The sequence below is a fragment of the Lactuca serriola genome, chromosome 6, assembly GCF_051521515.1.
Source record: "Lactuca serriola cultivar US96UC23 chromosome 6, Lser_US96UC23_V15, whole genome shotgun sequence".
Lineage (NCBI taxonomy): Eukaryota > Viridiplantae > Streptophyta > Magnoliopsida > Asterales > Asteraceae > Lactuca > Lactuca serriola.
The window spans coordinates 3,560,675-3,632,763 of NC_136413.1; positions in this window are offsets into that span (position 1 = coordinate 3,560,675).

The following is a 72,089-nucleotide window of genomic DNA, read 5'->3' on the forward strand; positions in this document are numbered from 1 at the left end:
GTGTGTTTGTTCCTATCCATGTGAATTTGTCAAAACCAAAGTTTACGACAAATTCAAACTCATATGGATCGAACTTTCTTGATCTCGATTTCTTGCCTTTATGGTAGCACAACTGCCCACCATGTCTTCCAAGTAGTTAAGCAGCTCACCTTTTCTTATCAATGTACTTTCCATTGATCAAGGTCCTTGCCTTTTATGCATTCAAATGAGAACTCATAGGACTCACATGCATAATTAACTCAAGTGGAACGACGCAGAAACAAAATAATGTCAACACGATAGGTTGTAAACCTCAACTCGTGTGCTAGTGATGATCGATAAGGTCTATTTTGATTTGTTCTTGAAACCATTCAAGAGCATTAAGACTCCCACTGACTCCTTGACCTATAATATTCTCTTGTCAATAATCATTTCTTGACAAGCAAATATTCAAGAGTTAGTGTAGCTTTTATCAAAACTATTCATAAATTGGTCCTAGTTGGTCTTTGTCTTATCCAAGACATCACAACTTTCCACATTTGATGAAGTTATAAACCTTCTTAAGACTAATCACTCGATGTCACAATCTTAACTCTAAGACTTGTGATTGGAACGAAGTATGATTGACTTCTTGGTTTAACCATTTCTTCAATCCTTGAATCCTCTTCTTAGACATACAATTGTACTAAGACTCACTTAGAGGATCAATTGAGATATGGTTCTTAATCATTAAGACCTATCATAAAGCATAAAAGCTACTCTCCTTTCTTCTTAGAATGGAGAAACTTTTATCTTTCTGCCTACTTGATTCTTCTTATTCGTTCTGCTATTGATTTAAACTTTTTCAATCAATTAAGAATTACACTTAATCTTGTAAGTATAATCATATTTACTAAACCTTTAGTGAATCATGACGAATATCTTGTAACTCTTATGATGGACTTGATCAAAACACAACTTTGTGTACTCGATCTCCTAGTCCTTCACTTGACACTTTGTCAATGAAATAGTCTAATTTCCAAATGTGAAATTTCTCATTCATCGTGCAACCAATTTGCATGATTCCAAGTTTCTGTCCAATTGAAACTTGGGCGATGAGAAACTCTCCTTATTTGGTAAATTCTCGACTTTCCATAAATAACATAGTAAGAACCAAATCTATTATTGCTAATAATAGAAACATTCAAACATCAATTTTTCATATACGCCATTGCAAGGATAAATAAATAATCTAAAATCAAAATTTATTTTATTGCGGAAAAATTTTCCTTACAATGCAATTCATTGAAAAACTTATGCTAATACATCTTTCTTAGCAATCTAATTCTAACTCTAAGTAGTAGCTCAAGAATCTAATCTTCAAGTAATGCGATCGAAATCCATTTCTTCACGGTTAGATTCTGCTCACTTCTTCCCTTAAGCCTCCTTTCCTTTCTTCGATCCTACAAAACATCAATTGTAATCTTATCACATTATGTATTAAGAATCTAGAATAGAAGCTTAAAAGAGTTAGTTAATGGATTTTACCTATATTAGAGCCATACGTTTCGACTCTCCCATCTCGTAGATCTCTTAGGTAAATGGGGCAGCTTCGTCTCCAATGCCCTTTCTCTTGGCAATAAAAGCAAATTGACTCTTTTGGAACATGACATGGAACTACTTCATACATTGCCTTTCTCTTATGATCAAACTTTTGGATCATAGCATGTCTTTCGTTTCCATTGTCTATATCCATAGAGGTCTTGAAGGCAGATTCACCAATCAACTTTGCTTTTCTATTGCGCCAAACCATTGCTGATTCAGCAGCAATAAGCATATAGGTGAGATCTATAAGGGTCACGTCGTGGTTCATCATATAGTACTCTCTTACGAACTCACTATACGAGTTACGAAGTGACTGAAGAACCCAATCAACAGCTATTTCCTCACAGACGACGGATCCCAACATTCTTAACCTATCAATGTGTGACTTCATCCCTAGGACGTGTGCACACACTGACTTTCCTTCTTTATGTTTTCCTACCAAAAGGGCTTGAGTGATCTTGAACTTTTCAAGCCCTTGAACTTGTGGGTTAGGGAGAATAATTGGAGGAGGTGGAGGAAGTGAAGCATGATTTCTTGTTCCTCGATCGAATCGTGGAATATCATCTTCGTGTGGAAAGCTTGTTCCACAGGATTTGAGAAGACCATAGTTGTCAAACTTTGACATCTACAAAACGGGAGAAAACGAATTCAAGTTAGTTGATTGATTGATTCCTTAGTAAATCACCCAAATGAGATACTAAGGCTAGGACCCAACACAATATTCTACAACTCGGGAGAGGGATGTCGTAACCCTAATTGCAGAATATTTGAAGGTAAGTGAATGAAGATTCACTAATTTCCACCATGAAAAACGAAAAAGAAATTTAAGTTTTAAATCTATGAAAACTCCTAGATCCTTTGAGATTCATTGAACATTTCAATGGCATGTTTAAATCTCGATATGCCCCTCTTGTTTGTGACTGGGATGCCGAGGATCACAAAGCGGGTGTGAATAACCTTGCAAACTTACATGGTGCCCCCACATGTTACAGTCACCTATTCGATGTGCCGGTAAACCACACACGCTCCACCTAACTATGACAAACATTGAGTCAACCTTTGCAACCTTTGCTTAGAACCATTTAGTGTGCCGGTTAACCACATACGCTCCACTAACGTCTTCGCAAGGGCACAAAGTGTAATTTCATGGGATTGCATCAATTCACTTTTGCCTAAGTAACTAAGATTGGGGATTTGTAAAACATTTAGTTACTTTAGTAATTCATTATACTTATAATGGAAGGTTTCGTCCTATCCTACCCGTTCGGCTAATGACCCTCCACTAGCCAAGAGTGCGGTGGGTAAGAGTGGATACCCATTCAATCGCCATTTTATAGGCAATTTCCTTAAACACCCATTATAGACTAGCTTCGTGAATGAGGCCTACTAACGGTAAGACTGACTTTTACTCATACATATATATAATGTTAGACCTTTAATGTTATATATATAGTATAGGGTGTATTTTACACTTTTAAAATACTAGGTGGTTTAATTTAACAATTATACTTTTAATTCAATTAAATTGTAAACCTAAACTTTTATGGATTTATTAAACCTCTATTAATTATACACCTTAATTAATTAATAAAACCATAAGGGTGTGATTTGAACTTTTCAAACAATACTAGGGTTTTAGAATTTAACATTCCTAATTAACTTTTAATCAACTTTTAAATTCCAAAACTTGAGGGCAAGTTTAGAAACATTTCAAAACATTAGGGTTTAGAATTTAAATATACATCAAAATTAAACAATTAATCAAATTTAAATTCCAAAACTTGAGGGCAAATTTTGAAACCTTTTTCAAAACATTAGGGTTTCAACTATTTAAATTTCAAAACAACAAAACTTTTGAGGTCAAATTTAAACTATAAAACCTAAAGGGGAAAATATGAAACATTTCATAACATAAGGATCAAATAACAAATAATCTAAATTAACATTTAATCATATAATTATCCATATTTGATTTATTTAATGATTTCTTGCAAAACAATTTACCAATTTAATCAAAATAATTAATCAATTATCACATAAGGAAACAAATATTTTATTAATTGATAAATATCTTCAATTAGATCAAGAATATACTCATATATATCTGAAAATCGGATTAATATTGATCTAATATGATAAGGCAACTATCCTTAAGCAAAAACAGCAAGAAATCCCGAAGTATGCTCCATCTGACGAGTTGACTCGTCGAGTCAAACATGGACTCGTCGAGTCAGCATGGACTCGGTGAGTTCATCTATGGACTCGGCGAGTCCAGCCTCCAGAATCACAAAAATCGAATTTTTCAATCATACAATCCATCAATACAATAGAAACCAGTCTAGGCTCTGATACCACTGATGGGTTTTGGTCCTAAGAACATCCTATATGCTCATACAAACCCTAATGCTTGGATCTAGGTTTCTCTATTGTACATGCAAGTTATCCAAGACTATAAACCCTAATTCTAGCATACAAGTAATCATATTAACATAAGAATGGGTTTAAGATATTACCTTGATTGTTATGTAGCAATAACAATCCCAATTCCTCTTTGTATTGACCTTAGAAAGCTTAGAGTCACAATTGTCACTCCTCTAATGGTTCACTATCCTTAAGCAAAAACAGCAAGAAATCCCGAAGTATGCTCCATCTGACGAGTTGACTCGTCGAGTCAAGCCTGGACTCGTCGAGTCAGCATGGACTCGGCGAGTTCAGTTATGCACTCGGCGAGTCCAGTCTCCAGAAACCAAAAAATCGAATTTTTTAAACATATCAAGCATCAATACAATAGAAACCAGTCAAGGCTCTGATACCACTGATGGGTTTTGGTCCTAAGAACATCCTATGTGCTCATACAAACCCTAATGCTCGGATCTAGGTTTGTCTATTGTACATGCAAGTTATCCAAGACTATAAACCCTAATTCTAGCATTCAAATAATCATATTAACATGAGAATAGGTTTATAATGTTACCTTGATTGTTATGTATCAATAACAATCCCAAATCTCCTTGAATTGACTTTGGAAGGCTTAGAGTCACAAGTGTCACTCCTCTAATGGTTCACAAACACCATAAGCAAGAGGATGAAGAGGAGAGAGGATAGGGGCTGCCGAAAAACGTCTACAAACCCTAGAGGAGTCTTGTCCCCGTTTTTGGTCCTTAAGGGATCTATATATAGTGAGGCTATTAGGGTTATCTTACAAGGAAACCCTAATTTTGATGCTTAAGCCCTAAGCAACCCATCGACTCCTTTTAATTAAGGCCTTGGATGATTTCCTTATGGGCTTCCCCATAGAATTTGTCCACTCCTTAATTTAAGACAATCCATAGCCCAAATTGCAATTATCTTATAATTACAATTCCAGTCCCTTAAGTTTAATTAATCTCTTTTAGTCACAAAACTAATTACTAATTAATTCTTGACTAATATTAATTAAACAATATGATTTCTCCTTTAATATATTATTCCCATAATATATTAATAAATCATATTTAATCCTTTCTCTCCATAATTCATCCTATCAAGTTGCTTTGGTGAAGGCAACCCAAAAGGACCATGCACCATCGGGTCAAGTACATACCAAAATAGTTATGGACTTAGACACTAATCCAACACGATGAACTCTCCCGTATGGCCAAGAAATAAGCACTCTTGGTCAATCGATCCACGATGACCCAAATGGCATCAAACCCCTTCATCGTCCTCGGCATCTTTGTGATAAAGTCCATCATGATCTATTCCCATTTCCACATGGGAATCTCCAGGGGCTGCAGTTTGCCATGCGGCCTCTGATGCTCAGCCTTGACCAACCTACAGGTCAAGCACCTCTCGATGTACCAACGAATCTCGCACTTCATGCACGACCACCAATAGCTCAAACTCAAATCCCGGTACATCTTGGTGGCCCCCGGGTAAATAGAGAAGTGAGACTTATGAGCCTCCTCCATAACCGTCTGCCTAACCCCACCAGACATAGGAACCCAAACTCGACCGCATCGGGTCAATAAACCCCAACTATCCTGCTCAAACCGGGTATTCTCACCCTTGATCCTTTCCAGCTCCAATTCTCTGGTCACATGCCCTCAACCTGGGCATCTCTGATCAGACTCACAAGCAGAGAGTCCACTGCTATCCTCATACATACCACTAGGGTGGAAGACCTAGCCGACTTGCGGCTTAAAGCATCCACAACCACATTCGCTTTACCAGGGTGGTAAAGGATCTCGCAATCGTAGTCCTTGACTACATCCAGCCACCTGCGATGCCTCATGTTCAGGTTTGGCTGATCCATGATATGTCTCAAGCTCTTGTGATCCGTGTATATGGTACAACGGAGCCCATATAGGTAATGTCTCCATACCTTGAGGGCGAAAACCACCGCTCCCAACTCCAGATCATGATTAGGATACCTCGTCTCATGCGGCTTCAACCGTCGCGATACGTAATCTATCACCCGTCCCCTCTACATGAGAACTGCCCCTAGTTTTGTGACGGACGCATCACAGAACACCACAAAATCCTCGACTCCTTCCGGAAGAGTCAAGACTGGGGCCTCGCAGAATCGCTGTCAGAGGATCTCAAACGCCCTCTGCTGCTCAAGTCCCCACTGGATATCCACCCCTTCCTCGTCAGACGAGTGAGGGGTACCACAATCTCGGAGAAATCCTGAATGAATCTCCGGTAGTATCCCGCTAATCCCAAAAATCTCCTGATGTCCGAGGGAGATTTCGGAACCTCCCACTGCATAACCGCCTCGATTTTGGCCGGATCGACCAAAATCCCCTCCTGGTTAACGAGGTGTCCAAGGAATTGGACCTCTCGTAACCAAAACTCACACTTCGAGAACTTAGCATACAGCCGTTCCCGTCTCAGAACTCCTAGTAACTCTCGTAGATGTTCCTCGTGCTGCTCTCGGATCTTGGAATACACCAAGATATCGTCTATGAATACAATGACCGAACGATCGAGCATCGTCCTGTAGAGCCGATTCATCAGGTCCATAAACATTTTTGGCACGTTGGTGAGCCCAAACGGCATCACCTCGAACTCGTAATGTCCGTAACGCGTCTGAAATGAGGTCTTCTCCACGTCCTCCTCCCTCACTCTAACCTGGTGATATCCAGACCTCAAGTCTATCTTGGAAAACCATGACGCACCCTGCAATTGATCGAAAAGATCATCTATTCTCAGGAGTGGATAACGGTTCTTCACCGTTAACTTGTTCAACTCCCGGTAGTCAATGCACATCCGATGGGAACCATCTTTCTTCTTGACGAAGAGTATCGGTGCTCCCCATGGAGAACTGCTCGGACAAATGAACTGTTTTCCCAGCAGCTCCTGCAGTTGTGATGACAACTCCTGCATCTCTGTTGGTGCCAACTGGTACGACACCTTGGCGATAGGGGCCGCACCTGGCACTAAGTTGATCCTGAACTCGACCTGCCTCTCCGGAGGCACTTTGGGTAACTCCTCCGGGAACACATCAGCAAACTCCCTGACCACCGGAACCTCTGAAACTGGAGTCTGATCCCTGACCCGTGTATCCACCACATATGCTAAATAACCCGCACATCCGTGCTGAATGAACTGTCGAGCCCTGGCGGCTGAACAAAACTCTAATCCCACTCTGGTGCCTCACCATATACACTCAACTCTCCCCCACTTGGGGTTCGAACCACTACTCGCTGACCCTCGCAATCAATCATGGCATCAAAATTGTTGAGCCAGTCCATTCCCACAATCACGCATACATCTCCCATGGGAATCGGAATCAAGTCTATCAGAAAGGGTACCCCGAAGATCTCCATCTCACACCCTCGGTAGATTGAAGTAGCAGAAACCCCGTGTTCGTTGGCGATAGAGACTCGCAACAGACACTCTAGCTCGCCTATTGGCCCTCTGAACTTCCTACTAAATGTCTGAGATAAAAAGGACTGACTCGCCCCCGAGTCGAACAAAACCAAAGCAGGTAAGGAGTTCACTAGAAACATACCTAATCACAGGTACAACAGATAAGCATACATCAGATATAGTAAATGAGATAAAGGATAGAAACATACCAGCAACCACATTCGGTGCTGCCTTGGCCTCCTCATCTGTAAGCTAAAATGCGCATCCCTGAGCCTTCGGAGGCTCTGCTCTACCCTGCCTCCCATCGGTAATCCTCAATGTAGCCGGCGCAGGAGCCTGTGCCGGCTTGGCGGCAAGTAGTGGATAGTTGGCCCTCGTGTGGCCAACTTGATCACAGTGATAACATAACCTCATACCCTGAACTGGGGCGGCCTGGTGACAATCCTTCACGTAATGCCCCTCCTTGCCACACTTGTGGCACCCACTACCAACTCGACACACACCAGAATGACCCTTGCCACGCTTTCCACAAGTGCGGCTCTGCTGACCCCCGGTCCCAGTATCAGCGGTCTTAAACCGCTTCGGTGCCAGCTGAGACTATGTCGGGGCCTGCCGCTGCTCTCTCAACTACTGCTTAATCTCCAACTCATGACGTTTGGCAACCTCTTGCAACTCTAGAAGAGTATCACATTGCTGCGTAGAAACAAACTGACAGATATCCGTCTTGAGCATGCTTAGATAACGGGTCATCTGAGCCTGCTCTGAAGCAAACTTCAGGAAAAACATCACCCTCTTAGTGAACATCCGGTTGATCTCCGTCACCGACTCCCCATCCTGTCTCAAACTCAGAAACTCCTATGTCAAACATTCCTGCTCAACCCGCGGAATGTAACGGGCACAGCACATGTCCCTGAACTGTTCCCGAGTAACAGCAGCTCTTTGATCATCAGTGTACGACCCAGTCACAAGTCTCCACCAGTCCTTGGCCCCGGACATAAGCAGGTTCAAAGCACACCTGACCTTCTGGTCAGTAGGACACGAGCAGGTGAAGAAACACCCCTCCACATCTGAAATCCATCTCATAGCCTTAATGGGATCCTGCGTCCCATCAAAAGTAGGTGGCTTCGTGTTATCGAAGTCCCTGTACTAAAAACCCCTACCAACTCCTCCCCCTACCGCAGATACAGCTGATGCAGCTGCTACGGCGGCTGTCTCTACACGGGCTGCGTAGCGCTCATCAAAATACTCCACCATGGCGGTCTTAATCGACCCGAACATCTCCGGCAGCTGTGCCCGGAACGCAGCAGCAACCTCATCATGCAGGATCTCCTAAATCCTGGCATCCAACTCCTCTGTACTCATCTGCACCACTGGCTCAGGTGTTGCTGGCCCAACCTGGCCTCTGTCTCCTGATCCTGACCCTGAACCGGATCCGGCCACAAAGCGTCTCGTCATCACCATTTTGAAACATACCACAAGATGTCAGATAATCCACATAAATATTTGGAAGCCAACTCCCGACTAACCCTAGGGTTTGTGACTTCCTTGCTACACGTATGGGTCCTGTGTTTTCAGTAGTATGGGCCCCTACTACCTTCCACACCTACCCATATTTATCTCAAGTATCACCACAACGCCCTAACTGAATACATAACATAGCGAGCGCTCAATCCTCACTCCTAGAGGAATGCTAAATATCTCATAACTGACCTTCTGGCCTCTCACATCCCACCCATCCATGAAACTTTTGTTGGATAAGGTGTCTAAGTCCATAACTTATTTGGTATATACTTGACCCGACCGACATGGTCCATTTGGGTTGCATCTCATCCAAACTATTTATGGATAATTTTATGAGAGTTATACACATATGTTTATTAATATATTATAAGTTATAATATATTAATATGAAGTTATGTTATTTAATTAGTCTTAGTCTTAAATTAATTATGAATTAATTTAGAGATTAAAAGGAAGACTAATTAGATTATGGGCTATTGGTTTTATATGGTGTGGGCTAACACTCATTTGTTAATGGGCTAGGCTTATATGGAAGTCCATGGATGATCCATGGAGCTTTTAACCCATGGATCCTTGGAATGGAAAAGTCATGGGTTATTAGGGTTTCACCCTAACCATGTACACTATATAAGCATGCTTATGTTGCATGAAATGGCACCTAAGAAAACTAGTGAACTAGTGTGTGTAAGCTTGTGTGTGGCCGAAAATATACAAGTGTGTATACTCTCTCAAAGTTTTCCAAGAGTTTGTGGTGTTTTGTGATTCCATTTGAGGCATTCACACTATTGGTGCTTGGCCCTCAAACTCCTAAGAACCAAACTCATCAAAAAGGTATGTAATCTCTTCTAACTATTTTATGTTGAAATGTTCCCCATGCCATGTTAGATAGGTTATAAACCTTGGAAAATTATTATTTTGCATGTATCTAGACAAACATAGATCCAAGGTTTATTAGGGTTGCATGCACACTTAGGAAGTGTTAGATTGCTTAAAACCCAACAGTGGTATCAGAGCCTAGGCTTGCTTGTTTGATACTTGATGCAAAATAGTTGAAAATGTCAAAAAACTTGTTGTCTGACTGATGAACTCGCCGAGTCCATGGGGGGACTCGCCGAGTCCATGTGTATCTTCAACCTACTCGCCGAGTAGGTTCATGCACTCGATGAGTAGGAGCGACAGAGTGCAGATTTTCGACTTTTGCTGCTGGAAATGGACTAGAAACATTACCCTAAACTGTTTTGGTGTTTTAAAACTTGTTTTAGTTAGTGTAATGGTTGTTCTAATCCATTTACAATAGCATATATCAAAATTCCATGATTTTTATGTGTTCATATAATTCTTGAAATTTTGATGATCATGTTCATGTTCTTATGAGTTTAGAAGATGATAGGAATTATTTGCTTAATTGTTTAGAATTAATTCTTGATCATTTATGTGTTTTAATGGAGTCCATAATTTGTCCTCAAGTTATGGATATCCAAAGGTCACTTTTTAACACACACATTTAAACACATAAGTTACATGAAAGTGAAGAGTCTTCATTTTTATGAACCTTTAATTCATAAGTTATGAAATGAAAAGTTTTGGATAGTTACAAAACTTGTCCTCAAGTTTTGGAATTTGTAAAGTTTCACACACTTTAATAAACTTTAATTCCAACCCTTAAAGTTTTAATAGTTAAAATTCAACACTTATACTATTTATAACATTAATGGTTAATTATATATATATGTATAAGAACAAGTCGTTTTACCGTTAGTATGCCTCATTCACGAAGCCGGTCTATAAGGTGGGTATAAGGTTGTTGCCTATAAAATGGTGACTTAATGGGTGTCCACTCTCACCCACCGCTCGCTTGACTGGTGGAGGGTCGTTAGCCGAACGGGTAGGACAATGACTTTAAATCCTCATTAAAAGTATAATGATTATTATAAAGTAACTAAACCTTTTTAATTCCCAATCTTAGTTATTTTAGGAAAAATGTGAACATGGTGCTAGTCCATGGAATTCACACTTTGTACCTTACCAAGTCGTTGGTGGAGCGTGTGTGGTTAACCGGCACACTAACTTGGACTAGTAAGGATCACGAAGGGTGACTTAATGTTTGTCATGGATCAATGGATCGTGTGTGGTTTACCGGCACATTGATTAGGTGATAATATTAAGGGTGCCAAGTGCATTAGCATGGTTATTCACACCTTGTTTTGTGATCCTCGGCATCCCAGTCACAAAACATGAAGGGCACAATCGAGATTGAAACATGCCATTGAAAAGTTCAATGAATCTTAAAAGAATCTAGGAATTTCAAATCCAATTAAAACCTAATAATTCATTTTGTTTTTCATGGTGGAAATTGGTGAATCGTCATTCACCTACCTTTCAAATATATTATTACTTAGATTACGGCATCCCTCTTCTAAGTATAATATATTGTGATTGGGTCCTAGCCTTAATATTACATTTGGGTGTCTTATTAAGGATTCTATATATCTAATCTAAACTTGCTTTCTTCCTTCAGATGTCTTCCAACACTAATGCTTCAGGCTCTAACCCAACTGGTTCTTTCTCTCTCATGAATCTTTGTGGGAGGGTCATCTTTGATGGTTCCAACTTCATGGATTGGATTAGGAACATCAGGATGGTTACTCGTTATGAGGACAAGGAATATGTCCTCGATAAGGAGTTAAAAGAACTTGATGAGTCTACTGCTACTCCTGAGGAGATCGTTGAATTCAGGACACATGAGAGAGATGCTACTAAGGTGGCATGTATCATGATGGCCACGATGACAGTCGAGCTCCAAAAGTCATATGAAGATTTCTACCCTTTTGAGATGCACCAAGACCTGATGGAAAGGTACCATCAGAGTGCTCGTCAGGAGCGGTATGAAATAATCTCCTCCATAATAACTACCCGCATGAAGGACGGTGATTCCATCACGGCTCACATGCAAAAGATGCAAAGGTATGTGGACCGTTTGCTGAAGCTAAATGTGAACATCCCTGAGGAGTTGGCAATTGACATCATTTTGCACTCCTTACCTTCTTGTTATGACTAATTTCGTATGACATATCATATGAACAAGGAGGAAGTTACCCTCAGCAAGCTTCAAGGACTCTTGAAGACTGCGGAAACCGGTCTTAAGGGCAAGGCGGTTGTTACCTCTCCTACTCCTACTCCAACATCTACCCCTGTTTTGGCTATCAGGCAAGGCAAAGGGAAAAAAAGGAAGCACCCTTCGAAGGGTACCAAGGGAAAGTCTCTTGAAGGCTCCTCATCGAAGACCAAGAGCGGTTCTGTCACTCCTTCTGCCATTCCCAAGGATGCTGAATGTTTCTATTGCCATGAAAAGGCACATTGGAAGCGAAACTGCCCTAAGTACTTGCAGGATCTAAAGGATGGGAAAGTGAAACCCACCCATGCAGGTATTTACACAATATTGTCTAATTACTCATCATATTCTAACTCTTGGGTGCTTGATACAGGATGTGGTATTCACATATGTTCTGATATGCAGGGCCTAAGAAGAAGTGAGGATGTGGAGCACGGGAAGATAAACTTGATCATGGGGAATAAGAAGGCTTCACCTGTTTCCAAGATTGGAGTTTACACTTTGTTGCTTAATAATGGGTTAAAATTAGATTTGAATAAATGTGTGTACTCGTCTGAAATAGCGAGGAATATTATTTCTTTTCATGCTTTGTACAAACAAGGTTTTACCTTTTCGTTTGATAATGAATGTGGTGGTATTAATGCTTTCTATAAAAATGTGTTTTATTTTAAAGCGTTACGTTGTGATGGTGTGTATGAAACTGTGTCGATTGTAGACAACTTAGGAAATAATGTGTTGTATATTGATTCTTCTACTAGCCTAGATAAAGCATCATTGTGGCATTGTCATCTTGGACATGTAAACAAGAAACGCATAGGCCAACTCCAAAAGAGTGGAGTTTTGGAATCATTCGACCTTAAATCGGATGATAGTTGTGAATCTTGTCTACTTGGAAAGATGACAAAATCACCCTTCACTGGAACTTGTGAAAGGGGTGAGGGTTTGTTGGACCTAATACATACTGATGTATGTGGGCCATTCAAAACCGCCACAAGGGATGCTAATCGGTATTATGTGACTTTTATTGATGATTTTAGTAGATATGGGTATGTCTACTTAATCAAACATAAGTCAGAAACCTTTGAAAGGTTTAAGGAATTCAAACAGGAAGTAGAAAATCAATTGGGCAGGAACATTAAGATGCTTCGATCCGATCGAGGTGGTGAGTATCTTAGTACCGAGTTCCTTGACTATCTTAAGGAGTGTGGGATTGTCTCACAATTGACTTCTCCCAGGACACCACAGCTGAATGGTGTAGCTGAGAGGCGTAATCGAACTTTGTTGGACATGGTTCGCTCTATGATGAGTCGAGTTTCGCTACCAAATCTCTTTTTGGGGGTATGCCTTAGAGACTGCCGCCCATATCCTTAATCTAGTCCCTACAAAGAAGGTTACCAAAACACCTCATGAGATGTGGACTGGGAAGGTTCCCAATTTGAACCACATCAAGATTTGGGGTTGCGAGGCTTTCGTGAGGCGTGAAAACTCATGATAAGCTCGAACCCCGGAGTGAAAGGTGTATTTTCATCGGCTACCCACAGAAATCCTTCGGTTACCTCTTCTACAGACCCAGTGAGAATGTGGTCTTTGTAGCAAGAAGAGGGGTCTTTCGTGAGAGAGAATTTATAAGCCAAGGAGACAGTGGGAGGCAAATTGATCTTGAAGAAATTCAAGAAGCAATTGGTGAAGGAACCTCAGACACTAGCAATCAACCTGAGGAGGAAACTCCTGTTGAGCAAGCTGACATGTCTGTACCTCTGAGGCGTTCCACACGGGTTAGGAACACACCTTCGTTTTATTATGGCTTTCATATTACTACGGAAGGTGATACGTTTATCAGCGATAGTACACTGGTAAATTTGGATGAACCTAGCAGTGTTAAGGAAGCCATGGCAGGCCCGGAGTCTGCTAAATGGAAGGAGGCTATGGACAGCGAGATACAGTCCATGTGTGACAATCAAGTTTGGAACTTGGTTAACAATGTACCAGGCCGTAAAACAGTCGGGTGCAAATGGATCTTCAAGAAGAAGACCGACATGGAAGGAAAAGTGCATACTTATAAGGCTCGACTGGTTGCGAAGGGTTTTACTCAGACTCAGGGTATTGATTATGATGAAACCTTCTCGCCGGTAGCAAAGATTAAGTCTATTAGGGTTATGCTAGCCATTGCAGCATTTCATGATTATGAAATATGGCAAATGGATGTCAAAACCGCTTTCCTTAATGGAAAGTTAGCTGAGGATGTGTACATGAATCAGCCAGAGGGTTTTGTCAGTGCAGAGTACCCTAATAGAGTATGCAAGCTTGAGAAATCTATTTATGGATTAAAACAAGCATCTCGTAGCTGGAATCTTTGTTTTGATGAGAAGGTCAAAGAGTTTGGCTTCTCGAGAAGTGAAGATGAGTCTTGCGTGTATGTCAGAGCTAGTGGGAGTATAGTTAGCTTCTTGGTACTGTATGTGGATGACATACTACTTATAGGAAATGACATCCCAACCTTGCAGGAGGTTAAGTCCTTGCTTGGGAAGTGCTTTGCTATGAAGGACCTAGGGGAGGCTGCCTATATCCTAGGGATAAGGATATTAAGAGAAAGGAGTAAAAGACTAATTGGACTTAGTCAGAGTACCTACTTGGATAAGGTGTTGAAAAGGTTCAACATGGAGAATTCCAAGAAAGGAGATTTACCGATCCAAAGCAATGCCAAACTACGTAAGACTCAGAGTCCGAGTACAGAGGCAGAGATAGCTAAGATGAGCCAACTACCGTATGCTTTCGCTGTTGGCTCGATCATGTATGTTATGACTTGTACCCGCCCTGATGTAGCATTTGCTTTGAGCATGGTCAGCAAGTATCAGGGGAACCCTGGAAAGGCTCATTGGACCGCGGTAAAGAACATTCTCAAGTATCTGCGGAGGACTAAGGATTGGATCCTTACCCTTGGTGGGAGTGATGACTTGAGAGTATTAGGGTATAGTGATGCTGGTTTTCAGACTGATAGGGATAACTTCCGCTCTCAGTCAGGCTGGATCTTTACCTTAAATGGAGGGGCAATTTCTTGGAAGAGTTCCAAGCAGGAGACAGTGGCTGATTCGACTTGTGAATCAGAGTATATAGCAGCGAGTGAAGCAGCTAAGGAGGCGATATGGCTAAAGAACTTCATCGGAGACCTTGGAGTTGTACCAGCTATTAAGGAACCTATGGAGATTTTCTGTGACAACAATAGTGCGGTTGCCTTAGCCAAGGAACCGAGAGATCATGGCAGATCCCGACACATTGACAGAAAATATCACTTCATAAGACACAAGATTGAAGAAGGACTCCTCGTGGCTAGGAGGATATCGTCGGATGAGAATCCTGCAGATCCCCTTACGAAGGGACTGACGAGGGTTAAGCATTTTCAGCATGCGAGGAGCATCGGGCTGAGGGACGATATTACTTTTACAGATTAGATAGTTTTCCTGAAACTTGTAAAATGTAATTGACGTTTGATGATGAATAAAATTTGTGATTTATTTATGAGTAAAGTGTTACTATCATTGTCAATTATTTACTATTGTTTCAGTTTTGCATTTTTGACTTTCAGAATAATTAATTTATTCAAACCTCCACAATCGGTCATACATCGGAAGTAGGTATGAATCAAGATTGTCATGAATTGGGTTTGTAGATGGCTAAAGGTGTTTAGACATGGCAATGGTGGCTGCAACATTCATGAGTACTCATAAGTTATGAGTATTGGTATAAACCCACGCTCACTTGTATCACTTCATGGAATTTATCTCGAGTGATCGTGAGACGATAATATCATATAAGTCTTCAAACCTAGAGATATGAGTTGTTATCTATGAGTTGGTTGTGCATTGATTGCACGAAAACGCATCAGTAACTCGATGTTATAAAGCGTGCCTTTGTGTACAATTCAACAAGTAGTAGAACAAGCATATGAGCCGAAGTTTATCTGTTCCTTCTAGAAATAGAAGCGATATCTGGGCCCCTCGATGATTTTGTGTTGACCCATGTACCGGGCCGGGTCAGAACTAAACTGATGTGTTCAGTGAAATTCTTAGTCAAATAAATCAGAAATCAAGAAACAACTGCCATACAGTAAGCAAGACATAGTTCCATGTGTTTGTCCGGCTGATATCAAGAGAACGGAGGATTATATGATCACTTGTCTTAAAATGGCGCTTCATAGTTCGACGGAGTTTTCGAGAGCTACGATTGCTGGTTGGTTCCTGAAGTTATAGGAAAATACAGTTATTAGACTTATCCAAGTGGGAGTCTGTTGGATAAGGTGTCTAAGTCCTTAACTTATTTGGTATATACTTGACCCGACCGGCATGGTCCATTTGGGTTGCATCTCATCCAAACTATTTATGGATAATTTTATGAGAGTTATACACATATGTTTATTAATATGTTATAAGTTATAATATATTAATATGAAGTTATGTTATTTAATTAGTCTTAGTCTTAAATTAATTATGAATTAATTTAGAGATTAAAAGGAAGACTAATTAGATTATGGGCTATTGGTTTTATATGGTGTGGGCTAACACTCATTTGTTAATGGGCTAGGCTTATATGGAAGTCCATGGATGATCCATGGAGCTTTTAACCCATGGATCCTTGGAATGGAAAAGTCATGGGTTATTAGGGTTTCACCCTAACCATGTACACTATATAAGCATGCTTATGTTGCATGAAATGGCACCTAAGAAAACTAGTGAACTAGTGTGTGGCCGAAAATATACAAGTGTGTATACTCTCTCAAAGTTTTCCAAGAGTTTGTGGTGTTTTGTGATTCCATTTGAGGCATTCACACTATTGGTGCTTGGCCCTCAAACTCCTAAGAACCAAACTCATCAAAAAGGTATGTAATCTCTTCTAACTATTTTATGTTGAAATGTTCCCCATGCCATGTTAGATAGGTTATAAACCTTGGAAAATTATTATTTTGCATGTATCTAGACAAACATAGATCTAAGGTTTATTAGGGTTGCATGCACACTTAGGAAGTGTTAGATTGCTCAAAACCCAACAACTTTCACCAACCCTGCAACACTAATGTATACTAGCCATACATAATGTTGGACCCTATAGACTTTCGAATATCCAATCCTACCCTAAGCTCCCAATCAAACAAGAACAAAACATAAGGCTAAATCAAACATTCTCAGGCTATAAGATCTTAATCATGTATAACCATGATGCATAAACTGAGCAACTATAGTAAAGATGTCAATTTCATAAAAGGAAAAACCCTAGGCTAGCAGGCATCATACAATCAAGCAATTCGATCATGCAATTCCTGAAGATCCCTAGCCTACCTCTAGCATTTTGTTCTAACATATCACATAATCAAGTAACTGTATGGTATTTTGGGGTCTACTTACTGGCTCCGGCTAATCATACACCCTGCATCCTCCTTTACTTATTTTGAAAACCATTTAAAACCATTTTGAAAATCTTTCCTTCATTTGAGACTGGATTCAACGAATGTTCCTCCAATTTAATCAAACCAAGGCTCTGATACCAACTTGTAACACCCAAAAATTTCAAACCAATTTAAACTTTTAAAAACATGTTAAATTCATCAAAACATTACAACTTTGTTTTCAAAATATTAATTATCAGAGTTTTTCCCAGACGCATAAACATAATATGAGGAGCTGTACGATCATGCCCTTGCCTTGCTGCGATCCCTTGATGTACCTACAACAATAAACTGAAACCATAAGCCCGAAAGCTTAGTGAGTTACCCCCAAAATATCGATACACATACAGTCCACAACCATATCAACAATAACATATCATAACAAACTGAAACAGCATACAATGGGTCCCCAGCTTTACGAGTTGGATTACCTCTGGGCCCTCAGTACTAGTCTGGAATGACTATCGAGCCCTCAGCTCGTATCTGGAATGTCATCGAGCCCTCAGTACGAGTCTAGAATGCCTTGCCCGGCCCTCAGCTCATATATGGAATACTCTAAGGTTTGTTGGCTACCGCACGGAGCAGTACAACCTCAACCCATCCCACATAACATGTAACATATAACATAACTACTGAGCATGCAATAATCATATAACATCATAGGTAGCCCTACTGATCTACCTAACAAGGATAACCTCTAACATGCAATACTAACTCATACTCAACATCTCACTGCTAGGATAACATACCCAATGGTTCGGCCTTGGTGCCTTAGACCCCTTAGTATAGTGAGGATAACTCACCTCACAACTGTCGTCTGAAACTAGAAAGCTCAACTCCCAGATCACCAACACGAACTTCACCACCTATCGTTACCATAAAACCCCTTTTCATAAATCTCCAAATTACCAGAATACCCTCAGAAGTTAACTAATCAACTTTGGTCAAAGTCAAAGTCCATAGTCAAAGTTAACAGTCCATGTTGACTCGAATCGTCGAGTGTAGCTTACCGAATCGTCGAGTCCTCCCTGAACTCGAGAAGTCGTGAAGTCCTTGATTGGCTCGTCGAGTTCCCCTTTAACTCGCTGAGTTCATACGTGTCCAGAGATTGGGAGAAACCCTAGCCGACTTACCGAGTCTTCGAACGACTCGCCGAGTTCAAGGCAACCTTCATGTGGCTCGCCGAGTCGACCTTGCGATTTGCCGAGTCCCTTCAGTCCATCATCCATACAGACGCTTTTTAAGCCATGCAGCGGCTCCATATTGAAGATCCAAGCCTCTAGGGCATGTTTATCACATAAACTTGCAAACTTTATGTGTATGCAAGGCCCTAGGGGCTCTAAATGTCCAATCTAAGTTTCTGATGGAGCTTTACACCTTAGGAGAGTCCCATCCTTGCAAGAGTTGGAAACTGTATGGACTTAGGACTCAAAAGCGGTTCAGATCTGAAGTTTCAGCTTCAGATCTAGTTCCCATAACAAAATCCCTTAATAAATAACCCAAGAAAGCCCTAGCCTCCACATATGAATGATTCTAGAAGAAAAGAGGTTAAGGTAACAACTTATTACCTCCAAAACATGCCCAAGCTGGAGTGGATTCTGGATCTACACAAAATCCCTGATGCTAGCCCTCGATTTACAAGTTCTTTCACAAAAATCACTTCTCAAAGCTCCAAACACTCTCCAAGCTCACACTCATGGAAATTAGGGGTTTTGGCTCTCAAGGGGTGATAGAGCACAGTGGAGGCGCTAATGGTCCAATATATAGGGTGCAAAAACCCTGAAATTTAGGGTTTCCACTGCCAGTTCCTACTCGTCGAGTCCCCCATGCTGACTCGACGAGTCACTCATTAAATGACATGTACTGGCCCGCTGCTACTCGACGAGTCACAACGTCAACTCGTCGAGTAGGCCTTAAAAAGAAATCTAAATAGAATGATAATGATACCTGACGGTTGGGATGTTACATTTTTTGCCCCAGTTAATGGACATCTTTTAATCAAAACCAATTTCATTCTTCAATCAATTGTAAAATCTTCTCTTCAATTCCCAAAATTTAGCTTTTTGTCCTTTCTTTTGTAATTATCTTTTTTTTTGTGTTGATAAATTCTTTCTTCTAGTTTTAGTTTTATGTTTGTAATTTTCCCATTTCTTAACGTTTCTTTTGGTAAATTCTTTCAAGTTTCAGTTATGTAGGAAAATTATGCATGTTACACTTCCAACATTGATGTATTATGTTAACTTAAGAATGTTATAAAAATTTATGTTTGCGTTATTATCATTTTAGAAACGTCATTACAAATTTCAATCAATCATTTACATATTTCGTTAAACTTCTTCGAACAATAGCATGCTGGGTTTTTACTAATAAATTATAATAGTCGGTTGTAGAAAGTAAGTTTCAAAACTTCAGCGAGTATTGCATAAGCATTGCATTTTATCAAAATAAAGTTTTACTTAATATAGTTGTATTATGATTGAAAAATTGGATTTTATACAATAAAATGCCAAATTTTTCATAAGCAAAGCGAGTCGTAAGAGGATCCGAAACAGCCACCAGAAGTCTATTGCCACCCGAATTCACCATTACACACTTCGTCAAGCCCAAAAAAACTGCCCGGCAATTCTATGAAGTAGGCCCAATGTACGGTACCGAAGTAACTGTGAAAGTTTTTGCCAAAGCAGCTTTCACTGAAAAATATCCTTTGGCACAAATTTTACTTTGTTTTAATCTTTTTTATTTTGCACAAAATCACAAAATCATAAACAAAATTCATTCCAATCTACTCTACAAACATTGCATCCTAATTCGATGCATAATTCATCCATGTTTTTTGTTTAAAAATCATTTATTTTCCCTTCGAATCCTAACATCAATTTTCCTTTAAATTGGTGGCTTTCCAAACTTGATTACTACGCAAACTTTAATTCTAAATTCTAGATATTATATAACGTATTCAGCCATCAACATATAATCTCTTTGAGAGTTTGCAAGGAGATGATACATTGGTTCGTTGTCCAAACTTTGGTTAATGTCATAAAAACCTTTAGGTTTTCATATGAAATATTATTATTATTATTATTATTATTATTATTATTATGGTGTACATTATATATTAGATATCGGACTAAGAGAATAATAATGATTCCAACGTAGTGGTAAATCTATCGCTTTGTGTATGTTCTATCGTTTTTAAACTAAGTGAAACTACAATGCCCAACTCAATGCTCATGTGGCGCACGCCAGACGAAGATTACGCGCCCACCAATAAATGCTACCGGCTGTGACCGGCTAAACTTGCAAAAAGGAAAAAACAAACAAGTTCAAAGGGTAAATCCGAATATTTTCTAAAAACTTAAGGATTTTTTTATGTCATTTGCCCTCCAAACTTGCCTAAAACAGGTTGGTTTTCATCCCCTTTTCCATTTTGTTTTTCACTGTTTCCGCGGAATACAAAATGGTTTGCTTCTCGTTCTAATGGAGGTGTTTAAGAAGTGATACTACATAAAACTGTTGGATAATTATGTGTGTTTGTTTGTGGAAAAATCTGTTTGTTTTTCAGAAAAATATTTAAAAAAATAATTTTAAAGTACTTGGTTTAATATTTTTTTTCTATAAATTTTCAAAGATTTTTTTGTAACATCTCAAAAATGTCAATAAATTTTTTTATTTTAAACCATCGAGTCATACTACCAATTGTTTCAAAACGAAAACAAAGTAAAACGTATTTTCAAACATCATAGTATATCAAAAGTAATCAATGCAGAAAAAGCCATCATGGAATGTAGTGCAGTCAAGTCAGGCTATTCCTCGAACTGGAAGTACCTAAAAATATTTAAACTACAAAACCGTAAGCACACAAATCTTAGTGAGTTCCCCAAAATACCATATATAATACATAAGACAGAGAATGATATGGGTATCCTTAGTCTTACTGTCACTACTAGCCATGAGTCATTCATTGTCTTTCCTTGCCAAATCATGGTCTCGTGTACAAGTGCCAACAGCCACCTCCTGCTCTCCCTTGAAAGCATTACAAAGATAACTAGCAACATACATATAACTATCGGGGCCAGACCTTGGTCTTGCATACAATTGCCAGGAGTCACCACCTGGTCTTTCATACATATGTCAAGGACCACCATCTGGTCTTACATGCAAGTATCACTAAGACAACTAGCATCCTATATAGTATAGTGAGAAGACTCACCTGACTCACGAATTCAACAAAACCACAACTCAAAGCCATGGAATCCTATGCTACAAGACACCTAACAAATCATACAAGGTCTTGAAGGGTTTTAAGCATTCTAACACTCATATGGTGTACATGCAACCCTAGAAACCTTGGATCTATGTTTTCTCTATTATACATGCAAATATGATTTTTTCTAAGGTTCTTATCCTAACTAGCATATCATGGGGTACTTGTAATATAAAAACTAGTACAATGACTTACATTTTCTTGTGGTTAATTGCTTGGAGCTTCAAGAGCCTAGCACCAATAATGTGGATGCCTCAAGTGGAATCACAAATCACAAAAACAACTTGGAAGACTTTGAGAGAATATGAAGCACATCTAGAAATCAGACCACTCTTGTTCTCACACACATTAGTGTCATTTTATGTGCCAAAGACCTCTTTATATAGTATGGTGGATTAGGGTTACCTCCATGTAAACCCTAATACCCATGACCTTTCATTTCCTTAGGATCCATGGGTTAAAACTCCATGGACTATCCATGCAAGCTTAGCCCATTCTAAATGAACTTTGGCCCATCCTATATATATATATATATATATATATATATATATATATATATATATAAGAGTCCATATTTAATTAGTTCCTTTTGATCACTAAATTAAGTCTTGATCAATACTAATCAAATAATATGATTTCATATTAATATATTATGACTTATAATATATTAATATATCATAAATATACTATTCTCAAAAGATTATCCATACAAATTGTTTCGGTGAAGTGCAACCCAAATGGACCATGCCAGGTCGGGTCAAGTACATACCAAATATAGTTACGGACTTAGACACTTTATCCAACAGTCTCCCACTTGGATTAGTCCGATAACTATAGTTGCAAGTATGACTTCAGGAACCGACCAGCAATCGTAGCTCTTAAAACTCTGTTGAACTATGAAGCGCCATTTTAGATAAGTGAGCATATAATCTTCTGCTCTCAAGATATCAGCCGGAAAAATACATGGAACAACGACGTACTTATTGTCCAATAGTTTGTTTCCTGATTTCCGATTTCCTTGACATAGAACTAAACTGAACACATCAATTTGCTTCTGATTGGGCCCGACACATAGGTCGAAACAAAATCATCGAGGGGCCCAAATATCGCTTCTAATCCTCCAAGGACTAAAATGAACAGATAAACTTCGACTCATATGCTTGTTCTACTACTTGTTGAATCATACACAAAGGCACGTTTTATGACATCAAGTTACTGATGCGTTTTCGTACAATCAATGTACAACCAACTCATAGGCAACAAATCATATCTCTAGGTTTGAAGACCTATATGATATTACCGTCTCAAGATCACTTGAGATAAATTCCATGAAGTGATACAAGTGAGCGTGGGTTTAATCCAATACTCAGAACTTATGAGCACTCATGAATGTTGTAGCAACTCTTGCTATGTCCAACACCTTAGACATCTACAAGCCCAATTCATGACAGTCTTGATTCATACCTACTTCCAACATATGACTAACTGTGGAGAGTTTGAATAAAGTAATTATTCTGGAAGTCAAAACATGCAAAGTTGAAACAATAGTAAACGATTGACACAAGATAGCAACACCTTACTTATAAATAAACAACAACTTTTATTTAATCATCAAATGTCATTTACATTTTACAAGTTTTAGAGCTATCTAATCTGTAAGACTAATATCTTCCTTCAGCCCGATGCGCCTCGCATGTTGCAAATGCCTAATCCTAGTCAGTCCCTTTGTAAGGGGATTTATTGGGTTCTCTTCTAACGATACCCTCTTTGCCACGAGGAGTCCTTCTTCTATCGTATGTATTATGAAGTGATATTTTCTATCAATGTGTCTGGATCTGCCATGATCTCTCGGTTCCTTGGCGAAGGCAACCGCACTATTGTTGTCACATAAAATCTCCATATGATCCTTTATTGCTGGTACAACTCCAAGGTCTCCGATGAAGTTTTTCAGCCATATCGCCTCCTTCGCCGCTTCCCTCGCTGTTACGTACTCTGATTCTCACGTTGAATCAGCTACCGTCTCCTTCTTGGAACTTTTCCAAGTAATCGCTCCTCCATTCATGGTAAAGACCCAACCCAACTGAGAGCGGAAATTATCCCTATCAGTCTGGAAGCTAGCATCACTATACCCCACTACTCTCAAGTCATCACTCCATCAAAGGTTAAGAATCCAATCCTTAGTCCTTCTCAGGTACTTGAGAATGTTATTTACCACAGTACAGTGAGCCTTGCCCGGGCTCCCCTGATATCTGTTGACCATGCTCAAAGCAAAGGCCACATCAGGGAGGGTACAAGTTATATTATACATGATCGAGTCAACAACGGAAGCATATGGTAATCGGCTCATCTCAGCTATCTCAGCCTCTGTACTCGGACACTAAGCCTTGCTCAGTCTGGCATTATTTTGGATCGGTAAGTCACCTTTCTTGGAAGTATGCATGTTGAACCTTTTCAACACTTTGTCCACATAGGTGCTCTGACTAAGTCCAATTAGTCTTTTACTCCTTTCTCTCAATATCCTTATCCCTAGGATATAGGCAGCTTCTCCAAGGTCCTTCATAGCGAAACACTTCCCAAGCCAGGATTTAATATTCTTCAAAGTTGGGATGTCATATCCTATGAGTAGTATTTCATCCACATACAATACCAAAAAGCTAACTATACTCCCACTAGCTCTGACATATACACAGGAATCATCTTCGCTTCTCGAAAAACCAAACTCTTTGACTTTCTCATCAAAAAAAAAAAGATTGCAGCTGCAAGATGCTTGTTTCAATCCATAAATGGATTTCTCAAGCTTGCACACTCTATCAGGGTACTTTGCATTGACAAAACCCTCTAACTGACTCATGTAAACATCCTCAGCCAACTTTCCATTAAGGAAAGCGGTTTTGACATCCATTTGCCATATTTCATAATCATGAAATGCAGCAATGGCTAGCATAACCCTAATATACTTAATCTTCACTACTGGTGAGAAGGTTTCATCATAGTCAACTCCCTGAGTTTTAGTGAAGCCCTTCGCAACCAAACGCACCTTATAAGTGTGCACTTTCGCATCCATGTCGGTCTTCTTTTTGAAGAGTCATTTGCACGCGACTGTCTTACGACCCAGTACAATTTCAACTAGGTTCCAAACTTGATTGTCATACATGGACTGAATCTTGTTGTCCATAGCCTCTTTCCATTTAGCAGAATCAGGTCCTACCATGGCTTCCCTATAGCTGGTAGGTTCATCCAAATTTACTAGTGTACTATCACTGATAAACGCATCAGCTTTCGCTGTAATATGGAAACCATAGTAATGCTCAGGTGGATTCCTAACTCTAGTGGAACGCCTTAGAGGTACAGACTCGTCAGTTGGTTTAACAGGAGTTTCCCCCTCAGGTTGATTGCTAGGATTTGAAGTTCCTTCACTAATTGACTCTTGAAGCTCTTCAAGGTCAATTTTCCTCCCACTATTTCCTTGGCTTATAAATTATCTCTCACGAAAGACCCCTCTCCTTGCCACAAGGACCACATTCTCACTGGATCTGTAGAAGAGGTAACCAAAAGATTTATGTGGGTAGCCGATGAAAATACACCGCTCACTATGAGGTTCGAGCTTGTTTTGAGTCTCACGTCTCACGAAAGCCTCGCAACCCCAAATATTGATATGGTCTAAATTGGGAACTTTCCCAGTCCACATCTCGTGAGGTGTTTTAGCAACCTTCTTGGTAAGGACTAGATTAAGGATATGGGTGGCAGTCTCTAAGGCATACCCCCAAAATGAGATTGGTAATAAAGTTGTGCTGTTCTGGGAGGTGTCAGTTGTGAAACAATTCCACATTCCTTAATATAGTCAAGGAACTCTGTACTAAGATACTCTCCTCCTCGATCGAATCAGAGCATCTTAATGTTCCTGCCCAACTGATTCTCCACTTCCTGTTTAAACTCTTTGAACTTTTCAAAGGTTTCTAACTTATGCTTGATTAGGTAGACATAACCATATCTACTGTAATCATCAGTAAAAGTCACATAGAAGCTATTAGCATCCCTTGTGGCGGTTCTGAAGGGTCCACAGACATCTATGTGTATGAGGTCCAACAAACCCTCACCCCTAGCACAAGTACCAATGAAGGGTGACTTTGTCATTTTTCCAAGAAAACAAGATTTGAAACTATCATCTGACCTTAAGTCAAATGACTCCAAGACTCTAGCCTTTTGGAGTTAGCCTATGCGCTTCTTGTTGACATGTCCAAGACGACAATGCCACAAGGATGCTTTGTCCAAACTAGTGGAAGAATCAATATGCAACACATTATTTCCTAGGTTATCAACAACCGACGCTGTTTCATATACACCATCACAAGGTAATGCTTTAAAATAAAGAACATCATTATAAAAAGCATTAATACCACCACATTCATTATCAAATGAAAAAGTAAATCCTTGTTTGTACAAACCGTGAAAAGAAATAATATTTCTCACCATTTCAGACAAGTAACAACATTTATTCAAATCTAACATTAACCCACTACTTAGCAACAAGGAATGAACTCCAATCTTGGTGACAGGTGAAGCTTTCTTATTCCCCATGATCAAGTTTACCTTTCTGTGCTCCACATCCTCACTTCTTCTTAGGCCCTGCAAATCAGAACATATATGAATACCACAACCTGTATCAAGGACCCCAAGAATTAGTATATGGTGAGTTATTAGGCAATATAGTGTAAATACCTACATGGGTAGGTTTGACCTTCCCATCCTTAACATCTTGCAGGTACTTGGGGCATTTTCATTTCCAGTGCCCCTTTTCCTGACAATAGAAGCATTGAGCTTCCTTTGGGTTGGAAGAAGGAGTGACAGAATCACCTTTGGTTCCACTTGAAGAGGAGCCATAAAGAGACTTTCCCTTGGTACCCTTTGAAGGGGCCTTCCTCTTTTTCCTTTTACCTTGCCCGATTGCCAGAATAGGAGGGTGTTAGGAGTAGGAGTATTAACAACCGATTTACTTTTGAGACCACTTTCGGAGGTCCTCAAAAGTCCTTGAAGCTTGCTGAGTGTGACCTCCTCCTTGTTCATATGATAGGTCATTCGGAACTGATCATAATAAGTAGGTAAGGAGTGTAGTATGATGTCAATAGCCAACTCCTCAGGGAAGTTCACATTCAACTTCAACAAACGGTCTACAAACCTTTGCATTTTCTGCATGTGGCCCATGATGGGTTCATCATCCTTAATTCGAGTTGTTATCATGGAAGAGATGATTTCATACCTCTCTTGACGAGCACTCTGATGGTATCATTCCATCAGGTCCATGTGCATCTCAAAAGGGTAAAATTCCTCATAGGACTTGTGGAGTTCAGCTGTCATTATGGCCAACATGATACATGCCACCTTGGTGGCATCTCTCTCATGTGCCCTAAAGTCAATGAACTCCTGTGGAGTAGCAGTAGACTCATCAATTTCCTTCAACTCCTTGTCGAGGACATATTCCTTGTCCTCGTAACGTGTGACCATCCTGATGTTCCTGATCCAATCATTAAAGTTTGAACCATCAAAGATGACTCTCCCAGAGAGGTTCATGAGAGAGAAGGAGCTGGTAGGGTTTGAGCCAGAAGCATTGTTGGAAGACATCTAAAAAGAAGAAAGACAAGTTTAGATTAGATAAAGAATCCTTAATAAGACACCCAAATGTAATATTAAGGCTAGGACCCAACGCAATACTTCATAACTTGGAAGAGGGATGCTGTAATCCAAGCTATGAAATATTTGAAGGTTGGTGAATGACGATTCACCAATTTCCACCATGAAAAACTAAATAAATATTAGGTTTTAATTGGTTTGAAACTCCTAGATCTTTTGAGATTCATTAAACTTTTCAATGGCATGTTTAAATCTCGATTGTGCCCTCTCAAGTTTGTGACTGGGATGCCGAGGATCACAAACAAGGTGTGAATAACCATGCAAATTAACTTGGTACCCTTAATCTTTATCACCTAATCAATGTGCCGGTTACCAACACACGCTTCACCGATCTATGATAAACATTAAGTCACCCTTTGCCACTCTTACTAGTCCATGTTAGTGTGTCAGTTACCCACACACACTCCACCAACGACTTGGTAAGGTACAAAGTGTAATTTCATGGGTTAGCACCAAATTCACATTTTCCTAAAGTAACTAAGATTGGGAATTTATAAAAGTTTTAGTTACTTTATATTCATCATTATACTTTTAATGAGAGTTATAGTCCTTGTCCTACCCGTTCGGCTAACGACCCTCCACCAGTCAGGGAGCGGTGGGTGAGAGTGGACACTCATTAAGCAGTCATTTTATAGGCAACAACCCTATACCCCCTCCCCCCCTCCCCCATTATACACCGGCGTCGTGAATAAGGCCTACTAACGGTAAGCCTGACTACCTCTTATATATATATATATATATATATATATATATATATATATATATTATTATTAACTTATAATACTACAAAGTATAAGGGTTGAATTTTAACTTTTAAAACTCAAAGGTTTGGAATTAAAGTGTCTGTGAGACTTTAAAATTCCAAAACTTGAGGGAAAGTTTTGAAAACTATTCAAAACTTTTCATTTCTATAACTTATGAGTTTTAATGGTTTTAAATTAAAAGACTTTCGGAATTCCATAACTTGAGGACAAGTTATGGAATCAATTAATTGGCATTTAGATCAAGAATTACACTAACAAACAATATGCAAATAGTTCCTATGATCTACTAAAACTAATAAGCAAGAAAATTCATATCAACAAATTTCAAGAATCATATAATCATAATATAAAACTTGAAAGTATGATAATTATCATTGAAAATTGGATTAACATAATCATTACCACATCAAAAACATATTTTAAAAGTCCAAAACAGTTTAGGGTAATGATTCTTGTCCAATTCCAACAACAAAACTCGAAAATCAGCACACAGGGCCTCCTACTCGCCGAGTGCATGAACCTAATCGACGAGTAGGATGAAGTTTCACTTGGACTTGGCGAGTTCACTGAACATTTAGCAGAATTTTGACTTTTTCAAGCAATTTGCATCAAGTATAATGAAAACAAGCTTGGTCTCTGATACCACTGAAGGGTTTTAAGCATTCTAACAATCCTATGGTGTACATTCAACCCTAGAAACCTTGGATCTATGTTTTCTCTATTATACATGCAAATATGATTTTTCCAAGGTTTTCATCCTAACTAGCATATCATGCGGTACTTGTACTATAAAAACTAGTAGAATGACTACCTTTTCTTGTGGTTGATTGCTTGGAGCTTCAAGAGCCTAGCACCAATAATGTGGATGCCTTAAGTGCAATCACATATCACCAAAACAACTTGGAAGACTTTGAGAGAATATGAATCACTTCTAGAAATCGACCCACTCTTGTTCTCACACACACTAGTATCATTTCATGTGCCAAAGACCTCTTTATATAGTATGGTGGATTAGGTTACCTCCATGTAAACCCTAATACGCATGACCTTTCATTTCCATAGGATCCATGGGTTAAAACTCCATGGACTATCCGTGAAAGCTTAGCCCATCCTAAATGAACTTTGGCCCATCCTATATATATAAGAGTCCATATTTAATTAGTTCATTTTGATGACTAAATTAATTCCAAATTAAGTCGTGATCAATACTAATTAAATAATATGATTTCATATTAATATATTATGACTTATAATATATTAATAAATCAAAAATATACTATTCTCAAAAGATTATCCATACAAATTGTTTCGGTGAAGTGCAACCCAAATGGACCATGCCGGGTCGGGTCAAATACATACCAAATATAGTTACGGACTTAGACACCTTATCCAACAGGTCTAACCTTAGCCTATAGCCTAAATCTAGCAATTCGACCAAAAGTCAATGGTCAAAATCAAAGTAAACAACCAAAAATATCAATAGTTAACCATCATGACATGACTAACCGTTGGTCACGTCGTGAGAATGCACTCAGCCCAATTCCAACTCGGTCTCACACCAACTCGGTCACGGACAACTCACTCAACAGGCACAACGACGTGATCCCTCCTTGCTCACGTCATGAACACAACAAAACAAGATAATCGAAGAATCCACCCTCGTCGCATCGTGACACCCTATATGTCACGTCGTGACCATCGTACGAGGACAAATCTTAATGGTTTGAAACCTTAATTCATTAAATCTTCAACTCTAACATTCCAGAAAGCTTTAAGGGACACCATAGGTTCATAAAAATGACAACTTAATGGACATTCATACCCCATGCATGTCCTCCACCCAATCTAGGTTAACATGTAAGAAAGTGACCTAATTCTCATGCAAGGCTTACAAACTACATCAATTCTTAAATCAACAAGATATGATGCTCTAAGGACTCTGGAGGACCATAAAGTTGCCAACTTTATTCCATCCATTTAAAAAAATTCAAAACCATGAACTAAAAAGGATTAAAACAACTTAGATCTAAGAGAATAAACCATAAAGGTAGAAGCTTGAATCTTATAAATGGTCAAGAAGGTGATATCAAAGATGAGAAGTTATCGCTTGCTTGATCTTTGCACCAAATCTCCTTTTGCTTCCTTAAAATAGCATCAAAACGACCAAAATGAGACAAGAACCACAAATAGGGATCACGGTTAGGTTTTCTAAGGTTTGAGAGTTATGGAGGCTGATAATGAACCCTAAATTCGAGTTTATGGGGTTTAAATATGAAGGAAACCCCAAAAGATCATGCACTTAGGCTCCAGCCATCCTCACGATGTGACCATACTCATGGGATGTCGTAACATGCTTCCTAGATACATGCTTATCATTTAACTCGTCATATAGTGACCTCCCTAAGCTCACATCGTGACACCTGATTTCCCCCCAAAACCATGTTTTTGACTCCTTAATGCCAAAAACCGATCCATTCTAGAAAATGGGTGTTACAAATTTCTCCCACTTAAATTAGATATCATCCTCGAAGTTATTCCTTACAACTTACTCCACTGCACCAGCCAAACCCAACCGAACTACCTGACTTCAAAGTACAACCGATAAATCGTCACACACAGACTACTGCCTCCCAATAGTACTACTGAAACCCAATATTAGCAAAAAAAACACATATCCCGACGAAGAAATGATCCTTAACATGTTGACCTTAACCAACGAAGACAAATGCAACTCCTCTGAACGAAATCCCAAAACCCTATACAATGCCTGACTTCCAGACAGATTGAACCATTTAAACGACATCCATAACGACTCCACTCTGCATCTGAATTGAACAAAACCCTTCTGAACTTGAATATTTCACTGCTAACTGGAAAAAAGAACCCCTAACCAATGTTTGAAGCTGATGACCTCACACACATTCGCACCACGAGACTCTGACCAAGAGTCTAACTAACAAAGGATATCCTAGCCTATTTTCCAATACACCTCCAATAACCCTCCAGTCCAAACAAAGAACGACATAACCAACCAACACCCGAACAATTACTAATCCATTTCACTCTAAATGAATGCTACAGGCCCATTCGATGTCTTACATCGCACCCGCCCCCAAGTCAGACTATGACCTTCTTTGATCCTATGAATTTTGTGGCCCTCCCACAGTCTCACAACTATTCTTGTAATGATCTAACTCATCCTAGTGAAGCCTACAAGCCCTATCATAAACTTACAACACTCTCACAACTACCTACCAACCTAGTTAATTCCACGAGCCACTCCATAATCTTACAACACTTCTACAACTACCTACTGACCTAGTGAATGCTACGGGTCACCTTGTAATCTTAAAACACTTTTATAACTACCTACCAACCTAGTGAATGCTACAATCCACCCCCATAGTCTTACAACACTTCTAGAACCGCCTACCAATCTAATGAATGTTATGAGCCACCCCCACAATCTTACAATACTTTTACAACTGTCACGGGCCTAGAGCCATGGTCATGCCAACAATCCACAAAATACCTAACCAAAAATCAAACCAAGCTGAAACCCAACCTGCTAATCCCAAACAAGCATTCAGGTTGTGCTTTGTACCCCAAAACCTTCATCAGACAAGAACAGGCAGAGAGGTTCTAACACAAGCCTCCACCGGAACTTAGCCACGAATACAAAAATGTGCCACTACCGATGCTTCACGTCGTCGGACGAGATAACCTGAACGTCCAACATTTGCTTCCCTGATTACAACCGACCATTAAACACTATCCCTTGCATAAGCCTCAACTCAAACGAAAACCAGGACTGGCTATCCACTTGACCTTGGATATGAAACTCCAAGTTTACTCACACTTAGAGATATCCCCATTAATCCAAAATGATTCTCCCCCACTCTGATTAAACCACATTTTGCCAACTGCATAACCACTCGAATTCCCAAATCGTCCACAGTTTCACTACTCAAGATCATCACCATCCAGAGTTTGTAAGAATAAAATTACATGACCAATCAATCAAGGGTACACACATGCGAACCCCGAGATAAACACTTCGCTAAACTTGATGAAAGATGGGTACCTCCAAAGCACCTTCTACTAATACCACCCCCAATATCTTTGGAAAACTCAACCGCTGACAAAGAAAGAATAAGCTAACTATCGAAATCGCCGCCAATCAATCCAATAACCCACTTTCTATAGAGCACAACCCATGCAAAATGCATTCACCACGCCTTGAAGCATGATCTTGATATGTCCCTCAAACCTCGCAACCATGTAAGGTCTCTACAACCCCGAACTCAAAACTCCAAAAGACTTACAGTGCAACTAACTCAGACCCAGTTCACCAAACTTGTTAGAATCAATTCGACTGCTGATCCTCCAAGCCGAACATTTAGTTCACTCCCACCTAGGGCTCACACTATCACTAAGCGTCACCTCCCAAGCCGACGCCTAAAACCTGCTCAATTAGATACCCTCTAAACATGATTACCGGGTGCAAAATGGCATATGACAAACCCTCGAATAATAATAACCAACTAGCCGTAAAGAAACTTTTCTTCTTAGGTGGAGATTTAAATGAACCAAACATAATGTCTTACACACACAATCATATAATCATAAAAATAAATAATAAAAGCATAAAGGAAAAGAATACGATACATACCAGTGGCAACCTCTTACGGAACTCAGGCCTCCTCGTCCTGCAACTAAAATTCTTGACTCCTTACCACTAGAGACTCTAACCTGCCCTCATGACCATCAGTAATCGTTATTGTAGCTAAAGCAGGTGTCCTCATTGCTCTACCCATCAATCCCACACAGTTGACCTTCTTGTGGCCCACTTGGTTGAAGTGAAAAGAAATCGGACTTGATCCTTTGAGATAAATCATGTTGAAATTACCAATCCCACCATACTTGTAGCAACCCATCCCTCTAGATCGAAATACCCCATCATGCTATTTCGCTCACATGTCGTAATGGCACCAGCCTTGTTGGCCTCGACCTTGCAAATCTAAAGTCATGGACTTCTTTACCGACCCTCTGGTGTCTGGGTATGAACTGGATTCCTATTCCTAAGAAGCTCCAAATCAATCTCTCGCTCCCGAGCTCTAGTAATCATATCCTCCAAATTCCTACAGTTATACATGCTCACAAACTCCCGAATGTTATTCCACATCATATCATTTTACCTCACCTTCTTCATCTCCTCATCCATTGAATATTGCGAAACTAATAAAACCCTCTCCCTAAACTTGTAGGTGATTTCTTCCACAATCTTCATCATTTGGTGAAGGTCCTAAAACTCCCTCGACAACTGTTGCACCTCAATGGTAGGTGCAAACTCCTCCCTAAACCTCGCCACAAAATCATCCCAAGACATGGCCACAACGACCTCCTCTCCTAAAGGGTGATTAGCCTCCTCCCACTAGTCGCATGCTCCATTCTATAGAATCCAAGTTGCAAATCCCACCTTCGACCCCTCAGGGAAAAAAAACTAGTCCGCTAAGCATTATCCATATCATCAATACACCATCTAGTAGCAATGGGGCCCTTCTTCCTAAAGAACTGCAAGGCTCTGCAAGCCTTAAACTCCCGAAATGTAGGGGTGCAAACAAGCCAAGCTACTCGGGATCGGATCGTTAAAAGCATGACTCGAAAACGGTTTTAAATGAGCCCGATCCATGCTCGAGCTTAATATTAAGCTCGTTTATTAAACGAGCTCGAGCTCGAGCCTATGTCATTAAGCTCGATTAGGATCGCGAGCCTAAACGAGCCTTTATATAATATAATCTATTATTATTATTATTATTATTATTATTATTATTATTATTATTATTATTATTATTATATATATATATATATATATATATATATATTAAAATAAAAACATATTAGGGGAATTATGGATTTAGGGTATTTGTAAACGAGCTTCTTACCAAGCTTGAGCCGATCTTAAGCTTATTTAGGCACGTCAGACAAAAAACGAGTCGAGCCCGAGCCCAATTCGAGCTTGTATAATTCTATACGAGCTCGAGCCGAGCTTAGTACAGGAAAGCTCGAATCAAGCCGAGCTCAAGCTCGAGCTTCATATAAATTAAAAAATAAAAAGCTGAGCTTGGCTAGGCTCGACTCATTTGCACCCCTTGTGAAATGAAAGAGTCCATGTTGTAATTTGACAAACTGCAATCTCAACACGAAAAGCCCCAAGCCGACCATCCACTAACTCCATGATCCCTCCTTGATGGTACCAAACATCACATAAGTCACCTCTAAAATACCGTGAGCGGTCTCAGATGAAACGAGCTCGCATATCCTCTCATCAATCGGTTCAGCACCAGAGCCTGAACCTGAACCAGAATCGGAACCTCCTTCACGGGTGCTCATCACCATATTGAAAAGCAACCAAAAAAATTATCAGAATATACCCGAAGAATTCTTCATTATATAGGCTTCTTAGAATCCTCATGAATTTCCTTGATTTGAGTACAAATCTTGTACTTTCAGTAGTAAGGGTCTAATACTACCTTCCACACCTATCCAAAGTTTCCTCAAGAATTATCTCGGATCTGCAAAGTCACTTTCTCATACTAATACTCTTGATACCTGCTAAATAGTGTACCACTTACACTAATGCACTTTTCAGGGTCTCCAAAAATCCCCCAACTCACCCTGCCATCAGTTGTTGAAAAACTCCTTCTAATGTCAACTAACTACTTCATGAATAAAATTACATGTAAAAAAATTAAATAATCCTTCAGCTAAAAGACTCAACCTTACAACCGTTAGCATCAAACGGGAGCTACACAATAGGGCCAAGGAAATCACTCTAAGATTATTTAACCATTACAGCATGTAACTTAACATATCCATGTAAAAATGAACTCACATCAATATGAGTCCTACAAAGCACAAAACAAGCAACATTCGAGCAATAGAACTCTATAGGCCACCAAACATCAAAAGGAATCCTTACTAATAGGCATTATATCATGCATCCCTCAACATTGTTGGATTAGGTGTCTAAGCCCATAACTATAATTGTATGTACTTGATTTGACAGTAGCATGGTCCTTTTGGGTTGCCTTCACACTGGCAACCAAACAGGATGACTTTTAGAGAAAGAGGCTGTTTTTATTATTTAGAATAATAAATTGGTGCATAAATATCATTTATTAATATATTATAAGAATAATATATTAATTAGAAATCATATTGTTAATAAGTATGTAATTTGGAATTAATTTTGGGATTAAAGGAACAGACTGAAAGTGTAGGGGTTGTTTTGTAAATATTCGATAGTTGACGTTTTGGACCATTGGATCACCCTTATTAGGGAGGTCTGAAAATCCATAGAAGGTTCTAGAGATTTTCGTCCAAGCCCTAAGGAAGGGGTCCATGGATTTGCTTAGGCTCTAAGCTAAGAAATTAGGGTTTCCACCTTAAAACCCTAGCTAGCCTCAAATATAAATAGAGCCCCTAGGATCTTGAATTCGACCACCCCCTTGAAACCCTAGAAGAGCCAAATTTTTGAGCAATTCACTCCTCTCTCATGTTCATCCTCTTGTCCAGTGTGATTGTGAGCCATTAGAGGTACTACACTTGTGGTACAAGAGCAAAGGGTCTTCAAGAACTGGTTGTTATTAATATATAGCAACAAAAGTATGTGATCTAATCTTTGTACTTTTCAAATTATTCGATGCATATAAGGGTTTTCCTTTTTGTGTTCAATGCTTGTATGTCTAATAGAGAAAACATAGATCCAATCTAGGTTTGCATGCACACATAGGATAGTTTGTGTAAAACCCATCAGTAGTATTAGAGCTTATGGTTTTGTTTTCAATTACATTTGATACAATAGATTGAGCTTGAAAAAAATTTGGGTTTATGGCAATTAAATTCTAGGGCTTGGATTTTTCGAAATTAGGGTTTCAAAAACCTAGGTTCGAAATTTGATTAGGGTTTTTGAACCCTTTCTTTGGTCTCCATATTTTCGATTTTTAGGGTTTGCTCACCCTAAAATTTTGGAAAAATTCCTTCCCCAATATTAGATTTAAAAAATCTAAGGTGTTGGGTAGGTATTATCGTTTAATTGTTTTGAATGGATAATTGATGATTTTGAAATATCCCTTCCCAAAATTTCGAAATCTATGAGATAAAGTGATTAGGTTAAATTATTTATTTAATTTAATGGGTAATCCTATGAGATTTAATAATTTACATTAATTGTTTAATTTTGGATAGTTATTAAATCAAAGGTTTTTAATATTTAAGATTTTAAATTAAAAGGTATTAACTTCGAAATTTTTTAATTAGATTAAAAAACCTAGTATTTTACAAGTTTAAAATACACCCTTATACTATTATAATATTAATCGTTTAATATATATATATATATATATATATATATATATATATATATATATATATATATGTATGTATGTATGTATAAGATGAGTCAGTCTTACCGTTAGTAGGCTCATTCACGAAGCCGATCTATAAGGGGGTATAAGGAAACTGCATATAAAATGAAGGTTGAATGGGTGTCCACTCTCACCCACCGCTTCCTTGATGGTGGAGGGTCGTTAGCTGAACGGGTAGGATAGGACATTAATTCTCTCATTAATAAGTATAATGATAAATATAAAGTAACTAAATGTTTTTTTTTATAAATTCTCAATCTTAGTTACTTTAGGAAAATGTGAATTTGATGCAAATCCATAAAATTGCACATTGCACTTTGTCATGTCGTTAGTGGAGCGTGTGTGGTTAAATGACACACTAACTTGGACTAAAAAAGAGTGGAAATGAGTAGCTCGTAAATTATCATAGAGCAATGGAGTGTGTGTGGTTAACCGTCACATTGATTAGATGGTAAATGACATCGAGCGTACCAAGCTAATATGCATGGTTATTCACATTTTTTTGTGATCCTGTCACAAACTTGAAGGGCATAATCGAGATAAAACATGTCATTGAATAGTTCAATGAATCTCAAAAGATCTAGGAATTTCATTTTGATAAAACATAATTTATTTAAATTTCGTTTTTCATGGTGGAATTGGTAAATCGTCATTTACCTACCTTCAAATAATTTTCAATTGGATTACAACATCCCTCTTCCAAATTATGAATTATTATGTTGGGTCCTAGCCTTAATATTTCACCTGGGTGTTATATTAAGGATTTCCTATCTAATCAAAAACCTGTTTTTCTTCTTTCAGATGTCTGTCCTAAACAAAAATCTTGGCTCAACCTCCAACAACCACTCCTCGAACCCACTCTCGCTCGTGAATATTTGTGGGCGGGTCACTTTTGATGGATCCAGTTTCAATGATTGGATCAGAAACACCATAATGGCCCTACGATATGAGGATAAGGAACATATTCTCGATAGGGAACTCGTCGAGATTGATGAAACCACTGCTACTCCCGAAGAAATGGCTGGGTATAGGGTCAAATGCAAGGAAGCGACAAAAGTGTCGTGCATTATGATGGCCACTATGATTCCTGAGCTGCAGCGGTTCTATGAGGATTTTTGGCCTTACGAGATGTGCCAGGACTTGATGGAATAGTACCATCAAATAGCACGTAAGGAGAGGTACAAAATTGTCACCTCATTCATAACAACCAAATGAAGGATAGAGAGTCCATCACGACCCACCTTCAAAGAATGCAGAGGTATCTGGATTGTTTGCTCAAGTTGAATGTCAACTTTGAAGAAGAGTTGGCTATAGACATGGTCTTACACTCTTTTCCTCCGCGCTATGATCAGTTCGAGATGACTTATCATCTGAGAAAAGAGGAGTCACCTTGAACAAACTTCAAGGTTTGTTAAGAACTGTTGAAAGTGGAATAAAAGGCAAAGCTGTTGTAACATCCCAAGATTTGTCATTTAAAATCCTTGGGGATGGATAGGTGAATCCATGAGAAGCCTAAGGGCTAAATTGCAATTTTGGGATGAGGGGAAGTACGCTGCGCGTATATAAGGGTACATTGAGCGTACTAGGCGTACCCTAGTACGTTGGGCGTACACTTGTGTACGCTAGACATACTCATGTCAGAAGGAAACCCTAATATTTAGGGTTTGAGTGTTATATAAACGTCCTTATAAGCTCAAAACCCTCCATCACCTCAGCCTCCGTAGATTTGAGCCGTTTTCCCCAAACCCTAACCTCTTTTTTGAGTGTGTGAGCTAAAAGAGTGTGCTTTGAGTACTTGGAGAAGAAGGTTTTGCATCAAGAAGTTGGAGAAGGAGGACAAGCTAGTAGATCTGAAGTTTCTTTGTGCTCTAGAAGCTCTAGAAGGTAAAAGCTCCAACCTTTATGTGTGTATGATGTAGATCTAGCATTAGTAGCTTTATGAAACCATTTCTTATCCCAAAAGTCCCAAGTTGGTGCATGTTATGGTTTGAACGTAATAAGTTGTCCTTTCAGAACCTAGAAAGGGTCCTAAGTGATAAAAATGATGTACCAATAGTTGAATGTGTCCCATGCATGGAGTAGGAAGGTCTTAATGGGTTAATACCATGTATTAGGAACTTTCTGGACGTCCAAAGTCTTAAAGTTCAAGACTTTACGAGTCTTAGGCACCTTTGGTCGATGGATTCGAAGTTTGGGCTTAAGTGCTTAAGCCATTAAGCACTTATGAGAGCTTTGGTACAGACTCGCGTACGCCCCGTGTAGAGATCAATCTGACCCGCATACTGAGCCAATGATCCCATTTTCTAGTTAACACGAGACGGAGTACACCCAGCGTACCAGAGGAATACACCCAGTGTACGCCCCCTATTGGGCTTTTGCGATTTGGGCTTTGGGATTGGCCCACCTTTGGGCCAGTCGGACTTGGGCTTTGTTGGACTCTCTGGATTAGAGTATTTTGGGCCAGTTTTGGTAGTGAATCTTTAAATGAGGCCCAATTTGGAAAATTGGGCCAATGATGGGCCTTGTATATGTGGACTTTGGATCATGGATTTGGTATTGGTATCGGGCCTTAGCCCAAATTAGAGAAAAGGAAAAATGGACTATTATTCTATGTGGGGCTCTTGTTCAAGATTTATATTCCCATTTATTGACTTATTATTCATTATTTTGGATAGTTTGGGATTTTTGGTGAGACGGTGATTTGGGAATTTGATTCTTTTGTTCAGATCGACGTTGCGAGGTGAGTTCTACTCACTATATCAACAGGGTCTAAGCCACCAAGGCCGATCCTTTATGATTTGTATCATGGTTATAGGATGGTTTGTATGTTAGTGATCCGTTAGATACGTATCCTGGTTATACGATGATTGTTATGTTAGTGATCGGTTAGATCGGTATATTGGTTATATGATGGTTGCTATGTTAGTGATCGGTTAGATCGGTATCCTCGTTATAGGATGGTTTCCATGATTAGTGATCTGTTAGATCTATATGACTATCTGTACTTGCTAGCTAGCGTATGATATTTATGTGCACATGTTTGTTGGTTTGGGGGATTGGGTTGAGACAGGTCCTGATTTATGTTGTAGGCCAAGATACCCATGGCAGACTAGATAGACTGCAGACCCAGTTAGGGCATACTAGTCAGGATGAAGGCCCAACGAGCAGTCCAGATAGGTTGTAGGCCGTACGAGGTGACCCAGACGCTTCGAAGGCTCAGAGAGATGTCCAGATAGGCTGAAGGCCTGCGAGGCGATCTAGTCAGGCTGATGGCTCATTATGCATGTATTTGTTTATATGATATGGTTATATTTATATGGCGTTGGTACTTCAGGGGTAAATCACTAAGCCTTCGAGCTTATATTTATCGATTATTGTTTCAAGTGCTTCCGATGATCGTGGGAAGGCGAAGGCGTGATCGTACACCTCCTTATATTTTCCTGATTTGATTTTGGGGATACTCTGATGTTTAAACTGTTTTGAAAACAAGTAGTAATAACTTAATGGTTTTAAATGTTTTTAAAAGTTTTAAATTGGATTGAATTTTATGGGTGTTACAGCTGTTGATTCCACTCCTGCTGCTACCCCAGTCCTGGCTATTGGACATGGAAAAGGGAAAAAGAGGAAAGCTCCCTCGAAGAACTTGAAGGGAAAGTCTCATGATGGATCTTCTTCTAGTATGTGCAAAGTTAAAATCAGTTATGTCCCTCCCTCCTCCGATCCAAAAGAAGCAATGTGCTTCTGCTGCCATGAAAAGGGGAATTGGAAGAGAAGCTACCCGAAATACTTGCATGATATCAAGGATGGGAAGATAAAGCCCACCTTTGCAGGTATTTATACTATTCTATCTAAAAGATCATCATATGCTAGTTCTTGGGTCCTTGATACAGGATGTGTTTTCACATTTGTTTTGATTTGCATGGGCTAAGAAGAAGTAAGGATGTGGAGCATGGGAAGATGAACCTGATAATGGGAAATAAGAAATCGTCGCCTGTTACCAAGATCGGAGTTACTCTTTAGTGCTTAGTAGTGGGTTAGGTTTAGATTTGAATGATTGTTGTCACTTGTCAAAGATGATGAGGAATATTATTTCTTTCCATGGTTTGTAAAGACAAGGATTTAGATATTCATTTAATAGTTAAAGTGGTTATATAAATGCTTATTATAATTTTACTTTTTATTTTGAAGCATTTCCTTGTAATGGTGTAGATGAAACTGTGATGGTTGTAGATAACTTAGGAAATGATGTATTACATATTGATTCGTCTAATGATTTAGACAAGGCACGCTTGTGGCATTGTTGCCTTAGTCATGTCAACAAGAAGCGTATTGCCCAACTCCAAAAAGATGGAATGTTAGAGTCATTTAACCTAAGGTCAGATGACATGTACGAGTCTTGTTTTCTTGGAAAGATGACTAAATCACCTTTCACTAGTACTTGTGAAAGAGGTGAGGGATTGTTGGATCTCATACACACAAATGTGTGTGGGCCCTTCAGATCCACCATAAGGGATGCAAACCGCTTCTATGTGACTTTTACTGATGATTATAGTATATATGGTTATATCTACTTAATCAAACATAAGTCGGAGACCTTTGAAAAGTTCAAAGAATTTAAGCAAGAAGCGGAGAATCAATTGGGCAGGAAGACAAAAATGCTTGGAACTGATAGAGGTGGTGAGTATCTTAGTATCGAGTTCCACGACTATCTTAAGGAATGTGGAATTGTTTCACAATTAACACCTCCTAGGACACCACAACTTAATGGTGTGTATGAGAGACGTAATCGAACCTTGTTGGACATGGTTCGTTCCATGATGAGTCGAGCTTTGCTACCAATCTCATTCGGGGGGTATACCTTAGAGACTGCCACCTATATCCTTAATCTAGCCCCAATTAATAAGGTTGCCAAAACACCTCACAAGATGTGGACAAGGAAGGTTCCGTCATTGGCACATATCAAGTACGCTATGAGGTGCACATGTGCTTTGACATGGATGGAAAGGTGAACATGTCGAGTGCCATTTGCTTCCGCCGTTGGCTCGATCATGTACGCTATGACATGTACTCGCCCTGTTGTGGCTTTTGCTTTAAGCATGGTTATTTGATATCAAGGGAACCTAGGTAAATCTCACTGGATAGTAGTTAAGAAAATTCTTAAGTATCTACAAAGGAATAAGTACTGGGTCCTTGTACTTGGTGGTAGTGATGACTTGAGGATGACAGGGTTTAGTGACGCCAGCTTTCAGACTGACCGAGACAACTTCCATTCTCAGTCAGGCTAGGTGCTTACCCTCAATGGAGGAGCAGTTACTTGGAAAAGTTCCAAGCAAGAGACCGTAGCTGATTCAACGTGTGAATCAGAGTATATAGTTGCGAGTGAAGCATCAAAAAAGGCTATATGGTTGAAGAACTTCATTGGAGACCTTGGTTTTGTACCAGCCATAAAGGAGCTCATGGAGATTTTCTGCGATAATGAAGGAGCGGTTTCCTTAACCAAGGAACCAAGGGATCATGGCAGATCCATACATATCGACAAAAAACACTACTTCATCAGACATCAAATAGAAGAAGGACTCCTCGCCGTCAAGAGGGTATCGTTAGAAGAGAATCCTCTAGATCCCCTCACAAAGGGTCTGAGTAGGATTAAGCACGTTCAGCGTGCGAGGAGCATTGTTCTGAAGGACGATATTAGTTTTAGTCATTAGATAGATATTTTAGAAACTTGTAACATTATAAATGTAATTGACATTTGATGAGTAAGTAATCGATGGTTTATTTATGAGTAAAGTTTACTATATTTTGTCAATTGTTTATCTTGTGTTTCACTTTTGCATGTTTTACTTCCTGAATAACTGGATTGTTCAAATTATCCACAGTCGATCATATTTTGGAAGTAAGTAATGAGGTAAGATTGTCATGAATTGGATTGTAGATTGTCTAAGTGCTTAGACATAGCAAAGGTTTGTTGCAACGTTGAGTATAGGATTTGAGTATTGGATTAAACCCATGCTCATTTGATTTAATTGATGTTTATCAAGAGTAATTGTGAGACGATAATATCGTATAATCTTTAAACCGAGATATATGAGTTGTTGTTCACGAGTTGGTTGTGCATTGTTAATGCGTAAAAGCATCAGTAACATGATGTTATAAAACGGAGTGTTGTGTACGATTTGATGAGTAAATAGTACAATAATATAAGTCAAAGTTTATATGTTCCTTTTATCTCAAGGGGTAAAAGTGATATCTTGGGCCCCTCAATGATTTTGTGTTGACTTATGTGTCGTGCCAGGTCAGGATTGAATTGATGTGTTTAGTTAAGTTTGTTATCAAACAAATCAGAAATCGGGAAACAAATTGTTGGAAAATGAGAATGATTCTATTCCGTGTCTTTGTCCACACGATATCTTTCAGAACGGAGGATTATGTGATCCCTTATCTAAAGGGCACGTTACTGACTAGGTCAGCGTTCGACAGCGGATTTTGAGAGCTACGATTGCTAATCAGATTCTGAAGTCATACTTGCAGTTATAGTTATTAGACTTATCCAAGTGGGATACTGTTGGATTAGGTCTCTAAGCTCATGGCTATAATTGGTATGTACTTGATTTGATAGTAGCATGGTCCTTTTGGGTTGCCTTCACACTCGCAACCAGACAGGATGACTATTAGAGAGAGTGGTTGATTTTATTATTTAGAATAATAAATTGGTGCATAAATATGATTAATTAATATATTATAAGAATAATATATTAATTAGATATCATATTTTTAATAAGTATTTAATCAGAAATTATTTTTGAATTAATTTTGGGATTAAAGGAACAGACTGAAAGTGCAGGGGCTGTTTTGTAAATATTTGATAGTAGAGGTTTTGGGCCATTTTATCACCCTTAGTAGGGAGGGCTGAAAATCTCTAAAAGGTTCTCTATATTTTTGTCCAAGCCCTGTGTTTGAGTTCAGATAAACCCGAGAGTGTGCCCAAATCCCTCAAACCAAGGCTCTGATACCAACTTTTAACGTCTCAAAAATGTCAATAAAAAATTTTATTTTAAACCATTGAGTTATACTACCAGTTATTCCAAAACCAAACAAAGGAAAATGTATTTTCAAACATTAAAGTATCAAAAGTAATCAATGCAGAAAAAACCATTAGGGGATGCAGTGTAGTTGGGCCTTTCTAGGAACTGCATTTTACCTGCAAATGTTAAAACCAGAAAACCATAAGCACAAAGCTTAGTGAGTTACCCAAAATACCACATATTATATACGATATAGGGAATTCTACGCGTTATCCAAAGTCTTACCGTCACTATCATCCATGAACCAATCATAGTCTTTCCTTGCCACACCCGGAGCCAAAACATGGTCTTATGTATAAGTACCATGAGTCACCTCTTGGACATCTTTGCAAGCATCACAAAGATAACCAACAACATTGTAACATCCCAAAAACCATGACAAGTTTTCATTTAAAAAAAATATATCCCAAAAATCCATAGATAAAAAACCATTGTTTTCAAATCATGTCCAAGAAAATCAGAATATCAAGTGAATCTCCTATAACATAAAACTGTACGAGGATGTTTACGATCATGCCTTCGCCTTGCCCCGATCATCAGAAGTACATGAAAGATATATATCAACAATTGTAAGCCAAAGCTTAGTGAGTTCCCACAAAATACCCCACACAACAATATTATATATATATATATATATATATATATATATGTGTGTGTGTGTGTGTGCGTATGTGTGTATATATATATACACACACACAATGCATGCAAACCGGGCCCACAACATGAGACTGGATTAGCCATTAACCCACAACATAAGACTGGAATGCCCTCCTGGCCCTCAACTTATGACTGGATTGCTCCCTTGCCCACAAAATAAGATTAGAATGCCCTCCTGGCCCTCAACTTATGACTAGATTACTCCAGGCTTTGTTGCAACAATATAGGTAATCATACAGATGTACCGATCTAAAAGATCATTACATCATAGCACATCCTATATACATGGATACATAACACAATATAGTTGTCCATCGTTGGTGCCTTTGACCCACGAGTATACTGAGAAACTCACCTTGCAGTCTAAAAGATAATAGTAACGATCCTTGATCCAATAATCATCTCTACAAGTTAACTATACAACAAAAGGGACTAAGTCTCAACCTAGCTACAACCCATAATTCTTAATTTTAGCAAAAGTCAAACTTGTTCAAATTCATTGGCAATGGTTAGCCCCAACCCACCTACGGCCAGCATAGCGTGCAGTTTTACGCTCAGCGTAAAGCACAAGGTAGCTAAGCGGGAAAAACCGAGGCTATGCCTTGCATAAGGCAGATTACCCCCTGCATAGCACCTGATGTCGTCCTTAAAATAGATGATTAGCCCCTCATATTTTCAAATCCATAACAAATGGACATCATAATGGATAAAGTCTCTGACTTTATCCATTTTCATGGCCATAAAAACCACAATACTCTTTTTCCTTCAAAATTGGCTCAAGGGGTTAGAGCCTTTAAATTAAATAGGGATCACAACCTCAAGGATTAAGGTTTTGGTTCTAAGCTCCTATGCCCTAAGTAACCTAACCTATGCAGAAGAATAAGCATAGGTTACTAGCTTCCATCAATCCTTCACCCCTAAACGAAGAAGGTTCAAGGAAAACTTGACCTTTTTGTCCTCTGGGCATGAGCATAAAAAGAAACAACCCTCCACATAATATTTTACCTCCTGGAAATGATTGGATCCTTGATCCCGTCAAACTCCAGGGTTTCGTGTTGTTGAAGCCCCAGTACTTCACCATCCCTCTCCCCTAAACTCTTGTAGTAGCAACGACTGTAGTGACTGTGGCATCAAAAACCTCAATGAATTCAATGTAACACTCGTCAAATAGCTCGATCATGGCAGTCTTGACAAACCCAAACATCTTTGGAATTGCCTTACTAACTTTCATGGTCACCTGAGTGGTTAACATCTTGCGAATCCAATGGTGAACCAAGATACATCCTGATACTGGTCAAATAAATTGTTGATCCTCAGAAGTGGGTAACGGTTCTTCACCATTAGCTTATTCAACTCCCGGTAGTCAATGCACATCCTATATCAACCATCCATGTTTTTCACGAACAGGATTAGTGCTCCCCATGGTGAACTGCTCGATCTAATAAGCCCCTTGTCTAACAGCTCTTGAAGCTGCATAGACAACTCCTACATATATGACGATGCCAACCAATATGGTGCTTTGGCTATTAGGGCCGCACCAGGAACTAAATCAATCTTAAACTCAATTTGCCTCTTGGGAAGCACTCTAAGAATTCCTCAGGAAACACATCCATGAAATCATGTACGATGGGCACTTCACTCAACATCGTTATGCCCCTAACCCAAGTATCCTCCACATAAGCCAAAAAAATCTTGAGCAATCCTTCTAAATGTATCTCCTAGCCCTCACGGCTAAAAAGAGAGTCGGTCTATGCTAAGCACCCTCACCCTGAATAATAAGTTCTCCCCCACTAGGGGTTCGAACTCTCACTAACTGGTGTTCACAATTAATCATGACCCCATTTAGACCTAGCCATTCCATCCCAATGATAACCTATGACCCTCATAGAGGAATCGATACCAAGTCAATAGAATATCTCTCATTGAACATATTCAGAACACACCCACGATGAACTCTCGACGCACTAACAGAATGATCATTAGCGATCTCTACCTCCAATGGATATTCTAGAACCCCAAGAGTATCACCAAACTTCTTGTTGAGCATAAGAAATACAAAGGATCGGGTAGCACCCGAATCATACCATTGACTAAGAAAGTCCCTATACATGATCAGATACAATATAAGCATAAATAAGGAAAGAGACAAAAGATATGATAGAATCAAATACCGGTAACCACATCTGATGTTGCTCGAGCCTCATCGGTAGTCAACTGAAATGTCTTGCCCTAGTGGCTATCAGTAATCCTCAAGGTGGCTGGTGCAGGCACCACAACTGCTCCTCCTAACAACCTTGGACAATCGGCCTTTTTATGGCCTGTCTGGTTGTAATGAAAACATATCAATGCACTCCGGGGGAAATCCCTACTCATATGACCCACACCTGTAACAACCCGAACCCGCTCATCGACATGCCCTATTATACGGCTTGCCGCAACAACTCTAACCATGCTAGCCCATAGTGTGCAATTAAGAAGTCTTGGGCCTCTTATCTTATCTAACTATTGTATGTACCTGCTCCGTCTTGCGCTTCGTCTGAAGCTCCAACTCAATCTCCAGCTCATGGGCCCTCTTAGTCATATAATTAAGGGTCTTGCACCCTGAAAGCTCACAAACTGTCTGATGTCATCCCTCAAGATGTCATGATATCTCCTCTTCTTCATCTCCTCATCTGCAGCGTACTACGGAACCAAAAGATCCCTTTGATGGAACTCGGTCGTGATCTATGTTACATTCTTAGTAGTCTGATGAAGGTCCTGAAACTCCCTGGCCGGTTGTTCCACCTCGATTTCTGGTGCAAACTCCTCGTGGAACCTCCTAACAAACTCTTCCCAAGGCATGGACACCACCACCGCAGATCCCAAAGCTTAACCAACCTCATACCACCTAGCACGTGCTCGGTGTCTCAAAAGACAAGATACAAACCTTACCTTTGCTCCCATCAGGGAAAAAACTCGTATGCTGAGCATTCTCCAAGTTAGCAATCCAGCAACGATTAGAGATGGGGTCCTTAACCCCAAAGAACTATGGAGCTCCACAAGCCTTGAACTCCCGAAACGAAGGAATCCATGCTCCTAACTGTCTCGCAGCGATATCAACCCGATGGGCCCCGAGTCACTCTTCCATCAACTCCATAATCCCCTTTGCTCATCAAAAATCAGATTTGATAAACTCGTGCAACTGCTCATCAATTGCTTCTTGTCCAAAGCCAGAACCTGATCTGAAATCTTCTACTCGCGTGATCGCCATACTCAATGAAAATACAAACATACAAACAATTAGCACACACATGAGAAAACTTCCATTCCATAGGCTCCTTAGGATTTCCAAGATAATCCTTGTCTTAAGTACATATCCTATGCTTTTAGTAGTATAAGCCCAATAGTACCTTCCACACATATCTACACTTTCCTCAAGGACCATCCTGAATCCTCTAAGTCAACACACTAAATTCATACACACCATCCTAATCCAAAGCGCTAAATATGACAAGACTTTCCCCATTAAGCACTTATCTCAAAATTCCATAGCTCATGTTCTCCAGAACAGCTTCTAATACCTAATCCAACATAAGAGTTGGTGCTTTATAGACATGCATGTCTTGAAGCCATAAGAGCCAAAAAGAGGGTTTTCCATGGAAATCCCATGCATAGTTCAAAACACCACAAGAATCCAGATTCAACCCAACAACTATATCAAAATGTCCCAAAGATCCATAAAGTTGCAAACTGTATGAGATCCTAACACTCTAACACACAAGAACTTGAAGATTTAGGGACAACATAAGATCTAGCAAACTAACATGATAAAAATCGAGTCTTGGACACTTACAAAGGTTCATAAGATTGCCAACACAAAGGATAAGGACTAGTTTGTTGAATCTTAACTTACTTTTCTTCTTTCTTCTTTCAAAGGCTTCAAAAACACCAACAAAGGCTCAAAATGAGAGAGGGGGGGGGGGGAATTTAGGGTTTCACGGGTCTGATGGAGGCTGACGGTGAGCAAACCCTAGCCTCCTAATTCCTTTAAATAGGGAGAAAAATCCAGAAAATAGGTTTTTTATATGCCAACTGTCATGTTGTGGCCTAATACTGCCACGTCGTGGTGGCTTAGATGAAACACGCGAGCAAACCTTGACTTTCCACGTCGTGGTGCCTCCTTACCACATCGCGGCAATCCATAAAATGCGAAAATTGAAAATATAAAATACCTCTGGATCTGGATGTTACATAGATGGAATAAGGTAGATAGAATATGTATGTGCTTCATATGAGATCAAAGGATTGTGACCAAGGGATTTGTCAATGAAAATCTACGATATGGAGATTGGAATGCAAACTAATAGCAACGAGATTATGGCACTGCATGAGTAGACGTTAATTTTGTTATGTTGTCTTGCTCCAAAAGATTGTCCATAAAAGGTTTCCAACCCTCCAAAAATCATGATTATTATGTTTAATCAGATAAAATTGCACAAAATACACTAAGTTTTTAGTTAAGTTTTCAGTAAATTTTAATTTTGACATTGTGTTTCTTTTTCAATTAAGTCACAAAATTTAATTTTATTTTTCTGTTTGGACACTCAGAAAGTGGTGTCACTGAAAAATGTCACATCATCATCCTATGTCATCATTACATCATCAAAGACCAACACTTCACCATCCCATGTCAGTTCACGTCACCATCCGATGTCAGTAGGCAACTAGGTTGACTGGTCAAATGCTCTACATCAAAACAAACTGAAAAACATATGATCTAAATTGTAGGTAAACTGGTAACAAGTTGCACTGCTTGTTACTATAAAATTACTATAAAATTTTATGTTTTAATGAAACTTTACCATTGTTTGAAATAGTTGAATAACATATTGCAATTTGTAAGCATGACCCTATGACATTGCAATTTAAATCAAATATTTTTCCTTTCTTCCTTTATTATTTTTTTAATTATTCACAAATTTAATATTCCTCGTGGGTTCAAAAACAAAATTAAAAAAACGGTACAGAAAACCATAGAAACACCCCACAATAGATTGTAACTCATGAACTACAATTCCCTTTTCAATTACAATTCTTTACATAATAATAAAGTTACATTCTTGGCCAATTGCTATATATACTTAAAAATCAACATGATACACTTCAGTCATGTCTGGATTGAACAAGCCAAAATGTTGTTCGACCCCTGAATCCTTTTGGTTCTCGTTAAAAAGTGCAAAAACATATGCCTCTACATTCTTGTCGGGCTTCTTAGGTGTACCAGAACCATGCACGTGGCTCAAAAGATTCTGATTATAGGTCCGAGCCAGTTCAGTCGTCATGAAATCACCATTGCCTTGTAACGGCCACCCACTCTCATAAATCACCACCTGCACCAACCTTTTCCAATGCGGAGTAAACCGCATCAACCATGGCATCGAACATATTCATGTACCCCAGACTTTCATCTCTCGCTACAACATCAGGAGAGGTGAATAACACGAACTGTAATTGAATTGAACTTGGTTCATGGATGTAAGAAAAGTAAGGATACGTAGTGATCAAAAGTGGGAAACCGTTGTTAGCTAACAAACATTTGATATGTTCGATTCCAGGCTTGACATCACCTGAAAAATCTCCAGTTAGAGGAGGAGATGAACTTGCTAGTGCGTAAATCCCGACGGCTGTCCTCACGGGAATCCGACCAAGATTGAAGAATTATAAAGTTGCGTTCATATTTTGCATCTCCGGGAACATCAAAGAATTCATATTACCTGGGATGACTTCATTACCGATGGATATGCAACGGAATGTGATGGTTTGTATGTATGGGATAATGTTGGTTTGTACCCATGCTTTTGCAAAGTTGATATCTCCTGCAAGAATGGCTATATCTTGATTGAAGGTTCCAATGATCACTTGGATTTCAGAGTTTTGTAGAGCGTTGAGAATCTTGAGGTCGGGGCTAAAGAGACGAATTTGTGATATGTTTCTTGACTTTAAGAGGGTTACAAATTGATCTAGAGGAGGGAGGTTGTCTCTCAATAACCCATAGTTAATGACTTAATTCCAATACCACCGCCATCTGGGAAATAAAAGAAATCGAAATCATATTTACAAACATGAACGATATTTAATGATTTAAAAATATAGATTATGAAGATTAATGAACACATCACCTGCTAGAGAACTTAAATGAATTATAAAAACACACAAGACGCTTATTAAAGGTAGAAATGAATCGATTTTGTAACTAGTTTTACTCGTGGATGTTGTGTGAAAAACTATTCTGCTATTGGATATATATATATATATATATATATATATATATATATATATATATATATATATATATATATATATATATATATATATATATATATATATATATATATATATATATATATATACACTGTAAAACTGGGTAAGAGACGAAAATGGAATTTAATTAGGCATTAAAGTATTCATTACAAATTAATTAGTTGGATTGTAATAATATCACTAATAATTAAATATGTAAATTATAATCGGATTTTGTTAAAAAAATATATTTTTTTAACTAAACAACCTAAAATAAAGAGATTATATAATAGTTTAATTAGGCATTAAAACATACGTTACAAATGAATTAGTTGGATTGTTATAATATTACTAATAATTAAATATGTAAATTATGATTGGATTTTGTTAAACATATATATTTTTAAATTAAATTACTTAAAATAAAAAGAATATATAATAGTTTTGGTGTTTACACATTTATGACAAAAATAATTTTCATGACTAAAAATATGAACGCCGGGTATGATTATTTTTACATATTTATAACAAATAATTTTCATCATCTGAATAGACTAAAAATATGACACGCCTATGATCCATTAAAATATTATTGTCATATTTTTAGTCCCTTGATCATTTGAGATGATAAAAGTTATGAAAATTATTTTTGCCATAAATATATAAACACCATATATATATATATATATATATATATATATATATATATATATATATATATATATATATATATATATATATATATATATAAAGTTCATTTAAGAAAGACATGAAGTGTTATGTAGATGGATGAAAATTGAAAATTTTTATCCATCCCCTTAAAAAATATGAATGGAAAAATATACCTCATTAATTTATAAATCATGTCACTTTCCTCCGCTTTTGTAATTCATTCTCCACCTCTGACTGTTTCCAATTTTGGAGAATTGCATTGTTAAGTAGTTACAATTTCGAATAAGAAATGTCTCACTTAGGGATTAAGTCAAATCTATAAAATTGATAATTTATATATAACTCAAAATTTGCTTGTTGCAGCACTTATCGAAGTTTAACAAAAACCAAAATTGACTTTGTGGACTCAAATTTGAGTAGAATCAAACATTAAGCTACATATGATTTCAACCAACACTAAAAGACAATAGATATTGTATTAATGTATTGAATCTCTTTCATTTAGAACATATATTCTTGTTTTTCCCTCAAAATGTCTATAATTGCATATATGATAGCGATGAGGTCACGGAGGACGAGGATGCTGAGTATGAGAGCAGTGATGAGTAGGTTGAGGATTTTAGGTTTGATACTTTGTATTCTGATACTTAAGATGTACTTTGATACATTTTATGTATGCTTTTGGGTTGTGTTTGTATATTTATGGTTTCTATTTTATTGTTTATCTATCCTTAATTCATTCGATACATTGGTTCAGTCAAGACTAAACATAATTGATTAGACTACGTTTAGGAGCAAATCAACCTTTACATACTGAACCATCCTGGATATTCGTCTTATGTATCGCGTTTTAGATTTGTATAAGTTATTTGATATTGGTGATTGTTATTGTTTTGTACTTCTGGACTAAGTAAGGTTCAACCAAGTAGGAGATGTCAGTGGGCAGGACCATTTTGGCGTATAGCTATTATGAAATCCAGCAACCCAAGATGATAGTTCCAGTCTAGGCACCTCTCCAGTAAGTAGTATATTAGTAGGGTAATTAATAATAATACTTTTATTTATAGGTTTGAGGACAAACCAAATTGGAGTATATGTCCTAATCTATACTCATAATTCCTAAATAAATACTAATTCGCTATAACAACTACCTTTGATACCATTTCTATCACACCTTCCCCCGCCGATAGCGGAAAATGTTGAGTGGCGACAATACATACATTTCCCAAATCACTGAGCGCCAATCTTAATTACCTATCTAAACTAAAATTTACATGTCTTCATGTTGATAATCCTTTCCTGACTTGATCACTACTCCATTCTAGGAACACATGCGATTTTTGAAAACAACTTGATGTTGGTGAGTTCATAGGCTTTGAGGTAAAAATTGTAATAAACTCTTTTGAAAACTTTTTAGAAATCATTACTTTCCTAGATTCATAGTTTCCTATGTTTTATTATATCACATCTTTATATTTTTAGAATATTCTGCTAACCCTATCATATTGTCTTCTAGGATGTATTATTAATCCTAATTCACTATCTTTGTAGGATATCTAACGATCCTATCTTATTATCTTTTAGGATATTTTATAATCATAATTTACTATCTTTGTAGGATATCTAATGATCCTATCTTATTGTCTTTTAGGATATTTTATTAATCCTAATTTACTATCCTTGTAGGATATCTAACAATCCTAACGTATTTTATCTACTACTCCAAGGCGTCCCTAATGGTAGTCGGATCTCTATGATGTTTGTAATGTATTAGCAGGAGCCCCTATAATCGATGTTTTTTGACTAATAATTGCTCGGCTCAACGCTTTATCGGACGTCGAATAATGCATAATAAGAAAGTTATCCTATCGGGATTGTAGCTAATAATGACAAGTGGGGTTGTCTATCCTCATATAGATCTATAAATATTTTTCTAGCTCTCGCACGATTAACGATTATAGGTACCAGGGAAGCCAAATTTAATCAAGGCCTAATATTAACAACTCACTAACGTATTAACCTTAGGTATTTATCTTTTATCTTTCCTATAACTATCACAATATAAACCCTTTAAACTTTATATTTGATAATTATATACTTTGATCTCATAATTATTATTTTTTTTTGTGTGTTTGTGTGTGTGTGTGAGTGTGTGTGTGTGTGTGTATGTATATATATATATATATATATATATATATATATATATATATGATACATATGCATATACCCAAGTTATGGTTATTTGAAAATGGGATATTTGGGCAGAGTAACGATTAGGTATAGTTGCATATCCCTATATTTGGCTAGCATAACTTCTAGGTACTACGTTATCCTAGGGATTTGGCCATTATAACAGCTAGGTATTATCTCTTCCTAGACTATCGGGTGCCATAACTCTTAGGCATAATATCATAGCTTACAACTATGTATAGTATCTATAGCTACATTATCCTAAGGCTTAAGCTTTATAAAACTGTTACTATATATATATATATATATATATATATATATATATATATATATATATATATATATATATATATATATATATAGATAAAACCATTTGATAAGCATGTATCCTCCCTCCCCCCTTGAAACATTTAAAATATTGAAAATAGAGGTCATGAACACACTCTAGTAGGGTATTATGAAGCATCCAAGCCATTTCATCCGAAGCTTCGTGCCATTAAGAAGACTTACGAAACAACTTGAGAGGTATAGAGAAATAGAGTTTGGGGTAGCCTTTGGGATGGAAAAATCCAAAAGTGAGCACCTCTATTTATAGTGGTTGTGTGCGCGGTGCACTTCATGCACTCGCTTCGTGGCTCCATCCAGAGCTTGCCACGTGTCACACTTTTGATGGTACACGTCTCCTAGTCTCGACGAATCTGGTTGTCATATGTGCACGACGAGTATGGTGCACCCCTAAATCTTTTATAAAAATTCATATCTTCCTTTAATGAATCTTTTTTCTTACCATCTTTATATATTTGTGTAGCTCTCTACTAGTACTACAACTGTCCTTAAGGTTGCGTTGCCAAATTTTAAATTTTATTTTTAACTCATATTTTATATTTTTCTAAAATTGTATATCCTTCATATGAACTCCGTTTTTGAACTTTTTCTTTTCAAAGTCCTTATCTCTCAGAGTACTACAATTTTCCTTTTAATGACATTAATCAAAACTCAACCGATTTCTTTATGTCATTTTGACGTTAATAGTGTTATCAACGTGGTTGGTTTTTATCAATGTTGGGGTACAAAGTTCTCCTTGGATGTGTTGTAGGCTTACCCTTTTAGGAATGTGTAATGGGTTGAGTTGTTCCTATAAATAGAAAGTAAGATGCTCCCATTTATGTCACAACATGAGAGGTTAGTCTAGTGAGATAAATATTGCATAACCCACTTTGTAATAACTTTCTAGACTAATGAGAGCTTAAAGCATTTTATTTGCTTCTTGTGTTCTTGATATTGTATGATTCACATAATCATTACATGTCTGCATTCATCATCATTCACAGGATCTTACATGTGGTATCAGAGCGGGTTCTTGAAGTTTTCAAGAAATTGTTACATGATAACATTTTTTATTTGGTGAATCATTAATCAAACTTCTTGTTGTAATTTTTCTTTCTTGATTCAAATTTGATTATCCCTATCTAGAATTCATGTGATTTGCCCTTTCTCTCCCTAGAATTTCATTCAAAATTACTTTCTCTCTATAAATATTCAAGTTCTTGGGATCTTTTTGTTAATTGATCAAATATGGTATGTTTGTATTATGATTCTCGGATCGTGATGATTGAAGATGTCAAGTACAAAGTTAATGAAGAAAATATTATGATTTATTTTTGAAAGGAGGATTGATTACATGGGATACTTTGATTTCTTATGGAAACAAGAAAGATGATTCTGGAAAATTGATATTTCAACCTCTTTGTAAGATCAAAATTTTGATTGGAATAACAATGAACATGATAACTTAGGCGGGAAATAAAATGGAAGGAAGTGAAAGAGAATTGTTCATCAAAAAATATGTTTCTCTGATTGAAGATCCAAGTGATCTTCATGCTCTTGAATTCGTTGAAGATGTTCCTAAAACTCATAAAGATGTTCTTGAAGAAGTTCATCATGTTCATGATGTTCTTGAGGTTCAAAACAAGGAGCTTCAAAGCAATTCTCATGAAGTGGTAAAAGTTTTTTGTTCGATTGGACTTCAAACCGACGATTTTTTGTGTTCTTGTGATTCATTTAAAGCAATGGTTCCCTATAGAAAGTCTTCAATCCAAGATGTTCAAATGTATCAAACTCCAAAGGAAATGGTTCAAAGTTGCCAAGTTCAAGATGTGAAGAATGAAGTTATTTTTAGTTTCAAAACTTTAAGATCCAAAAAGAAGAAGAAGAAGAAGAAGAAGAAGAAGAAGAAGAAGAAGATCAAAGTAAAGAAAATTTGGTTACCCAAGCAAAATTCATCAAATGTTAATTTGAGGTCAAAATATATGAAGAAAATTTAGGTTCCTAAGCAAAGGTCATCAAATGTTGCTATGGTAAAGCCAAAGTTGTTGAAAATTCTCAAATTCAACATGATGATAAAGTTAGATCTTGGAGAAATGAGAAGAAGCTTCATGGGTGGTACAATGTGAAATTTGGAAATTTCTTAGTTCTAACCAAAGAATCTATAAGTTCATATCATTCTCAAGGATATGAGGTTGGATCTTCTATGTTTAATTCGTGTATTGCAAATAGGAAAAAAAATTCAAGGAGGTTTCTCAAATTATTAATCTCAAATGGATTCCCAAAAGATTACGTAGATTTCAATTTTTTGTTTATTTTTAATCTCAAACGGATTCCCAAAAGATTACGTAGATTTCAATTTTTTGTTTATTTTATTGAAGAGCCAATGATGAAATGAAGATGATGCCAACCTACTCCAGAAAATCTAATCTGCTACTGTTCATTCAAGTCCATACCGTTCATATCGATTGGTTAAGCCCAAAATTGATTCTGATACTGTTCATCATCTTATTTTGAATCTGATTATCTCCATGTCGTATATTCCATCCAAATCAGATCACAACGACGTTGGTTTGATTTAAATTTCAATTTTTGGAAATCGACCATGGATTTCGATTGTGAATGGATTCGTTACAAGTCAAAAATGTGTATTAATATCAAAATCTGTGAAGTTCTCATCTGATCGAATGGATATGTTATGATGATGATTGGTTTATTGAAGCGAGATACTGGACTCGATGTAAATTGAGCTGTCTAGATCGAAATATGATTGAGAATCAGAGTTTAAGTGAAGTTTCGATGATTCAAACAAACGAAATAAAAAAGTCAAAATTTGACCTTCAAAGGAAAAGATGAAGACGATGGGTTTGATACTGAGTTTTTTTATGAATGGGTGTCGCATTTGTTGATAACAATAATCTCATATATGAATTTTGAAGCATCTCGAATTCACAATTGATTTGCACTCGGAACGAATTGAAGAACTCATATCAGTGTTCGTTGGTTTCATTTTCTACAATCGCTGAGATACTCATACCGAATGGTTGAAATCGATTGCAATGGAGACTCGCCAATTGATATCGAATGGGAAGGTTGTAGTGGACTTCATGGAAGGGTTAATATCGGAATTGCTTTGAATGATAAAAATGAAGTCAAAGCTTTGTGGTAAAAAATATTGGATATTGGATGAAGTCGAAAGGTAGCTCACGATTTATTGTTTGGTAAAGTGTTGTCTGGAAAAGTTTTCTGACTGGGAAAAAAACAAATGATGAAAAAAAGTACTCCCTCCGTCACAATATTATTGTCCACAGACAAAAAAACACACAGATTAAGAAAAACATTAATTACCACTAATTTTATTTAATAAAATGACAGCTTTGCCCTTACTTTGCATTTAATGTTCCATTAAATGCTTAGGTAGTTAAGTAATAACGATGGGGTATTTTGGTAAAAATGTTATTTATTTTTAGAAGTGGACTATTATTTTGGGACAAACCAAAAAGGAAAGATGGATTATAATTTTGGGACGGAGGAAGTAATAAAAAATAAAAAATAAATTTAAAAAAAGTTATTTAAAAAAAATTAATAATCCAAGAAAGAAAGAAAGAGGTGGGGTTTGGTGCATAATTTTCTTTCCAGCCCATTCAGCCAGAAATATATGATTTTGGGGCTTTCTGGGAAAGACATATCTTACCGGGAAAGACATTTTTTTGTGCAAATCAAACAGTCTTTCCGGTCTATTCAGTCAGAAAGATCTGTTTGGACCTGGAAAGATGTGTATCAAACGGGACCTAGCCTATGAATGGTTACTTTCTAGTGGGTGATTGGGAATGATCAGATTTCAAGTTTGATTGTCTAAAGTGAAGTCTCGACTCGAATGAAAATGAATTGGAGATTATTGGAATCAAAAGTTCAAGGATCGAAAGTTTGAAGATTACTATAATAGAAAGTAATTTGGGTTTTATAGTCGAAAGTTCAAGGCTTGTATTCGAATGTTATGAAAACTTGGATTAGAAACTAAAGTTGTTTGCTTAAGAGTCGAAAGATCAAGTATGAGGATGGAAACTTGCCTGGGAGTTGAAGGGTTTTATTGTGTTGTTGTTGTGCTCATGACTTATTAGGAGTTGGTGAAGAAAAAGATTCGATATTTCATTTCAAATCCCAATAGTTTAAGCGATTTTACAGTTTCTGCCTAGTTTCGAATCTGGGGTATTTTCGTTATTTCTGTGAGGTAGGATGATTTTTCGTAACTGTTCCCTGATGTACTTGTGAACATGGTTGCTTGTAACTAGTTTAAGAATTTCTTACAACTCTCACCCAAAAGTCAAAATCTTCACAACGTTTGAAGATTTTTCTCTAAGCTTTTTCATGATTGTTTTTGGTGCAAGATTTTTCGTGGTTTACTTTTTGTTACACATCGAGGGGGATTTTTGTATGGATTGTTGATCGAGCATTTCTCATACTTTCTTGGGTTTTATAATCATTTTTTGATTTTAAAAAGTGGGAGAAAAATGAAATGGGTATTCGAATGATATTTGTTTCGAAGCGGATTTGAAGACCGATGTTACTTCGAGGGGGAGTTGGTCTTGATCGTTTGGTGCTTGTTTGGATATTGAAGCTGGGACATCCAATTCTAACTTTGAGTGGGAGAACGTTGGGGTACAAAGTTCTCCTCAGATGTAATGTAGGCTTACCTTCTTAGGAATGTGTAATGGTTTGAGCTTTTCCTATAAAAAAGGAAGTGAGATGCTCCCATTTATTTAACAACATGAGAGATTAGTCTAGTGAGAGAAATATTGCATGACCCACTATGTAATAACTTTTTAGACTAAGGAGAGCTTAAATTGTTTTATTTACTTCTTGTGTTCTTGATATTATTTGATTCACATAATCATTACATTTCCACATTCATCATCATTCATGGGATCTTACAATCTTTTACAAAATCATAACTCCTCCAATCAGAGTCAGATTTTCGCAATGATTATATCCTTGGGATAACTTTGTTGTGTACTTTCCAAATACACTAACCATCATAAAAAGTAATATAACTTTTTGGACACTCGTTTTTTAACCTATTATTATCATTTAACTTATCATACTTTCCTTCAATATTAAAAGTTCTATCATTATCATCAACTAACGCTAATTACTAGTGTCGATTGGTGATGGGAAATTCCCAATTGTCACAATATCGTATACACAAGGATACGTAACACCATCTAGTGGGTCGACATTGGTGCCTTCAACCCATAAGTATAGTGAGAAACTCACCTCGCAGTCTAAAAGATAACAGTAATGAATCTGATCAGATAACAGTCTCAACATGTCACCTATAAAACAAACAAGGACCAAGTCTCAATCTATAATCCAAAATTCCCAATTTGACCCAAAGTCAAGCTTTGTCAAAGTCAACTATCAACCCTAGACCACCTACACCCAACATAGCATGCAACTCTAAGCTCATCATAGAGCACAAGACGGCTTAGTGGGAAAAAAGAGGATATGTCATGCGTAAGGCGGATTACGCCCCGCGTAACACCTAATATCTTCCATTAAGTCCTTAAAATAGAAGATTAGCCCTTCATCCTTTAAGATTTATAACAAATAGACGTCTTAATGGATAATATCTCTGACTTTATACATTTGCATGGCCACAAAGAGCACAAAATCAAAACCTAGGTCTATAAGGTTATCTATTGCTCAAGAACTCATGCACGAATGGATGAGAGTGGCCAAGCTCTCCTTTTTATGAATTAACAACCCTAAAACTATTTGAAATGGTTCTCTAATGGTCTGGAGTAGCTCCTACTCATATAAACCATAATTACGGGGACACAAGCATGGAATTCTTAAGCATAACTAGATCTAACATAAAACAACATCAATCTAGAAACTTTATACCTTATCGAGATGGATAAGTGGATGTAATTCCTAGATCTACACTGATTTGAACTCCTAAGTGGTTCAATAATGCCCTCCTTTAAAAGTCAACACAAAGCACACCAAAAGCTCAAAATTCACAAATGGTGATTATGGTTTTGAAAGAAGTTGTTTGGGAGGGTAGAGGCTGAGAATGGAAAGGGACTCAAGGGGTTAGAGCCTTTATACAGGGCTCACACCCCCAAGGATTATGGTTTTGGTTCTTAACTCCTATACCCTGCATAACCTAACATACGCCTTGAGTAGGTCACTTAAATCTTGAGTCCAAACTCCCTCCTATTCTCAGCGTAGTGAGTTTCATATGCCCAGAGTAGGGTAGGATCCTTTGAGACTAAAATTTTAAATAAATAAATAAAATAATACCTTTAAATATCGGGTGTTAGAAACATACATATAATTGTCGAGGCCAGACCCAGGTCTTACATACAATTACCAGGAGCCACCACATGGTCATTCATACATATGCCAGGGGCTACCACCTGGTCTTCCATGCAAGTATCACTAAGACAACTAGTAATATTTCCACATTTATACATATACTTATGCTTTATTTTAATACATTTATGTGACATTTTAGTTAATAAAGAAGATATTTGGTACTTATAATGTTTGAATTCTATTTTGTATCTAAATTAGGTATTCTTGAATAAAAAGGACCAAAAATGACAAATATTAGAACCTTGAAGGACTGGAGCTGAAGTTGGGAGCTTAATGGAGCTTAAAAAGAAAAAAAATCGTGAAAATACGAGGCCCGTGATGTGGCTTCAGATTACCCGAGGCATGGCGAGCGAAAAGATCTTGATCATGTACATAGCATAGAATCTCATGACTTGAGCATTATAATCTCACGTCGTAAGGAGGGGATTTCCGAAAGATAACAACGTGAAGAGAAAGTTTCCTTGTCAAACACTAATTGTACTGATCTCACAACGTGAAACCCTAATTCTCACGATGTGAGATACGATTTTTGGAAATTATAAATATCCCTTTACATATCGACTTAGGGGAGTTGGATTGAATGAGAGATAATCGATTTCAGAGTCCAGAAAAGTGCGAAAATCAACTATTATAAGAGGAGATCGATTGAAGATTAAGGGTTTGAAGATTACACATTACATTTGGTTTGCATTAGATTAATCATGTCTAATTCTTATGTGTTTATGTGTTTATTTCATGCCATGAGTAGCTAACTCATTAGGTTTTCGTTTAGTGTAGATGAACCTTAATACTATGTGTTAGTTTCTTGATTTATATGGATTTTATGAAGTTGGTTTAAGCTTGTGTTTGATTATCAATACTCAGCATGTTAAAATTATAATCATTGTTGCTTTACTTCAGGTTAAGTTTAGTTTAATTACCATTTTAATTTCATGAACTTTATTAACTAATAGTTTATGATCATTAAATTTCTAGAGCTAGGATTGACCAAATCTTAGGTTAAGTGATAAAGGTAACAACTTTAGCCGTGTTAGATAACATAATAGGATCATAATTGTGTTTAATTAATTGTCATGATAATAGATAATTAAATTAGATATATCTTCCTTACCCAATTATTTTAACAATCAATTATTTGTTTGATTGTGTATAACCATTACATTGTAGTTCATGAATTTGTGAAAATATTAGGAGATCGGATCAAGACTGTTAATTATATTAATATCGGTAACCAACTGAATAAACCCATATTTAGAAACTATCCATATGAAAAAGGGGATTCGAAGCTAAGTGAAAGTGTCTTCTTAATCTTGATTACAATCGTTTCTAGTTGTTTGCTTAGTTTTTAGTTAATTGATTAGTTTAAGTTAATCTGAACTTGCAAAATCAGATAAAACCCACTTTTTAGTTATTGTTTTTAGATTAATTTTTAATAATTAATTTTATTAGATAAATCTCATTCCATGTGTTCGATACCTAACTTACTCTACTATACTATAAACTGACTATGTACACTTCATATAGACGCATTAGTAAATAAGTAGTTAGGTTTATAAATTTAAAAGTTGATAGGTATACTTTTATGCACATCAATTTTTTGGTGTCGTTGCCAGGGAACGGCTATTTCAGTCGTTAATTTAATTGCTTTAGGTTAATCGATCATTTTTTGGGGTAAAAAACGCAAAAAGTTAATTTTCTGCAAAATTTTATTTTTTCTATCTATATTGGGCTCACGACATGAGGATTACACCTCACGACGTGAGTACAGTAGTTTTCAATTTTTCCTTTATTTTACTTTTAGTTTTTTATGAATTTTTGTTTTATTTTGTTTCAAAGATTATGACCCCAGGATCCAGAACTCCGATAATTTCACCACTTAAAGATCCTGAATTATCTTTCCATAAAAAGAAGGAAAAAAGGTCGACAAATCAACTAGCACTTTTGAAGTTGACACATTTGAGCATTTTGAGAAGACTCCAAACAAGAAAGGCATTTCTTACGAGCCATAAACCGAAGACGATTAAGAGGACGATATAAAAATCAAGGTTCAAGAGATAGCGGAAATTGCAGATATGAAGTAGGAGGAGTATAAGAAGAGGTTGCGAAATGACAACGGTCTTGGTTTAGTTCCACCAACATTTCCAGCTACAATAGGTTTTGAGCTCAAAGTCCATATTCTTTCAACGCTCAAAGACATACCTTTTTCTGGGAAAGATTATGAAGATTCTTTTAATCACATCAATGAAGTTTTGGAGATTGCCAACTATTTTAATGTTCCAAATGTTTCAAGAGATGTTTTACTGAGAATGCTTTGCGTGACATTTACTAGAGATGCAAAGATATGGTTGAAATTATTAGCCCCTAGAACAAGTCGGACATGGGACAATCTTTGTTAAGCGTTTATAGTGAAATTTAGTCCTTCTTCAAAGATATGTAAACTTAAAAAGAAGACAGCTAACTTCCAACAAGAAATCGATGAGTCCTAATATAAAGCTTAGGGGAGATAAAAAAAAGTCTTTTGAGAAATTGTCCTCAACATGACTTGAACGTTCAACAAGAGGTCTCTATTTTCTATGATGGGGTAAATGTGACAACGAGGCAACTTCTTGATTCTCAAGGATCGATGACTAAGAAGAATCCGGCATGATCAAAGAATTAATTGAAGAATTCGCGAAGCACTCAAGAGAATACCATAACCTACGAGTAGATGTAACAAGACGTAGAGGAGATGGAGAGAACGAGAACTTGGCCGCAGTTATGGCTTCAATAGAGTATATGGATCGGCGAATGACGAAGATAGATCAATCTATACATGCCATACGAGTGGGTGTGTGTAACATCCCGAAATAAGGTACATTTTATCATTCTTTGAATCTTTATCAAAAGTGTCGCATTTGGTCCCTAATAGAAAAATTTTGCAAAAGAGGTTGTACGTGAGGAGTACATATGAGTACGCATAGCCTACTCATGCAGCCTGCATGCTCGCAAAGAGCCAACTAGTATGATGGGCGTACTAGCTCAGATATAAAACCCTAAATTTAATAGTTGCCCCTATTTATGGAACATTATGGCTTCATTTCTAGTCACCCTTATCATCCTCCAACCCAGCCACAAACCCTAATATCATGTGGGTGGCTTGTGTGTGTGTGTTATTGCAATCCTTGAGTGTTCTTGGCTCTTGTAGTTGAAGAAGGGGGTTAGAGAAGAAGAAGAAGGTGCTAGCAAGCTTGAAGATCTAGAAACTTCCCACCTTTATGCATCATTTTCATGTATAAAGCTTATACCATGGCTAGTGTTCTTCTAGATCTCTTTGGTTTAAGTTTTATGATCTAAAAGTCCCCAAGTTTGGACCTTTTTGAGTTTGGGAATCTCCAAAGGGTTTAAGCTATCCTTTCATGCATATTAAGACATCTAGATTGATAAAAATGCTTGCTTGATCTTCCCCTTTAGCTCATGCATGAGTAAAGTAGATAAGAATGGATGAAGTGATGCTTTGAACCTTTCCTAGCCATGCAATGGCTTAATGCCCACAACTTTATGGATTAATAGGCCTTAAATTAGTCAAATATCTTGTTAGGTTGGTTGTCTTAAAGGATTAAGACACCAACTTAATGGATTTGGAGAGTGATGGAGTACATCGGGTGTACTCGTGACTACGTGCAACGTAGCCTGATTCCTCCCTGATGCATGCTGACCTAGTTGTACGCCCAGTGATGTGCATGAAAGTACCCACTAATTTTAATATTTATAACCTAACAAACTTAAACTAACTATGAACTTATAGGCAGTGTACCTAGTCAGATTACAGTATAGCTTCGGTAAGTCGGGTGTCGATCACAGAGAACGGTGTTACTAATTAATCTACTTGCTATCAAATTAACCTAATCATTAACAAGTTTAGAAGGGTTTTATCTGAATTTTACAAGATCAGACGAACTTAACTCAAATTCAATCAATAAGTAAAAACAAACTCTTGTCTAGTCCGAATCCACTTCGTCCTTATGGCTAGCTAATAATTATGGATTATCAAGTTGGTTTTAATTGTATTAGTAATTTAATTCTAACTTTACCAATAATTAATTAATTCATGTCAAACTATGTATGGTTACACACAATTAAACATAGAACCAATTATGAATATGAATATGAATATGCTATGTAAGATTTATTATGTAAACGTAATTATAGTCACAATCCACGTTCTCTAGCACAACTAAGTTTATTTACTCTAATTACTAACTAAGATTGGTCAATCCTAGCTCTAACAATTTAATGTTCACTAAATCATTAGGTAAACAAGTTCATGCAGTTAATGGTCACTAAACTACACAAAACATGACATTAAGCAACTAGAGAAACAAACACAAGCATGCTAGGTGACTATAAATCAAACACAAGCAATTCACCAACTAAATAAATCCATAAAAATTAATCTATTCATAAGTTGGAAGCTTCATCTAGCTAAACAAGAGTAGCTAGATTCAGCTGCTCATAATAGAAACTAACACACTAACACAAATCAAAGTATAGTAAAACATGTTCCTAGGTAACAAATAAGTAAACTAAATTATGGACCTTCACTCTTTTGGTGTTGAAACCTTTTTCCATGACTTTTCTTCTGCTCAAAATCGCCTTCTGGAACCCCTTTCTCTAGCCAAAAGTCCCTCTTATTCGTAATGGTTAAGGGTATATATAGTTGCTAATTTTAATAATTCACGTCGTGAATAATAAGATATTCACGTCGTGAGTTCCAGATAACCGTGCCCGTCAAGGATTCCTTCACCCACGTACATATCTTCTAGAACGTATTCTCACGTCGTGAATCTTCCAGTTTTCACGACGTGAAGACGCTTTTTCCTGATTTTCTTTTCCTTTAATCTTTTAACTCCCAAAGTTTCTTCCTTTAACGTTTTTAGTCCTTTTTCTTCAAAATGTCTTCTTTTTGGCTGCAAATAACATTTATGCCCATAAGTACCATTATTCTAGACAAATTACCAACTTATTAATAAAAATGTACTTAAATATTGCCTAAAAATAGGTATAAATATGGCAATATCAAAATACCCCACACTTAGGCTTTGCTTGCCCTCAAGCAAATTTAAACTTAACCCTTTATTACTAACATCACATAGAACAATCCAATTCCAGCCCAGCCATTATGCCAAGACCTCAACGCATGCATTTATGTCTAAAATTTTCCTAAAGTACCCCCCCCCCTCCCATACTTTAAGTACTCACAATCTTCATAAACACTCGCCCACTTCTTTCGAACAATGCTCATTTTATGCAACCCTCCGAATCCATCCGCAAAAATCTCACTTAACCTCAAAGTATTTTTGTAAAGCTACCCAAGCATACATAAACTAGAGAATTACAACTTTAAGATACCAATACCATGAGCTCTTGAATTCTTCACTTCTTTGATAGTTTAATCTTGATTTCTTTGAATTCACTTCTTTCATGATTTTTGGCATCTTCAACTTTTGATTCCTTAGAACTTTGATCTTTGATCTTCATACTTTGACAGCTCCAAATTTCTTCAAACTTTTCTTGCAATTCTTTTTTTTTACATGTATAACTCACTTTTTTCACTCAAAGCCTACATGCTTAAGCAGGGGCGCTTTAACTTCAACCTTTATTGGTTAATACATAGCTTTCCTAGATACATTTCAGGTTTAGGCTGCTAAACATATTGCATCCCTCAAACCAAGTGGGGTTATGTTTTTGTTCCATGATTTCACTAAAATAAGGGAGGCCACAAATGCACTATAACGTGTATTGGCTCAACTAAACATTTGAACTTTTATCGGATCATCCCATATAACACTAGCAACTAAAGTTCAGATTATTATTACTAGATTTAATTATTAAAAATTTCAATTTTTAAATTTTTAGTAATTTACTTTTTCTACCCCTACCCCACACTTATTTCATACAATGCCCTCATTGTATGGATAAAATAAATCAAAATTAAATAAAAAGGGAGAAAAAGCAACAGAATCCCCTGGGATAGTGGCGTAAACATCTACAAAAGTGTGGAAAACATGCATCTTGAATATGGACTCTGAGAAATAGAAACTTGGATCTTGAACTCGCGAGATAAGGAATGTACCGGCAAAACATGAAATCGAGCCTTCAATCTTCTAAAAATGTGGTGGAAATCTTCAAAATAGAACGAACAATGTGGGAAAGCATACACCACATTGTATAGTAGTGAACATGAGCCAAAATAATCTCCAGAATAATGACAAGAAGAATGGTATCAACCCATGGAATAAGAATATATGAAGGGCCTTGATCTTGTGAAGAACACCAATTCACGACGTGAGATAAGAAAATTCGCGACATGAAATCGCAATCACGCGTATTCTAGGAACCCCTGAGAACTGACTCGCTATGTGAGTAACAATAGTTCACGTCGTGAAAACCGGGCAAACAGAAAAACATGTAGCCAAATCTTCTTTTAATGTGCACAATTCAACCCAATGTCTTAATGTATTAAGACTCTTCTAAATTCACCAGTTTTTGACTCTTTCGCTGACTATCCACTCTCTTGACTCACCCCACACTAAATTTAAAATATGGGTCTCGACTTTTGACTTTAAACACTCCCGGCTAAAGACGTATGCACTTATATCTCGACGGCGCTCCTAGCAATTTCTGAGAAATAACCACCAAAGAAGAATAAAAGTAACATAGTATCTTAAAAGTTCTTACAATCCCAACAAAATAACACAATAAAAACAAACCAAAACAAACAAAACAAAATAAAAATAAACAAACAATCAATCATCCTCTTCCTCATCGTTCGCTCCGCTCGTACCCGCTCCGTCACCTCCACGTCCGCCATACTCCGTCCATCTCGGGCAAATCGGGTAATGATACCCCCAAATGAGGCGGTTGCTCCACTCCAAGGTGTCGGACAACATTCTCCATAGTACCTCCGATCCAATTGACACTCAAATATAACTGGTCAAAATAACCAGCAATGTCACTCCTAAAAGGTGCTCCTACCATGGATGCGGGTGGATGTATTGGCTGCCCGCTTTCTCCCCGTCCTCTCACATTCCTACGCCTCGGTCGTGGTTGTGGTTTAGGTTGGTCGGCCGGCTCATCATCATCATCATCATCTCGAACAATTTCCCAATATGTCCCATAGTTTTTGACCACCCTCATTGTTTCCAGATACCCCATACTGAACTCATTCCCCTCAATACATGTTAGAGAACGAGTGATGTCAGGAACAAGGAGGCCATAAGATCGAGCCAATCGTGTAACAAAATGCCCTCCACAAATGGGGCTTCCAGGACGAGCACTTGTTGCATAATCCGCCAAATATCGGGCCAAGAAATATGGAATATTGCAGCAAACACCCGGTTGTAAGATGCACCACAAAAAGAACAAGTTACTTTTAGTAACTTTATCACTGTGACGTTTGTGATGAATGGAGAAAGTGATTAAGCGATGGATGAGGCGGTGGATCGGGCTTTTGATGCTACTCTCGGGAGATACACCGGAATTAAACACTCCAGCGACAATGTTGCTCCAAAACTCCGGTCCCGAGACCCCATCCACATACACCCGCGTGGCGTCCCTCAAAAATAAAATAAACTCATGAGTGATGGTCTCATGAGCTTCATACAACCCCATACGGCGAGAAAACTCCACTAAACTGCACTCCCGATACTCCCCGCCTAAACGAAAGACCAAAGCTCGGGGAAAAGTGGGATCTCTGACATTGTCATGGAATGTCACCGTGGAAAAAAACTCCACTCAAAGTTCCTTATAAACACGCTCCTGGATGTTAAACAGGTTAAACCACCCCTTGCATGTAAATTGAAATCCGTCCCCCAAAAAGATTTTTGTTAGGTATTGGGACATCCTATCAACCAAGCCAACCTCCCTCAACGTTGCCCACTGAATAGTGGGAGCAACAGCAAACTCTAGGTTGTAAAGCCATCCCAACCGAGTATTCCATTGCATGTAAATATCCCGGGGTGTAGTGGTTGGAAATTCGTAAAATGGGTGTAAACTCGCAATCCCAAGAGGTAAGTCTCTTCTAGGTGCCATTTCTGCAAAAACAAGGAACAAACACAGCCAAAACAACAACCCAACAATTTAGAAATAAAAAGAATATAAAAACTTCACAGTCCAGAATTCACGTCGTGAATTCCTAAAAATTCACGGCGTGAGTTCGTAGTCAGGTTCGAAAACTGTTCTGGTTTCTGTATAAATCGGCCATGATAGTGTTGGGGGTTTACTCCTATGACATTTTCAACCAATAATCAACGACATTCCAAGGGTAATTCACGATTCTTAGGGCATATTTTATACATTCTAACATATAAACAAACCCTAGCCCTAAATTCAACTATTAGAGCAAAAATTAAACATAGCAATTAAGAATTATTACCTTTGATGGAAGTATTACGTAAGCACAAAGGGAAATAGAGGAGTTGTCGGCCAAAATCGGAGCAATGGGGACCAAGGGGGGACCAGATCTCGTTTTCACATCGTGAGGAATAAACAAAGAGAAAGGGTCAACTGGTTTCTAGGGCTTTATTATGTGGTCCTGTGTTTTCAAAAATTCACGTCGTCAATCCTGAAGGATTCACGTCGTGAGTTCAGTCTGGGCTAAATTTTGGGCCATGCACTCACGGATTGGCCTTGGGCCACTTATAAAATGGGCTAAACTATATTATTGACTTCTCATCCGGTTTATTCACGATTCACGTCTTGAATTCTGAAGGATTCACGTCATGAGTTTTGTCTAGAATGAAAAATTCATACTAAATCAAATTTGACTTTCAACTAAAGTCTCAATTATTACTACTTCCATTTTAGGGTCCCCACATTTAGTGTTTAATTATGTTATAATCGAGTTGGATGATATGATCTATGTTTTTAAGACTAAAATGCAAAAAGAAAAGAAAACAATGCAAACCAAACTCGGGTTGCCTCCCGATAAGCGCTTCTTTTTCTTGGAGTCTTGAGCTGGACTCCGTGCATCCTACGTTGAACCGTTTGAAGAATCCACCACTAGGATATTTTGTTCCTTGAAACGCCTCTTGTAAGCTTGAACTCGTCTTTTGTACGCCTTCTTCGAATTCTCCTTTTTAGCTTTGACCTCTTCTTCATCAAGCTTGCGTTTGGTCCCTTTAGTTTCTTCCATGCACTCCATAGCATCCTTCTCCTCTTTCACTACTGGCTTTGTCACCCTTGAAGTAACCTCCTCTTCATCACTTGTCATCTCATCTTCCTTGCTTACCCAAGAAGGTGGACTCTTATAAGCAATGACTTCAACCAAATATGGAACAGATGCTCTTGGTTTTGTTCTTTTGACTTGATGAACTGTCTTGATCTCTTCCTCTATAAGCTTTTCTAGTTCTTCTAGTTCATTGTCTTCATTAATTGTGAACACCTCTTCTTGAACATGATTCCTTTGGAAGCCATATTCTATCCCAAAAATTTCTTTTTCATCACCTACCCTCAAGGTGAGCGTGGACTCGCGAATATCAACAAGAGCTCCAGCAGTGTTAAGCAATGGACGACCAAGGATAATTGGAACATCGGGGTCTTCCTTCATATCCAACACTACAAAATCTATTGGAAAAACAAATTTTCCAATTTTTACTAAAATATCCTCCACAATTCCTCGAGGTTGTGTCACTGAACGGTTCGCCATGTGAATAGTCATTCTTGTAGCCTTCATCTTCTGAATTTCCAACTTCTGATAAAATAAATAAGGCATCAAATTAATGCTAGCCCAAGAATCGGCTAAAGCATTAACCTTCATTTTGTTACCAAATTCACATGGAAGAGTGAGGTGTCCAGGATCTCCCATCTTCTTAAGTGTCTCTCCCAACACAGCTTTTGAGCTTTGCTCACTTAGAATCACCTTAGAATGCTTCTTTAATTGCTGGCGAGTGTCTATCAAGTCTTGTAGTAATTTTTGATGCTCGGGAATTTTTGATAAGGACTCGACAAAAGGAGTATTAATTGGGATACCCTTCACGTGCTTAAAAAACTCTATATGCTCTCTTTCCAGTGAACTAAGGGCAGTTCAGGAAGGAAAAGGCAAAGGCGGCTGATGAACCGAGCCAGCTACAAAATTTTTCTGTTCATGACGGGCCCACGTCGTGAACTTATATGGTTCACGTCGTGAATTCTGAAATTCAGTAGCATCTTGATTTTCGAGCTTGGGTTTCTTCATCTTTGGATCAGGCTGCTGTTGTTCATCTTCTAAGGCTTCTAAGAACTCAGAGATGGCCTCTTCTTCAGTATCTATGGCCATTACATGAGATTGGGCCTTCGTTTCGGGATTTTTCGGGGACAACTTCTCATGAACCAGAGTGGCTAGTTGACCAAGTTGTACTTCAAGGTTATTGATGGAGGCTTGCTGATTCCTTATTAAAGTTTGATGTTCATTAATAGCAGAATCAGTAGCATCGTGTCTTTTTTCCGAAGCTTCCATAAACTTCATCAACATGGTCTCTAGACCGGGTTTCTTCTCGGCTGGTGGTTGCTCCTTTTAATAGAAGCCTCGACCTGTCTGCCTATACCTCTCTTCTTTTTGCAGATTTTATCCCACAAAAAGGGTCGATTAATCTAATGTAACTAAATAAACTAATAAATGCGCCGCTCCTCGGCAACGGCGCCAAAAACTTGATATGCACGAAGGTACCCACTAATTTTAATATTTATAACCTAACAAACTTAAACTAACTATGCACTTATAGGCAGTGTACCTAATCAGATTACAGTATAGCTTGGGTAAGTCGGGTGTCAATCACAGGGAATGGTGTTACTAATTAATCTACTTGCTATCAAATTAACCTAATCATTAACAAGTTTAGAAAGGGTTTTATCTGATTTTACAAGATCAGACGAACTTAACTCAAATTCAATCAATAAGTAAAAACACACTCTTGTCTAGTCCGAATACACTTCGTCCTTATGGCTAGCTATTAATTATGGATTATCAAGTTGGTTTTAATTGGATTATCAAGTTGTTTTATGTACGGTATCTTGGGAAGCTCACTGATCTTTGTGCTTACAGTTTTTGATTTATATGTGGGAGGTACTTCATAGGCCCGCGGGAAGGCGAAGGTCTGATTGTACACACACGCTGGGGAATTTACTACCGGGACACGTTTATGAACTCTGATAATTATGATACTTGTTTTTTCACGATGATCTTGTATTCGATAACTTGGTTGTGAGACTATGATTTTTGGATATTTAAAAATGAAAATTTTGGTCTAAAATTTGAGGTGTTACAATTTGGTATCAGAGCCCTGGTTTGAGGGATTTGGATGAACCTTTGGGAGATTCCAAACTCAAACTAAGGATCTGAACATTTTTAAGAACTTAACAATAAATGAAGACATTATAGGAGGAAAAACCCAGAGAAGCGGTGTGTACAATCGACCAGCGCTCGGGCGGCAGTTTCCCAAAATACCTCAATTTACATTTTGAATAGTGTAGAGCACACATGTTTATATTATGAGCTGATAGAATTTCATGCTAGCTAGGGGTAGGCTAAGGAATCTTGTAGATTTAGTGTGAAAATGTTGCCTGATTTATGATGCCTTAGCCTAGGAGTTCATCCCTTATGAGATTGAATTTGTCTTTATTATTTGCTTAGTGTATGATACATTGTTGTACATAGTTAGAATTTTATAGCCTTAGAATGTCTAATTTAGCCTTTCTTCATGTTCCATGTTAGGTTGTGGATTTGAGGAAGGATCATTTATTCGAATGTCTATCGAGTCTCATACTATGTACAATTGGCATACATGAAGCAAATAGCGAGGGCAACGGAGATCTCGTGAGGCAGAGTAGTGATGGGAGTTGTCTAAAGCTAGTGT